This window comes from Salvelinus sp. IW2-2015, linkage group LG13, assembly GCF_002910315.2.
Source record: "Salvelinus sp. IW2-2015 linkage group LG13, ASM291031v2, whole genome shotgun sequence".
NCBI classification, from domain to species: Eukaryota; Metazoa; Chordata; class Actinopteri; order Salmoniformes; family Salmonidae; genus Salvelinus; species Salvelinus sp. IW2-2015.
Window position 1 is genome coordinate 43,606,073 of NC_036853.1, and position 72,089 is coordinate 43,678,161.

The window sequence follows — 72,089 nt, forward strand, 5'->3', positions numbered from 1 at the left end:
TCAAGGAGGGTGGTCACGTGTGTAGCAAAGCAGAGGTCCCGAGTTCGAGCCAAGTATGAGCTGAATCGGGGGGAAGTGGTACCCACTTATCAAGCAGTGTGATGTCCGTAACACGGGTGTCCAAGTAAACTTTTTTATTTTGAAAATGTATTATTATTATTCATTTTTTAAATAGATTTTCTCCAGATTTTTGTGATATCCAATTAGTAGTTACAGTCTTGTCCCATCGCAGCAACTCCCGTGTGGACTCGGGAGCGGCGAAGGTCGAGAGCCATGCATCCTCCAAAACACAAACCCTGCAAAGCTTCGATGGGACAAGGATAACCCAGCTGGCCAAACCCTCCTCTTCCCGGGACAACGATTGGCCAATTGTGCGCTGCCTCATTGGTCTCCCGGTCGTGGACTGCTGCGACACAGGCTGGGATCGAACCAAGATCTGTAGTAACGCAGCTAGCACTGACATGCTTTGCCTTAGACCTCTGCACCACTCGGGAGTCCCGGCTATCACAGACACAAAATAATAGTTTTAGCACATTTTCTACATRTGTGTCATTTCTTACCCAGGTTCTTCCTCGAAGCTTCATCGGACCCCTGTGCTTTCATACATCTATGCAATTGCTGTAGAGAACAAACGATGATGCTGAATAAAATAACAATATGTAAAATAATGGTTAAATATAAAAACATAAAAATCTGGATTTAATATTTTAGGCTGTGTTTTAAGCCTATAAACCCAATTCAGATTTATTTTCATATCTTATCTTTTTTTTCCCAGATTGTCCATGCTTAGCTTTGTGTTTCTGCGTTCCACTATTGGCAAAAGAGCTAATCTGATTGGTCAAAATACCATTTCGGGAAAAAAAGAGGAATTGGGTGCAAACACACTCATATGAGATTTGTGCGTTCACACTGATGTAGCTTCTTGGTAATTCTTGAATTTCATTTATTATATGCTAAAAGGGTGTGATTAGCTACTCTTTTTCTTTAATATAGACCCATCCCTGATAACAGTTTGGCACTGGAGAAAATGCTCAAGGTTCTTCTGTCACGTTCTGACCATAGTTCTTTTGTGTTTTCTTTGTTTTAGTGTTGGTCAGGACGTGAGCTGAGTGGGCATTCTATGTTGTGTGTCTAGTTTTCCTGTTTCTATGTTTGGCCTGATATGGTTCTCAATCAGAGGCAGGTGTTAGTCATTGTCTCTGAWTGGGAACCATATTTAGGTAGCCTGTTTTGTGTTGGGGTTTTGTGGGTGGTTGTCTTCTGTCTTTGTGTTCTATGCACCAGATAGGACTGTTTYGGTTAGATTCACTTTTGTTATTTTGTATTATGTCTTGTTCAGTCGATTATTATTAAAACATGGACACTTACTACGCTGCGTCTTGGTCCGATCCCTGCTACACCTCCTCTTCRGACGAAGAGGAGGAAATCTGCCGTTACATCTTCTATATCTCTCTAATGAGTGATTTTGAAGGTGGTAACACCAATGACATAAAACTTAGGGACACATTATATTAGATTTTTTATTTATTTTTATATTCTTATTTGTTTTGATTGTTCTTTGATTGATCTATACAAATATATTATTACAATGTGGTAATTGTATTTTTGTTGACACACATTGGGGAAAATATATATCAGATAGGCCCAATAATTGACAAAAGATCAGAATGTGGCTGCCTGTCTAAACGCATGTTTTAAGACACCTGTTTGCAAAACTATGAATACAAATTCACTGAAAAGTGTTTTGTCCCAGGCTATTAACTATACCATATTAGCAATATAACATCTGGTGGGAGTGAGCCAGATACAGTAGTTGCTGATGTTACAAGATTGTGTTAGCCTGCTAAGATAAAGGTAATAGTTTATGGAGCTAATACAATTCTTCAGGTATTAGCTAAGATTGCTTACTACCACATTACAATGGCAAACAATTGCTCAAGTGCCAGGGTTGAAATAGTATTTGAAATCTTTCAAACACTTTGAGCAATTGCTGAAGCCTGCCTAGAGATGCACTTTTGGGACAACAAAGTTGCGCGAGGCAAATGCAATCAAGCACAGATTGCTTATGTATAACAAAGATACTACACTCAGATCTCCTACTGCCATTATGGCCTTGATCAAAACATTTAACCCCTAAGCTGCCAAAAATGTGAAAATGTAAAAATGTTTWAAAAAATGTAAAAATGTGAATTTCTTTTTTATTTGAGGGAACWTTCATTATGGTTTAGAATAAATGTGTTATGAAGGTTGTTATAATGGGGTTGAGGTCAGGGCTCTGRACAGGCCAGTCAAGGCTGATCGTGCTCTATCTGAACTAAAATAGGGTGGGTCATACTCTTTGAAATGTTCAAACACATCCCCCCCAGTTCAAAGAGGTCCCTAGACATCAATCATCATGACAACTTCAAAGGCCTTATATACNTAATAACTCTAACTACATGTAAATTTTACCTCAATTACCTTGACTAACTGGTACCCCATGTATGTAGTCTCACTATTGTTATTTTACTGCTGCTCTTTAACTACTTGTTACTTTTATTTCTTATTCTTATTTTTTAAACTGCATTGTTAGTTAGGGGCTTGTAAGTAAGCATTTTACTGTAAGGTCTACATGCGACTAATAAAATGTTATTTGATTAGACTAAATTTCCCCGCAGAGAAGAGAGAGAACCCTAGCGAGGCATGTCTCTCTTTATGTTAGTTACCTTGACGTTGTTCTTCCTTGGGTTTCATCAAATCCCTATAGGAGCCCAGCAGAAGCCTGGAATGTTAAGTTGTCTTATTCAGAAATCTTAGTCAGTTAATTAAGGAAAATGTTTAATAGAGATGTCATTGAGAGACATTTAATCATTTTCAGTCAACAGCACTTACCATCGTAAGTAGCCAGGCAGTGCCAGCAACCAAAACTCTGTTAGGGCCCCAAAAAGGCTAGGGCCAGCCCTGTAAGTAGCTAATGTTGAATGCTACATTAATGCAATAGTTTAAACCTACAGTGGGAAAATGGAAACCTGTGGATATTATGGACGTTTAGAATGTGGTCTCAGCTGCGGAACACCAGCCTCTGTCATGTTTACTCTATCTACATACTGTATGAGCAATTCTACACACATTAACAAAGTCTCAATAGATATAATGGAATGTAAAGATTGATGTGTTCCTGTTCTGTCCCACAGCTCTTCCCACCTTAAGGCTTCATCAAGCGTGACATCCCTCAGGGTCCCGGTAAAGCTAGTCTCAAGGTGATGAGTAAACACTGAACTCTGACCCTTCTTGGAACATACTGTATCATCCTTTGACTTCTCCATGAGTAGGTTTTCCTCAGAATGGATGGAAATAAAGATGGGCTTTCCTAAACATTACCTTCTGTCTTGTCCTCCAGTTCTACCTATTCAGTTTTGAACAGGCAGCCCCTGCAGCAGCCCCTGCCATAAGTCCGATAAGATACCATGTGATAAAAATGGTACTACTAGGCTTATCTGTTTTTTGGTTAATAGAGGGCAGAATTGCAGAACCTGTAGACACACTGGACATGCTGTTTCTTTAACTGCTTGAGCATTCAATGAATTATGTCTGAGTTTTATCAGTTTGTGATAGTATCGAGTTGGTACGTAGGGAGTTTTTACCATTCAATGTGAACTCTGATAGGCTGAGCAGTTGGTGGCCTGCCTGAAAGAAAGTTTTAAGTGATTATAGTATAGTGGGTGCTGTAAACAATCCAAGACTGTAGGCAACAACTTGTGAGGTGAACAGCCATAAAGGAGTTCAAAAGATGGTGCCTGTCTCTCCTTCTATTTTGAGGAGTGGAGTGTGTTTTCACAAAATACCTGTTCTTACTTGTAGGCCCCTGGAGGGGAGGATGAGGAGAAGGATGACTAGACTAGAAAGAGAATAATTATTCTTCTGCTGAGGTAAAAGGAAGGGAAATCTTAACGCTACAGCATACAAGGACATTCTAGACGATTCTGTGCTTCCAACTTGGTGACAACAGTTTGGGGAAGGCCCTTTCCTGTTTCAGCATGACAATCTCCTTGTGCAGAAAGCGAGGTCCAGAAGAGCAGGTGTCCACCTACTTTTGGTCATGTAGTGGATTTGCTGGTAATGTTTCTCTTATTTGTTTATTTTGTACGATCATCTGATTGAACATTGCTGGTAGGACCCAGAAGACATACTTTTAGTTTGCTTTTCTTACTCTACAATACACCATACATTTATGTTGATTTGGAGGACTATGCAGTGAAATTTATTTTGGACTGACATTCGATGCTTATTCAACAGTCAAAAAAAGCTATTATAAAGCTTAGCTCCCACAAAATAAAAATGCTGGGAAATATAATTTATTCCCTGTGATATGACTGTTCAAATTCAAAATGTTGTTATATATTTTAGACTTTTATGGCCATGAAGCATTACAGTTACTGGTAACTCCTTTTGCAGTAAAGTAAGAGTGAACTATAAACAAATGGACATTGTTATTATCAACAGATATCCATCGATCCACACTGTCCACTTGAAATGAACATCTACAAATATTGTACTGTTAAAGAATAATTTAATAAAATTAACTGTTTAATCAAATAACTTATTCTACTCTTCAAATTCACACAAAGACATTATACAGGGAAAACACTCAATGATTGCTTGTAAACATACTTTAATTGCCTTTACTAAAATACACGTCTTAAATTAAATGTAGCAAAGAAAAGATTGTAAGTCAGATAATGTCCACCCATACTCTCTATTGCCTACTGTAATATCAATGATGCATGCTTATAATACTCATTACAATAACTTTCACTAGAAACATCAAGGGGATAAACTCTAAAGGGACAGTAGATTAACTGTGCACTCTACATTGATACTCATAACCATACTACTGTAAATACCCCAATTAATATCAAAAGGCCATATTGAAGCAGCAAATCATCTGGTCTTCTCTGGGTCGGCAGACTTTGTACTTCCTTCAAGCTGGTAACTAAAAGAACAGCAGGAATAATGTAATGAACAAAATATATTGTGTCTTCATTTTGTTGTCAAAGGACTTTACAGCATAATTAAGACTTACATTCAGTTTCCATTCTATGGTTGCACATGAGGTACCTGTAGACCAAGAAAAATGTCACTGTCATTCTTGGATTCCCCCTAAGCTATAGAGAACATCTTGTAAAAGAGTAGGTAGAAAAAACATGAATCACTTGAACACTATGTTCAGGAAAGGAGTTGTATTTCAGTCAAAAGTTCACTGTTATTGTTGTATTCCTTAAACCACAGATGACATATAGTAAAAGAGTATGTGAAAAGAAGGTACATCATTTCCAAATGATGTTCAGTAAAGGAGTTGTAGATATAGTTATGATAGATAGAGTGCTAGCTTTCCAACCTGGCCGGTCTGCATTGGCTGCTCCTGCTCAGTTGGCTGCAAAGGATCCTGGGAATGAGGAAGTTGAGAGTTGTATGGTGGGAATGGGATCTGAAGAAAAAAGAGCAAATATAGTCTTGGACACCAGAGCAGGGATTTCCAAACTTTTTGCGTCTGGGACACCTTTTGTGATAACAAATTCACGAGAGACCCCCTCATATTATTATTATTTATAAAAATATATAATAATAATTTSCCTTCACCTCCCTTATCTCACCTCATTTGCTSACATTGTATATAGACTTATTTTTCTTCTGTATTATTGACTGTATGTTTTTTTTACTCCATGTGTAACTCTGTGTTGTTGTATGTGTCGAACTGCTTTGCTTTATCTTGGCCAGGTCGCAATTGTAAATGAGAACTTGTTCTCAACTTGCCTACCTGGTCAAATAATAAAGAAATAAATAACATCAGAACACAACTCCTAATTTAGAGTGCGATGAAAATAGCATACCATCAGTTTTATTATTACTTCTGCAGTGCATGGCCGGACTAATCAAGTCTCGGACCCTGGAAATAACATTTTAAAGTCCCCCACTTTGCATGTTGCAGTGTTAAAGTTAATTGTTGCCTTGGGGCAGAAATAACATTGAGCCGTTTTAAAGCTTAAAGTTTTGTGAATTATGTTCACAACAAACATTTACGGGAATACAAGAAGAATTTAGTCAAACATTTTTATAATTGATCACTACTGTGGATACCAAWATCCCTGTGAGCCTCCCAGGCCCATGTTGTGCATATAAGGCCCAAAAACATAAATTGTAGTGTCATAATATTACATTGCCTTGTATTGCACCATCTAAACTCTTTCCACTGAGAACTTGTCCAAAATGTGTTTCATCCGTTTTTGCGAGCAATATTCATTAAAAAAAATTTACAAAATAAAACTTGATATATTTGAAGATTTGGCAGCGGACCCCCTGCAATTCCCCACTTTGCCCCCTGTTCAAAACCATCTGTAGTCAAGGAAACGTGTACATCTTTGCACCCATTCCAAAACCTAAAGGTCAAGAAAGGGATGTCCTACATTGGGTCTTTGCTGTGGCACAGTTTGTGGTTGGTATTCATATTGGAACAGCTGTGAAAAGATAAAACAAAARTATTGCAAAAATAAAGCAAATAAATACATACATCACAAAAACATTCMAAAAAATTCATAGAAAGTTTTATTAATGTTGTTTGATTGATAAATCTTTGTACTCACGTTTGGAATCTGTGGCATCTGAGGGATATTTGGCATCATCTAAAACAAAAACAAATAACTCAAACTTCCTTTAAARACAGAATTGCTGAAATAAGATACAAATGTTTACACCAAATGAAACATATTATTTATATTTAACTTTATTTGTCAGAGTWTGTGTATATCTTTATTGTATATGATGGTGTACTTACAATGTGCACATGCTAAAAGACAGGAAGGAGGTGGGTAGATAACTATGTGTCATTGTAGCAAAGTATTTATAAACTAAAAATCAGATCTCTTAAACTTTTCATTCATTTTTGTTATATTATCTAATCAATAGGCCATCATTGAATATSGCGCAATATGCCTGGCATTCAAGGAGYTTTTCATTTTGATTGGTTAATTTWRCCTAAAACCCTTCAGAACTACCTTTAGAAAAATCAAAAAGCAACTTTGTATCTTTGCCCAGTCTAGCAAGAGTGACCAAAAGGAGGTGTTCAGCATCCCCAGTGGTTCTGCAAGTGTGGCGAGGATATTCTCCGCTACTGTCCTGCTCTCCACGCACAGTCGCATGAGCCTGAAGCCACAGACTGGCCAAACTTGTGTTTCAAAAAATGAATTCTAAAAATGAATTCAAAGGCGCTAATACGTCTTTTTTTTGTAATTCATTCTAACTTAAGTCACAGCCTATAAGCACAATTTATAGACTTTAATGATTTAATACAATGAAATGTTGTTTAAATGCTGAGTKCTTTATGTCCCTACCGACTACTGTGTTGCACACTTCACAATGTATTTCTTTGTTGGCTAGAGTCTGGAAATAATTGAAACAATATAGCCTAAATCATTTATTTTCGTCCTTCTTAGACTCCCTGTCTGGYTCCTGACMTATGCTGTTTAACCTATATGGGATCGGTGTCCTCCCCCAGCGGGATGGTTGAGTTAACGTAGGCTATTATCATGAGGTTGTAAGTAACAACAAAAAAATCACAGGACATATACATATCTTATATGGGCAGAAAGCTTAAATTCTTGTTAATCTAACTGCATTGTCCAATTTAAAGTACTGTAGCTATTACAGTGAAAGAATATCATGCTATTGTTTGAGGTGTACGTTCCATGAATCCACTGCCTCTCTCTCTTTTCTCTCTCTCTTCTCTTCTCTCTCTCTCTCTCTCTCCCGTGTTTGTGTGGGCGTGGTTCCCAATCTTGGCCTGATTGTCTGCGCCAGCTGAATTAATTATCTTCCCTTTATATGTTCTGTAACCTGTGTTTCTTGTTGTCAGATCGTTGTTTCTTTCCCTGAGTTGTGTCGTGTGTCAGTGCTCATTCTCTCGCCCCTCTTGGTGGATTATCTGCTGTGCTCTTCCTACCCGCCGGACCACTCCCTTGAATTTCTCAGCATGGCTATTCATCAGATGGCGCCCTAGGCCTGGGTTGGATTCCGTCTGAGTATATTCTGTCTTGTCCTGTTGATGCTGTAACTGTTTCATTAAACCATCGTTGCTTCATCTTGCATCCGCCTCTGTATTGTGACAGAACGATCTGACCAGACCATGGATGCAGCGAGTTCAAACGAGTCTGACGAATTCATTTCCCGCAGTATCACGAGAATGGATCAACAAGAGGAGAACATCTCCAGCACAGGTCGGGCAGATACAGCCATGGCGACGCAGGTATCCCAGCTGACCCAACAATTACAACATCTGAGGGGTCTCGCTGCGCCACCTACACCGGCAGTTCCACACGCCCGCCAGAGCTGATTCTCAGCTAGAGACGGCTACCGACACCAGAGGGTTATTCAGGTGATCCGGACTATTGTAGAGCTTTTCTTACGGATGTTCCATGCATTTCTCGTTGCAGCCACGGACCTTCAACCAGGAACAGTCTAAGGTAGCATTCGTACTCACATCTGCTATCCGGCAAAGCGGCTCCTTTGGGGAACGGCGTGTGGGCGAACCAGGACCCATGCTGCACTCTTTTCCAGACACTCTCCGAGGAGATGAGAAGAGTCTTCGATCGGGCCGTGGCGGTAGGGAGGCGGCAAGACTACTCGCTGACCTTCGCCAAGGAGACCGTTCAGTATCGGAATATTCCATTCAATTCCGCACTCTGGCTGCAGGGTGTCAGTGGAACGAGGAGGCGCAGTGGGACATGTTCCTGCATGGGCTGGAGGACCGGGTTCAGAGAAGATTTATGTTCTGGATCTTCCAGGAGTTTAAATGGACTAGTGGAATTAGCCTTGAGGTCGACGCTCGTCTGAGTCGTATTGGCCGCCGAGCATGCCCTAACAACGTATAACAACCGGAGGACTGGCATGCCAGCGGCGGGAACACGGCCAGTTCAGACTTCGCTCACGAACTCATGCAGCGGGGAGAGCTCGCCTCTCTCGGGAGGAGAGGAGAGGCGGAGATCCCAAGGACTCTGTCTCTACTGTGGTAGAGCGGACCACTTTATCCATTCCTGCCCGGTAAAAGATCAAGCCCGGTAGTAAGTATGAGGCTACTATCGGTGGTGTCACCATAGAGAAGACCTCATCATCCACCTCCTCCCGGTAAGACTAAGATGGGCCACCCACACGCACGACACCACGCTTACTGGACTCAGGAGCAGAGGGTAATTTCTGGCTTCAAGCTCGCTCACCGCTCCAGATTCCTATCACCTCACTCACGCACAAGATATCCGTAACGCTCTCAATGGTCAAGAATCCCCAACATTTCTCACACCACATGAACCTATCACACTCATCACTTCCGCAATCACACTGAGACATTATCCTTTCTACTCATGGACTCACTCTGGCACCTTGTTTCTCGGCCACCTTGCTCACCCAACACAACCCCAGAGTTGACTGGGGTCAGAACTCTATCCATGTGGAGTAACAAGTGTCTTGAGTCCTGTTTAGTGTCGGCTTGTTCATCTGTGTCTGATTCTGTGTTTCTAGAGGAGGCAGTGGATTTGTCTAACGTGCCGTTGAATACCTCGACCTGAAGGAGGTGTTCAGTAAGTCCCGTGCTGCTTCTCTTCTCCGCATCGCCTATGACTGTGCAATAGAATTATTGCCAGGTGAGTCTCGCTAAGGGTAAGTTATATTCTCTCTCTGTTCCTGAGAGGGAGGCTATGGAGAGATACATCTCTGATTCTCTGGCATCTGGATTCATTCGTCCTTCTCTTCTCCAGCGGGGGCGGGGTTCTTCTTGTGGGAAGAAGGACGGATCTCTGCGTCCTTGCATTGATTACCGTGGGTTGAATAACATCACAGTGAAGAATACCTATCCCTTACCGTTGATGTCCTCAGCCTTTGAAGGTTACAGGGAGCATCTGTGTTCACTAAGTTGGATTTACGTAATGCTTATCATTTGGTTCGCATAAGGAGGGGGGACGAATGGAAAACAGCGTTTAACACCCCCAGAGGGCATTTCGAGTATTTGGTCATGCTTTCGGGCTATCCAACTCCCCAGCGGTTTTCCAGGCACTCGTCAATGACGTGCTGAGGATATGATTGATCAGTTCATATATGTTTACTGATGACATACTGATTTTTTTCTTCTTCTCTCCAGGAACATGGTCAGCACGTCAGACGATGCTCCGAGGGTTGTTGGAGAATGGACTTTTTGTCAAGGCGGAGAAATGCATTTTTCATGCACAATCCGTTCCATTCCTAGGTTACATCGTCTCGACTGAAGGTATTCGCATGGATCCTGACAAGATTAAGGCTGTGGTGGAGTGGCCAAGCCCAGATTCCGTAAGGCCCTACAGAGGTTTCTGGGATTCGCCAATTTCTACCGGCGTTTTGTTCGCAACTTTAGCCAGATAGTCGTTTCCCTTACCGCCTTAACCTCCCCCAGAGTGACGTTCAGGTGGACCGATACAGCCGAGGCTGCATTCGTCAAACTCAAAGCCGCTTTGTTTCGCCCCATCCTCATAGCTCCCGATCCCTCGCGTCAGTTCGTGGTGGAGGTGGACGCTTCAGAGGTGGGGGTAGGTGCGGTACTTTCCAACGTGCCGCTTCTGACAACAAGATGCACCCTTGCGCGTTCCTTTCCCATCGGTTATCACCTGCGGAACGCAACTACGACATTGGCAACAGAGAGTTGTTGGCAGTAAAGTTAGCACTGGAGGAGTGGCGCATTGGTTAGAGGGTTGGGGTACCTTTTATAGTTTGGACGGATCACAAGAATTTGGAATATATCAGAACAGCCAAGAGACTCAACTCCAGGCAGGCGCGGTGGGCACTCTTTTTCGGACGTTTTGACTTCTCTCTCTCGTATCGCCCGGGTTCCAAGAACGTCAAACCCGATTCCCTTTCTCGCATTTTTGACCATTCCGAACGCCACTCATCCCGAGTGCATCCTACCCAGGACCCTAGTGGTCTCCACACTTATATGGGAGGTTGAATCGAGGGTCAGAACGGCCTTAGAAGGGGTAACGCCTCCGCCCGGTTGTCCGCCTAATCGGTTGTTTGTGCGGAGGGTGGTCGGTCCGATGTTATTCGGTGGGGGCATTGCTCCAACGTAGCGTGTCATCCAGGAGTCAGCCGTACTAGCTTTTTAGTGAGGCAACGCTTTTGGTGGCCGCTGATGGTCCGTGACATTCACAGTTTTGTCTTGGCTTGCTCGGTTTGTGCCACTGGGAAAGTTCTAATCGACCCCAGATGGGTTACTCCAACCGCTGTCGGTCTTCGAGACCCTGGTCCCACATCGCGCTAGATTTTGTTACCGGTCTCCCGCCTCCCAGGGCAGGACGGTTGTTTTGACCGTGGTGGACCGGTTCTCGAAGGCGGCTCATTTATTCCCTTGCCTAAATTACCATCTGCCAAGGAAACAGCGGTAACGGTCGTGGATCATGTCTTTCGCTTACATGGCCTGCCGATGGACGTAGTTTCTGACCGGGGGCCCAATTTGTGTCCAAGTTTTGGCAGGAGTTTGTAGGTTACTGGGAGCGAGTGTCAGTCTTTCTTCAGGGTTTCATCCCAGAGCAAGGTCAAACGGAGAGGGCCAACCAAGATTTGGAGAGTGTTGCGATGTTTGGTTTCTAAGAACCCCTCGTCCTGGAGTCAACAACTCTCTATGGTTGAGTACGCTCACAATTCGTTGCCAGTGGCAGCCACGGGTCTCTCTCCGTTTGAGTGTAGTTTAGGTTACAGCCACCTATCTTTCCCAGTACAGAGTCGCGAGGTCACTGTTCCCTCCGCTCACGCTTTCATCCAGAGGTGCCATCACGCATGGAGCAGAGCCCGTGAGACTCTCCTCCGGGTGGGGGCGCGCACCAAGGCTAAGGCCGATCGCCACGGTCGAAGCCTCCGGTATACGTCGTTGGACAAAGAGTGTGGCTTTCTACGAGGAACATTCCACTCCGATCCGTTTCTAACAAGCTTGCCCAAATTTATCGGCCGTTCAAGGTCACCAGGATCATTAGTCCGGTGGCGGTCCGGCTCAAGCTTCCTCCGGCGTATAGGAGAATTCATCCTACCTTCCATGTGTCCAAGATAAAACCGGTGTTTCAGGCACGCATTAACCCGCCGGTCCCGGTTCCCCGCCGCCAGACTTGTTGATGGGGAGACCACCTTTTCTGTCAATCGGATTTTGAACTCGAGAAGGAGGGGACGCGATTCCAGTACCTGGTAGACTGGGAGGTTACGGTCGGCGGAGGAGGAAGTTGGGTACCCGCTAGGGACATTCTGGATCACTCCTTATCGATGATTTCAATCGACAGGTAAATTTGCCTGGGAACGCCAAGAGGCGTTCCTGGGGGGGGGGTATTGTCAGCGGTTCATGAATCCACTGCCTCACTCTCTCTTTTCTCTCTCTCTCTCTCTCTCTCTCTCTCTCTCTCTTCTCCCGTGTTGTGGTGGGCGTGGTTCCCAATCTTGGCCTGATTGTCTGCGCCTTTATATAGTTCTGTAACCTGTGTTTCTTGTTGTCAGATCGTTGTTTTTCCCTGAGGTTGTGTCGTGTGTCAGTGCTCATTCTCCTCGCCGCCCTTGTGTGGATTATCTGCTGTGCTCCTTCCTACCCAGCCGGACACACTCCCTTGGATTTCTCAGCATGCTATCATCAGAGGATGCGCCTAGGCCCTGGGTTGGATTCCGTCTGAGTATATTCTGTCTGTCCTGTTGATGCTGTAAACTGTTTCATTAAACCATCGTTGCTTGCATCTTGCCCGCCTCTGTATTGTGACAGTTCTAGCTTTCCAACCTGGCTGTCTGCACTGTATTATACAGGGAAAACACTCAATGATTGCTTGTAAACATACTTTAATTGCCTTTACTAAAATACACGTCTTCAATTAAATGTAGCAAAGAAAAGATTGTAAGGCAGATAATGTCCACCCATACTCTCTATTGCCTACTGTAATATCAATGATGCATGCTTATAATACTCATTACAATAACTTTCACTAGAAACTTCAAGGGGATAAACTCTAAAGGGACAGTAGATTAACWGTGCACTCTACATTGATACTCATAACCATACTACTGTAAATACCCCAATAAATATCAAAAGGCCATATTGAAGCAGCAAATCATCTGGTCTTCTCTGGGTCGGCAGACTTTGTACTTTCTTCAAGCTGGTAACTAAAAGAACAGCAGGAATAATGTAAGGAACAAAATATATTGTGTCTTCATTTTGTTGTCAAAGGACTTTACAGCATAATTAAGACTTACATTCAGTTTCCATTCTATGGTTGCACATGAGGTACCTGTAGACCAAGAAACATTTCACTGTCATTCTTGGATTCCCCCTAAGCTATAGAGAACATCTTGTAAAAGAGTAGGTAGAAAAAACATGAATCACTTGAACACTATGTTCAGGAAAGGAGTTKTATTTCWGTCAAAAGTTCACTGTYATTGTTGTATTCCTTAAACYACAGATGACATRTAGTAAAAKAKTATGTGRAAAGAAGGTAAATCATTTCCAAATGATGTTCAGYAAARRAGTTGTAGATATAGTTATGATAGATAGAGTTCTAGCTTTCCAACCTGGCCTGTCTGCACTGTCTGCTCCTGCTGAGCTGGCTGCAAAGGATCCTGGGAATGAGGAAGCTGGGAGTTGTATGGTGGGAATGGGATCTGCATAAAAAAGAGCACTTGTAGTCTTGGACACCAGAGCAGGGGTTTCCAAACTTTTYGCGTCTGGGACACCTTTTGTGATAACAAATTCATGAGGGACCCCCTCATAACAGTAGAACACAACTCTTACTTTAGAGTTCAATAAAAATAGCATACAAGCAGTTTTACTATGATTTCTGCAGTGTATGGCCGGACTAAGTCTCTTCCAACATATAAACTCCAACATTGACCTGCTGACCCTGGAAATAACATTTTAAAGTCCCCCACTTTGCATGTTGCAGTTTTAAAGTTAATTTCCTGCAACTCTGAAAATGTTTCTTTGGGGCAGGAATAACATTTAGCAATTGTAAAGCTTAAATTACAGTGAATTATGTTCAAAACAAACATTTAGGGGAATACAAGAAGAATTTAGTTGAACATTTTTATAATTGATGACCACTGTGGATACCAATATCCCTGTGAGCCTCCCAGGCCCATGTTGTGCATATAAGGCCAAAGAACATCAATTGTGGMGTAATAATATTACATTGCATTGTATTGCACCCTCTAAACTCTTTCCACTGATTCTTTCTCCAAAATGTGTTTCTTCCGTTGTTGCTAGCAATATTCATAAAAATAAAACATGTATTAAAATCGTATATATTTTGAGATTTGGCCCCAATACCCCACTTTTCCCCCTGCTCTATAGCATCTGTAGTCAAGGAAACGTGTACATCATTGCACCCATTACAATAACTAAAGGTCAAGAAAGGGATGTCCTACATTGGGTATTGGCTGTGGCACAGGTTGTGGTTGATATTCATATGGGAACAGCTGTGAAAAGATAAAACAAAAATAAAGCAAAAAGATACATAAATTCCAACATCAATCCGAAAATTCATGAAATGTTTTATTACATTTTTTTTGACTGATTAAACRTTGTACTCACGTTTGGAATCTGTGGCAACTGAGGGATATTTGGCATCATCTAAAACAAAAACAAATAGCTCAAACTTCCTTTAAAGACAGAATGGATTAACTAAGATACAAATGTTTACACCAGATTAAACATATTATTTATATTTAACTTGATATATCCAGGTCAGAGTATGTGTATGCGTTTATATGTAAATGAGGGTGTTCTTACTACGTGCACATGCTAAAAGTAAGGTAGGAGGTGGGCAGAGAACTAAGTGTGTCATTGCAGCAAAGTATTTATAAACTACAAATCAGATCTCTTAAACGTTTCGTTCATTTTTGTTATATTATCGAATCAATAGGCCATAATTGATTAWGGCCCAATATGCCTGGCGTTCAAGGAGCTTTTCATTTTGATTGGGTAATTTTGCCTAAAAACCTTTAGAACTACCTAAAGAAAAATCAAAAAGCAACTCTGTATCTCTGCCCAGTCTAGCAAGAGTGGCCAAAAGGGTGTTCAGCATCCCCAGTGGCTCTGCAAGTGTGGAGATGACATTCTCCGCTACTGGCCTGCTCTCCACGCACCATTGCATGAGCCTGAAGCCACAGACTGGCCAAACTTGTGTTACAAAAAATATTCTAAAAATGAATTCWAAGGCAGTAATAAATCATTTCTCGTTTAATTTATAATTAATTCTAAGTAAGTCACAGCCTATATGCGCAATGTATAGGCCATAATTGTCACGCCCTGACCGTAGAGAGCTTTTAATGTCTCTATTTTGGTTTGGTCAGGGTGTGATTTGGGTGGGCATTCTATGTTCATTTTCTATGTTTTGTATTTCTTTGTGTTCAGCCGGATGTGGTTCTCATTCAGAGGCAGCTGTCTATCGTTGTCTCTGATTGAGAACCATACTTAGGTAGCTTTTCCCCACCGATGCTTTGTGGGTAGTTATTTTCTGTTTTGTGTTTCTGCACCTGACAGGACTGTTTCGGTTTTTGTTAATTTCYCTTTGTTATTTTTGTTATTAGTGTTCAGTTGAAATAAAAGCATGAACACTTACCATGCGGCGCTTTGGTYCACGCCTTCTTCAACAGACGATCGTTACAATAATGGTTTAAAATAACGAAATGTTGTTTAAATGCTTAGTGCTTTATGTCCGTACCATACTACTCTGTCGCACTCCCAAATACTTCAAAATGTATTTATTTGTAGGCTATAGCCTGGAAATAATTGAAATAATCTAGCCTAAATAATATATTTTAGGCTCCCTGTCTGGCTCTTGACCTATTTACAGTGTTTATATGCTGTTTAATATGACATGTAGCCTATTTTAAATGATGTGCACTTCTTACATTCACCCTTTTATGTTAATTCAAATCATTTTCATTAATATCATTTGATTGTGTTTCAATATTTCAAAACCAAATAGTAGGTCCAGGTAGTCCSAAAAATGAATGGGTGTTGGTTAAAGTTGGAGCAGCATTTTATTTTTCTTGTGAGTGCAGAGCGGATTTTAGCAGAGAGAGTGTTGGAAAGGACGTGGAGCACAGGAGTTGTGCGCGAGCAACGCTCTATGATCGATGCCCTGGATTTCAAACCGCTCAATTCTGCTCACCTACTCTGATCCAGGTCCCACTGAAATAAAATGAATGGTTGTAACTAAGTAAATGATATCAGGATTTACCTTYTGCTGCACAAAGTCATAGGGGTAGTACTTTAATATGGGGGRAAAAGAAACAGAGAAACAATCATTAAACTACTGCAGTATAGATAAAATACATTCAATGTGATCTGTGCTTGAGTAAGATATTAAATGTATGGGTTCTCTTACAAAACACATACAGTATAACAACCCTCATTTCCTGCTGTGCAATTTGGAACGTACCATGTCATAACTTTACCCACTTAAAGTCATGAGTCAACTGAACTTAAATAGTGCCTATCACATTTCATATAGCTGTAATTGAAGAGAGAGATTTCTTCACATACTACTACAACACCTATAATTCTGAGGAGGGATAAGTAACTCAACTTGAGACAACACTTACAATTTCTACACTCTTTCTTCCCGGGGCCTTAGGTAGGGAATATTTGATGAAGGCTTGAGAGGGATAGGACTGCTGAAAGAAAAGAAAGCGGAAAGTTAAAATGAATGTTCAATGTGGCGGATGGTTRATATATTAAAGAAGGTGAAGTATGTTTTAGTAGTATCTATAGTATTTACTGGTCCATTGATCTGGCCACCATTAGACCTGCCAGGGAATCTCTGTGGAAACACCTGTAATATAAAATTAAACAAACAACACAGTTACACATTACAAATAAAGGAAATGACTGTACTATGTAATTAAGACAAAACTCCTGTGTAACTGCTAAAGTTCAAGATGATTACTCATCACAGWCTGAACTAAATAGKCAAGTGATAAGTCAAGTGAAAGTAAGTMATTAAGTAAGTAATAACTTCAGTAATTGCTAAGTCRGTCATTAAGTCACTAAAGAGACAATACTTCGATCATATCATTTTAGAGAGTTCTAATAGARGTCTCATAGTGAAGATGATATAAGAGCGTACTATTTCCATGCTGACAGGGCCGTTGAGTCCAGGCTGAGGGTATGGCTGGCCTGCTGGGTAGAGGAATTCATTCACCTGGGGATTAAACACTTGGGTCAAAGGKCAAACAAACAAAATTGTCCTCATAAAGTAATGTCAGTACTTAATCTTCTCATGTTATGTTTTGTTTCATACTATGTTGAACCACACCTAAGAAAGAAGGTGACCAACAGAATGCAGTAGAATATTACAATATGCATTTGTTCTTACTTGTGTGGGTGGTCCTGATTGCCTTGGACCCCCATAGTGGGGCAAGTAATTGAAGAAAGTTTGACGCTGTGAATATTGAACAAATACTAAACAATCACAATTTTGACGAAGCCATAGTCAATTTAAAGAAATGACAGTGTTGACAGACACTCAGTGGAAAATGAGACGTGAATAATGTGCTCTGGACTCTTAACACCCAACTAAGTTCTTTTAAGTCCAGATTCTGGAAATAGATCATGATACGCTTGGAAAGTGAAGTTGTCATAGAATATCAAAAGGTAATTAACTAATAGGCTAAGTGAATTGTTTTCACACCCTTGCATAAACACTTTCTATGCGTATTCAAATTCCTATTCTTGAGAAATACAGTAGTAACGTATTCCTTGCCCATTTTTTCAAACTTACCGGAGCAGCAGATATTGAGCTGGCCAAACAAAGGCACATAATGGTAATCTTCATTTTCAAAGGAGAACCTTGTACATGGAAGAGAGGTATAATGTTAAGTTAACACCCTCCAGTGTTGAAAAGTAGTCAACTCTATTACATAAGACACATTTTAACACTGAACACCAGTGTTGAATGACTGCAACAATAACCAGTGTTGTCCAGTGTTAATTTTTAACATATTGCTTACAGAAATTCTGTGAAAGTCTAAAAACCTAACACTTATAAAGGTTTAACAATAACTCTGTGTAGTGTGGGACACTATAGAGACACTTTGATTGTTAAATTTACTCTATTAAAGTTATTACTTGCAATTTTGTTGTGAGAATCCTTAGGCACCCAAAGCATTCAGTAAATTCATAAGAATAAAGAATCCCATAGCATTATGATATACATCATCCAGGTAAAATGCATTTTAAACAGACAAGTTCTAGCCATATTACCTTTGGTGATACCAGTATAGATGAGGAATATGGAGGGTCATACAATGCAGAGGTCTATCTCTGCTTTTAAACAGTGTCAGTTGAGATTTCAGCCAACCAACATTGACCTGCTGTGACATGACTTAACGAATGAGAGTGTAGCTGTCTAGTCGTGAGCTTTGGTAAATGACAGTGGTCAGATATAGTATAGTAATCATAATAGCAGAGAATGACTATTTACACTGTCTGCAATAGTGCACACTTCAGCACATTTATTGGAAAGCACATCATATCTTATCGCAAACAGGGAATATTATTTGGTAAATTTGAATTCAATCCAAATGCTGTCAGTGAATTTGCTTTATCCAATGATATTGTATGATATTGTACAGTCCTTAAGTGTGTAACCTGCTTGGTTGCTGTAATCTTTGACATCCTTTCAAATCATCAACTGTAGTGTTTTAGTACTTTGAGTGTGTATGTAACAAGCTTTTAATTTCCCTGTGTGAAATTATAGTAAACAAACCATATTCAACAACAATTAATTGAATATTTTCTTAAACAATAACACAATGCAACATCAAGTATTCTGTAAGTTGGTAAACACCATCGTGTTCATGAGAGTCTCATCTTTGCATAGAGTGGTCATAATAGTTTTAAGGCCGAACCTTGTCTCATGGACTGACAAACACCGCTCTAGCTCTGTCACCTTTCACCGCAGATGCAGAAGTGTGACTGGATTGAGACACATCCAATGCAAAAATATATATCTCTAGCTTAGACTGACAGAATTTTATATAACCTTTCTAGCGCAGGCGTTCCGCTAGCGGAACTCCTCGACAACATTCCGCTGAAAAGGCAGCGCGGGAAATTCAAAAATATTTTTTAGAAATATGTAACTTTCACACATTAACAAGTCCAACACAGCAAATGAAAGATAAACATCTTGTTAATCTACCCATCATGTCCGATTTCAAAAAGGCTTTACAGCAAAAGCACAACATATGATTATGTTAGTTCAGAGCCAAGTCAAAAAAACACAGCCATTTTCCAGCCAAAGATAGGAGTCACAAAAAGGAGAAATATAGATAAAATTAATCACTAACCTTTGATGATCTTCATCAGATGACACTCATAGTGTAGGACATCATTTTACACAATACATGTATGTTTTGTTCGTTAATGTGCATATTTATATCCAAAAATCTCAGTTTACATTGACGCGTTACGTGCGGTAATGTTTTGATTCCAAAACATCCGGTGATCTTGCAGATAGCCACAGAAATCCCAGAAATACTCATAATAAACATCGATAAAAGATACAAGTGTTATTCACAGAATTAAATATAGACTTCTCCTTAATGCAACCGCTGTGTCAGATTTTTTTTAAACTTTACGGAAAAAGCATAATCTGAGTACAGCGCTCAGAGTCCAATCCAACCAAATCCAGCCAGAGAAATTCCCACCATGTTGGATTCAACAGAAGTTCGAAAAAACATGATAAATATTCACTTACCTTTGATGATCTTCATCAGAATGCACTCCCAGGAATCCCAGTTCAACAAAAAATGACTGATTTGTTCCATAAAGTTCCATAAAGTCCATCATTTATGTCCAAATAGCTACTAGTTGTTAGCGTGTTCAGGCCAGTAATCTTCATGAGCACTAGGTCCAGACAAAAACTCAAAAAGTTCCGTTTCAGGTCGTAGAAACATATCAAACGATGTATGGAATCAATCTTATGGATGTTTTTAACATAAATCATCAATAATGTTCCAACCGGAGAATTCCATTGTCTTTAGAAAAGCACTGGAACGAGAGCTAACTCTGTCGGGAGCGTGCGTCACGAGCCTGAGACACTCTGCCAGACCACTGACTCATTCAGCTCCCATTCCCCCCTCCTTTATAGCAGAAGCCTGAAACAAGTTTCTAAAGACGGTTGACATCTAGTGGAAGCCTTAGGAAGTGCAACTTAACCCCATAGACACTGTGTATTCGGTAGGCCAAGCTTTGAAAAACTACAAACCTCAGATTTCCCACTTCCTGGTTGAAATTTTCTCATGTTTTTGCCTGCCATATGAGTTCTGTTATACTCACAGACATCATTCAAACAGTTTTAGAAACTTCAGAGTGTTTTGTATTCAAAACAACTAATAATAATATGCATATATTAGCATCTGGGACAGAGTAGCAGGCAGTTTACTCTGGGCACGCATTTCATGCAAAAGTGAAAATGCTGCCCCCTATCCCAAACAGGGTAACCATGTTTTGTATGGCAAGTTTGTTCTCTGTTTTGCTCCCCACAAGAGTCTTGGGGCTTGTCTGAAGTTGGTGCAGACGATCTGCCAACTTCTGTGACCACTGTTATGACCCCTCTATAGAAAGATGAGACTCTTATGAACACAATGGTGTTCTCAATTTTGTCCCCCACAAGCGTCTTGGGACTCTTTTTGAAGTCGGTACAGCCGATCTGCCAACTTCTGTCTGCAGAGTCTGAACAATTAGGGCTACACACAACTGTGGAAAGGTGAGACTCTCACAAACACGTACATGTCGGAAGTTTTTCTCTAGAATGCCCACAGGCCTCTCAAGACTCACCCGGTACCAGTTTAAAAAATGTGTGCAAGTATACTGTATATTGAGACTGTTTAGCATCAAAAATAGGGGGTTAAATACATGTTAAAAAATCTATAAAAAATGGTCCGACACTCCAGAACAATCTTCTTTTCGATTTTTTGGGGCGAGGACTAGCCATGAAGTCTGTAGCCATGAAGTGCTTTGAAAGGCTGGTAATGGCTCACATCAACACCATTATCCCAGAAACCCTAGACACACTCCAATTTGAATACCGCCCAAACAGATCCACAGATGATGCAATCTCTATTGCACTCAACACTGCTCTTTACCACCTGGACAAAAGGAACACCTACGTGAGAATGCTATTCATTGACTACAGCTCAGCGTTCAACACCATAGTACCCTAAAAGCTCATCAATAAGCTAAGGATCCTGGGACTAAACACCTCCCTCTGCAACTGGATCCTGAACTTCCTGACGGGCCGCACCCAGGTGGTGAGGGTAGGTAGCAACACATCTGCCACGCTGATCCTCAACACTGGAGCCGCTCAGGGGTGCGTGCTCAGTCCCCTCCTGTACTCCCTGTTCACCCACGACTGCGTGGCCAGGCACGACTCCAACACCATCATTAAGTTTGCAGACGACACAACAGTGGTAGGCCTGATCACCGACAACGACGAGACAGCCTATAGGGAGGAGGTCAGAGACCTGGCCGGGTGATGCCAGAATAACAACCTCTCCGTCAACGTAACGAAGACTAAGGAGATGATTGTGGACTACAGGAAAAGGAGGACCGAGCACACCCCCATTCTCATCAACGGGGCTGTAGTGGAGCAGGTTGAGAGCTTCACGTTCCTTGGTGTCCACATCACCAACAAACTAGAATGGTCCAAACACACCAAGACAGTCGTGAAGAGGGCACGACAAAGCCTATTTCCATCCAGGAAACTAAAAAGATTTGGTATGTGTCCTCAGATGTTCAAAAGGTTCTACAGCTCCAACATCGAGAGCATCTTGACTGGTTGCATCACTGCCTGGTACGGCAACTGCTCGGCCTCCGACCGCATGGCACTACAGAGGGTAGTGCGTACGGCCCAGTATGTCACTGGGGCTAAGCTGCCTGCCATCCAGGACCTCAACACCAGGTGGTGTCAGAGGAAGGCCCTAAAGATTGTGAAAGACCCCAGCCACCCCAGTCATAGACTGTTCTCTCTACTACCCCATGGCAAGCGGTACCGGAGTGCCAAGTCTAGCACAAAAAGGCTTTTCAACAGTTTTTACCCCCAAGCCATAAGACTCCTGAACAGGTAATCAAATGGCTACCCGGACTATTTGCATTGTGTGCATAGTCACTTTAACCATATCTACATGCACATACTACCTCAATCAGCCCAACTAACCGGTGCCTGTATATAGCCTCGCTACTGTTATTTTCACTGTCTTTTTACTGTTGTTTTTATTTCTTCACTTACCTATTGTTCACCTAATACCATTTTTTTTATTTTTTTATTTTTTAGAAATTGCGCTGTTGGTTAGAGCCTGTAAGTAAGCATTTCACTGTAAGGTCAACACCTGTTGTATTCGGCGCATGTGACAATTAAACTTTGATTTGATTGGTTGCGCAAGTTGCTCAGATACTGTTGTTTACTTTGTGTATAGATGAGTCTACCTTCAAATTGAAGGATGTATGTTATTTCTTCGCAAAACTAACAACGGAGTCATAGTATTCCACCTAATTGTCTTATCCTCACTATATGATAACATTTGAAAACTGACTTTAGTTCGATTTTAATTATTTTTGGTATTGTTAAAAAAAAGCAATGACTTGAAAATTAACTCCCTCCACAACTGCAGAATCACACGTTGAATATCTATTGCTAAAATGTGTTTTGTAGGAAGAATGACGAGGACTAACTTTTTTGTGGATTAATTTCATCGTTGGTACCAAGATCGGCCTGCTTATTTTTACATTGTAGTGGCAATCTTATTTAGTTGGCAATGCTATTTTCTTGCTTAGCATTCTTGCAACGCTATCTATCTATATAGCTAGGTTGAATTGTTTGCTGTCTATTGGCCACAAAACTTTATGATGATAGATTATATAGGTAAAATATTCTCATAATTTATGTGGCCCTTAATTATTGTCAATGGTTGTTTTTTATTGCAGTTTTAAAGTCTGCAATAAAGTCTGTGGAACTACTTTGCTAGGCTGGCTTGCTAGCCTGCACACTGGCAATACCAAAGTAGTTTGCTAGTAGTACATTGGACAAGGCCTGACAGTATATAGATCATATTTTTGTATTGACTATCAATTTGTTTGATACCTGGGGAAGGCTAGAAGCACTCCACTAGATACCCTAAAGGGCTTGCTTTGCAAGGTAATATGTTAGAAACATTTATTAAATTATGGCTAAACCAGGAAAGTGAGAGAGAACTTGGTACTGGGACTTTTGTTTACAATTATCAGTGTTATATAATTTTGATTATAAAAATTATATAACACTGATAATTGTAAACAAATATATACATATTTTTTAAATACCCTCAAAATTATATAACACTATAACTAGTTTTAAATATGTAATGTAATTTTTGGGATCGTCTTGAGGGTTGTTTCTGTGTTACGTAAACTTCTATGCTTTAGTTTGTGTGTTGCTTTTGTTTTTGATTCCATTTCCTGGTGAATACTCATGAATTTCAGTTTTAACAACTGCCTGTGGATGTAACGGAGTTAAGTACGTAGCGTAAGCTCACTCCATAGCTAGCTTGAAATGTCACGGATGGAGCCATCCAATTCGTACCTTTTGGTTGGCTCAAACCGTTGGAATGTTGTCAAGGAGGGCGGTCACGTGTGTAGCAAAGCAGAGGTCCCGAGTTCAAGCCAAGTATGAGACCCGCATCGGGGGGAAGTGGTACTCGCTTAGCAAGCAGCGTGATGTCCGTAACATGGGTGTACATGTAAACTTTTTGACATTTTTGTATTTTTGTATTTTTTCCAAACCCTCCATACCCTGGACGACGCTGGGCCAATTGTACGCCGCCTGATAGGTCTCCCGGTTGTGGGCGGCTGCGACACAGCCTGGGATTGAACCAGGATCTGTAGTAATTCAGCTAGCACTGCGATGCATTGCCTTTGACCTCTGCACCACTCCTGAGGCCCGGGTATGACAGTACCCTTGACATAAAATAATAGTTTTAGCACATTCTCTACATGTCTGTAATTTCTAACACAGGTTCTACCTAGAGGCGTCATCGGAGCCCTATGCTTTCATACATCTATGCAATTACTGTAGAGAACGAACAATGATGATGAATAAAATAACAATATGTAAAATAATAGTTAAATATAAAAACATAAAAATCTGGTTTGAATATTTTAGGCTGTGTTAAGCCTATAAACACAATTCAGATTTCTCTTCATATCTGATCTCTGTCTGCACTCAGATTTGTATGGCTGTGTTCAACTGTTGGCAAAATAGCTAATCTGATTGGTCAAAATACCATTTAGAATAAAAAATTTTTAAAGAAATTGCTGCCAGTGTAAACACACCCATCTGAGATGTGTGCATTCACACTGATGTAGCTTCTTGGTAATTCTTGAATTGCATTTATTATATGCTAAAAGGGTGTGATGAGCTAATCCTTTTATTTAATATAGACCCATCCCCTGATAACAGTTTGTCATTGGAGAAAATGCGCAAGGTTCTTCTATATCTCTCTAATGAGGGATTTTGAAGGTGGTAACACCAATGACATAAAACCTAGGGACACATATACAGTATTTGAAAAAAAAGTATATTTTAATAGCCTTCTTTGTTTTGATTGTTCTTTGATTGATCTATACATTATTGATCTATACATTCTTACAATGTGTTAATTGTATGTTTGCTGTTAACACATTGGGGAAAATATATATCAGATAAGCCCAATAATTGACAAATGTTTAGAATGTGACTGCCTGTCAAAACTCAAGTTTTAAGACACCTGTTGAATTGAATTTTATGAATAATGACTAAATGATGTAAACATTTAACGTAGAACTATAACTAACATAATTCTGCCCTGTCATTGTATGATTGTATGAAATTTATTAGAATCATACATCTATAAATCTGATGTGTGTAGTTTTAGTCAGTATTAGAGTACTTTTTGTTCCTTTTTAGTATGTATGCAGGGTGCAAGTGTGAAACAAATGATAAGAGGAGCTATCGACAGACAAGCTGTACTACTGTGTTCCTTACAGGACATTCTGTCCCCACCCAGGGAGGGGAGAGACCTTGGGCTTGTAGTAGATTGTATAACAGGTGGCAGACAATGTATGAGAAGGAGAAGACTTGTGAACTATATTGTCATTGTCTCGGAGAGGAGGAGGGACATTTATGACGAAATGTGAGGTATATAGACCAATGTACAGGAAATGATAAGCAGAGCTCTCGTAAATAAACATGCTGACTATTGTAGACTGGCCTCTGTCTGTTTCATTTCAATAAGAACCTTACAAATTCTTAGTAACAGACAGAGTAGTTTAATTGAAGTTCAGTTTATGAACATTGAGAACAAAAATTCTTTTGACAACACCTGTTTGCAAAACTATGAATACAAATTCACTGAAAAGTGTTTTGTTCCCAGACTATTAACTATACCATATTAGCAATATAACATCTGGTGGGAGTGAGCCAGATACTGTAGTGGCTGATGTTACAAGACTGTGGTTAGCCTGCTAAAATAAAGGTGCAAATCCAATTCTTCAGGTATTAGCTAATATTGCTTACTACCACATTACAATGGCAAAAAATTACTCAATTGCCAGTGTTGAAATAGTGTTTGAAATCTTTCATACACTTTGAGCATTTGTTTGAGCCTGCCTGGCGTTGCACTTTTGGGACAATGCCGTTGCACCAGGCAAGTGCAATCAAGCACAGCTTGCTTATGTATTTTCAATGTACTACACGCAAGGCTGGTGCCATCCCCAATATGTCAATATGCCAATATGGCATTGATCAGAACATTTAACCCTAATCTGCTACAAGGTTAATGCTGTAAGGCTGACCCTGCGCTTAACCCCACCTGTTGTGGGAATAGTGTCAGGACTTTGGGTGCTGTGACAGTAAAAATATGAATTTCCATTTTATTTGAGGGTTCCTTCATTTTGAAAACTCTTATGAATGATTTTGAATAAATGTGTTCTGAAGGTTGTTAGAAATGGTACTGCAACACTTATAAAGGTGTTATGTTTGTTTTCATAACTGTGTTAGGTATACCCCCTTCATTTAAAGTATTTCTGAGATACACTACATGACCAAAAGTATGTGGACACCTGCTCGTCGAACATCTCATTCCAAAATCATGGGCGTTAAGATGGAGTTGGTCCGCCCTTTGCTGCTACAACAGCCTCCACTCTTCTGGGAAGGCTTTTGACTAGATGTTGGAACATTTCTGTGTGAACTTGCTTCCATTCAGCCACAAGACCATTCGTGAGGTCGGGCACTGATGTTGGGCCACTAGGCCTGGCTCGCAGTCGATGTTCCAATTAATCCCAAAGGTGTTAGGTGGTGAGGTCAGGGGGTTGAGGTCAAGGATCTGTGCAGGCCAGTCAAGATCTTCCACACTGATCTTGACAAACAATGTCTGTATGGACCTCACTTTGAGCACGGGGTCATTGTCATTCTAAAACAGGAAAGAGCCTTTTCCAAACTGTTGCCACAAAGTCAGAAGCACAGAATTGTCTAGAATGTCAATGAATGCTGTAGTGTTAAGATTTCCCTTCACTGGAACTAAGGGGCCTAGCCCAAACCATGAAAAACAGCCCCAGACCATTATTCCTCCTCCACCAAACTTTACAGTTGGCACTATGCATTGGGGCAGGTAGCGTTCTCCTGGCTTCCGCCAAACCCAGAATCGTCCGTCGGACAGCCAGATGGTGGAGCGTGATTTATCACTCCAGAGAACGCGTTTCCACTGCTCTAGAATCCAATGGCGACGAGCTTTACACCACTTCTGCCGACGCTTGGCATTGCGCATAGTGTGCTGCTGCTTGGCCATGGAAACCCATTTCATGAATCTCCCGACGAACAGTTCTTGTGCTGACGTTGCTTCCAGAGGTAGTTTGGTACTTGGTAGTGAGTTTTGCAACCGAGGACAGAAGATTCTTGCGCTATGAGCTTCAGCACTCGGCTGTCCCGTTCTGTAAGCTTGTGTGGCCTACCACCTCGCGGCTGGGCCGTTGTTGCTCCAAGATGTTTCCTCTTCACAATAACAGTACTTACAGTTGACCAAAGCAGCTCTAGCGGGGCAGAAATTTGACGAACTGATTTGTTTGAAAGGTGGCATCCTATGACGGTGCCATGTTGAAAGTCACTGAGCTCTTCAGTAAGGCCATTTTACTGTACAGTGGGGCAAAAAAGTATTTAGTCAGCCACCAATTGTGCAAGTTCTCCCACTTAAAAATATGAGAGAGGCCTGTAATCACAGAAAATCACATTGTAGGATTTTTTATGAATTTATTTGCAAATTATGGTGGAAAATAAGTATTTGGTCACCTACAAACAAGCAAGATTTCTGGCTCTGACAGACCTGTAACTTCTTCTTTAAGAGGCTCCTCTGTCCTCCACTCGTTACCTGTATTAATGGCACCTGTTTGAACTTGTTATCAGTATAAAAGACACCTGTCCACAACCTCAAACAGTCACACTCCAAACTCCACTATGGCCAAGACCAAAGAGCTGTCAAAGGACACCAGAAACAAAATTGTAGACCTGCACCAGGCTGGGAAGACTGAATCTGCAATAGGTAAGCAGCTTGGTTTGAAGAAATCAACTGTGGAAGCAATTATTAGGAAATGGAAGACATACAAGACCACTGATAATCTCCCTCGATCTGGGCGTCCACGCAAGATCTCACCCGTGGGGTCAAAATGATCACAAGAACGGTGAGCAAAAATCCCAGAACCACACAGGGGGACCTAGTGAATGACCTGCAGAGAGCTGGGACCAAATTAACAAAGCCTACCATCAGTAACACACTACGCGCCCAGGGAATCAAATCCTGCAGTGCCAGACGTGTCCCCCTGCTTAAGCCAGTACATGTCCAGGCCCGTCTGAAGTTTGCTAGAGAGCATTTGGATGATCCGGAGAAGAAGTTGGAGAATGTCATATGGTCAGATGAAACCAAAATAGAACTTTTTGGTAAAAACTCAACTCGTCATGTTTGGAGGACAAAGAATGCTGAGTTGCATCCAAAGAACACCATACCTACTGGAAGCATGGGGGTGGAAACATCATGCTTTGGGGCTGTTTTCTGCAAAGGGACCAGGACGACTGATCCGTGTAAAGGAAAGAATGAATGGGGCCATGTATCGTGAGATTTTGAGTGAAAACCTCCTTCCATCAGCAAGGGCATTGAAGATGAAACGTGGCTGGGTCTTCAGCATGACAATGATCCCAAACACACCGCCCGGGCAACGAAGGAGTGGCTTCGTAAGAAGCATTTCAAGGTCCTGGAGTGGCCTAGCCAGTCCTCCAGATCTCAACCCCATAGAAAATCTTTGGAGGGAGTTGAAAGTCCGTGTTGCCCAGCAACAGCCCCAAAACATCACTGCTCTGGAGGAATGGGCCAAAATACCAGCAACAGTGTATGAAAACCTTGTGAAGACTTACAGAAAACGTTTGACCGCTGTCATTGCCAATATAACAAAGTATTGAAAGTATTGAGATAAACTTTTGTTATTGACCAAATACTTATTTTCCACCATAATTTGCAAATAAATTCATAAAAAATCCTACAATGTGATTTTCTGGATTTTTTTTCTCATTTTGTCTGTCATAGTTGAAGTGTACCTATGATGAAAATTACAGGCCTCTCTCATCTTTTTAAGTGGGAGAACTTGCACAATTGGTGGCTGACTAAATACTTTTTTGCCCCACTGTATATGGGGATTGCATGGCTGTGTGCTTGATTTTACACCTGTCAGCAGTGTTTTGTTCATGAAAAAGTCAAATCAACTAATTTGAAGGGGTGTCCACATACTTTTGTATATATAGTGTATATATGGTTGTGTTCATCTTTTTGCAGGCTGTGTTGTTTTGTTTATGGATGTATTTGCAGTTTTGAGGATATCCTATAGTTTTTATAGTATCATATAGTTTTTTATAGTGTGCTGTATTTGCTGTTTTGAGAAGGTAACAACATTTGGAGAATTTTGTGTTTTGTGTCTTGTGTAGTACACTGTCTAGAAAAATGACATTGTTACAAAAATGCGTACGCGATTGAGAAGAACTTAGTTCTTCAGTGTTCTATTCCCTTTTCAGACACTTTGTTCTTCATCTTATGATTTTAAAACCATTCATATTGTAACTATTATTCTTATACTTTTGATCACAGAACATCAGTTATGGTCCCCATATTGGGACAGCATCACATGTCCATGGATGAACACCCTCGAGTTATGTATATGTCCTAATATGGACACCGTAACTATGTATCAAATCAAATGCTTGGTAAACAACAGGTGTAGACTAGCAGTGTTTCTTACCTGACCGTTGGCAGCCTGGAAGTCAAACTCCATTACCAGCCTTTGCTGTGAAGTACAGATGAATGTTAGATGAATGTTAGGTTCAGCACTTATGTAGACACTAATCACAGTAAATAATGAGTAAATATATGAATACTGTTTGTAAATGTTTCCAATACACTTGTTTTTAAATGAAAGAAAAAAAAATATATCATTTAGGAACGTACTTTATTTAACTAGGCAAGTCAGTTAACAAATTCTTATTTTCAATGACAGCAGGTTATCTGCCTCGTTCAGGTGCAGAATGACAGATTTTTACTTTGTCAGCTTGGGAATTTGATCTTGCACCCTTCCTTTTACTAGTCTAATGCTCTAACCACTAGGCTACCTGCCGCCACAGGTATTTTGTACAGAATAACAGAGAAACATAAAATCGAAAGACAACACAGTAAGCTTATAAATAATTAAACGGAGAAATTAACTCACAGGGCGTCCGAGAGCAGTCCCCAGGATGCAGGCGATCAGAATGAAGGTTTTCATCTTGAATGATTCTGTTTACAAAAAATATTTGACATTTTGAAAAATCCTCCATCACTTTTTGAAGTCGTTTCCTCTAGTTTATTTTCCCTTTTGCGTTGACAAATATTGAAGCTAAAGGTTGAATCAGAGTTGATTTCTAATGAATTACCTTTAGTAGTGCAGCACCACAGGAGAAACAAAGGATTGCTGAAGAAGGATGTGATGTCTGAGGGAGAGATCTGCTCCTTTTTATTCTCCCCAAAAGCAAAAGGAGGTCCAACTTCTTATGATGACTTGGTTACTAGCCAAGCCATTCTTTGATCATTCAAAAATATGCTTTGACAGCTATTGTTTATCTATATGAACAATCTCCAAATATAATTTGTGCTTTGATTGTAATTACAGATGCTCACCCCCATCCTGCATTTGATCGGCAGCCTTTAAGGATAAATGTTAAGATATCATCCTATGATGTATATGAATATGACATAAGATGTTTTGCACACCTGGCTCAGTGTTTATAGATTTCAATATAGACCTCCCGGGTGGCGCATTGGTCTAAGGCACTGCATTATAGTTGCTAACTCTTCCACTAGTGATCCTGGTTTGAGTCCAGGCTCTGTGGTAGCCAGTTGTGACTGGGAGACCCATGGGGTGGTACACAATTGATGCGATGTTAAGCTGAAAATGTGGACTCAAATCAAATCATATTGTATTTTGGTCGAATACAGATATTTAGCAGATGTTATTGCGGGTGTAGCGAAATGCTTGTGTTCCAAGCTCCAACAGTGCAGTAGTATCTAACAATTCACAACAATACACACAGATCTAAAAGTAGCAAACATTTTGATAAAAGCACCAAATTTGGCACAGAGGCAGATTTGTTTTTGTCTACTTACATTATTAACAAACTTTTCAAATGAAACCCTCAATAAAATATGGATTTTGTTAAATTTGTGAATCTTTAAAAAGGAAAGTTTACTAAAGCTAGGCCTACTTAAACTAAGACTTTGACATGCACAGCATGATGACCCAATTTTTTTCCAGATAAACTCAATGTAAGATGATGCACATACAGAGTAACAATATGCACATGTCAATTGGTACACATGACTCTGCTGCAACATAGCTGCAGGGCAACAACTGTGGAGAAACTTAGCCTCGTGCTTCACTGTTGTCAGCTTGCTACTGCTGTTTGCTTTGTGAATTGCAGAGAATACCTATAATATCAATCCTAACACCCTTCCAACTACCCTCAAACAACATTGGCACTCACTTTTTGAAATGCAATATTTATTTTAGGCATTCTTTTTTTTATGTGTTTTTAGCACCCTGTTCATGTGTGCTTTTTTGAATACATATTTACTTACATCCCCTATGCTTTAGTGTCCGCGTTGCTTTTACCTTTGATTCTGTTCCCTGGTGAATAGTCATGTATTTTACCTCTATCACCTAGACCTGTCATGTGGGTAAACATGACAAAAAACAACTGATGAGTAGGTCGAGCCTCTCTACCTGTCTATCATTTCAGTAACACTTTAATTGGGATAGTCCATCTGTAGATGGTCTACAGACTATCAGTAACATTTCAAATAAATATCTACTAACCCTAGCCGTAGCCCTAACCCTAACCCTTATTCTAAACCTAACCTTAACCGTAACCTGAGCAAGCATTTTCTTATCAAAAGGTGGACTATCCAAATAAAGTGTGACCATCATTTCTAATCCAAGTCCTATCTAGAGGCTACACATGAGCCCTCCTGTGCTTGGATACATCTAGGCTGCCTTACAAAATGTCACCCTATTCGGCCCCGGTCAAAAGTAGTGCACTACATATGGAATAGCGTGCCATTTGTGTTGCAACCTAGGTTCAAGTGGAAAATGTGGGGTTTTCTCTATGTTTTCTGTCTGTCTTCATCTCTGAGTGGGTAATTAACTTAAGGCACATAGGTGAGGTGAAGGGAGTTAGTGCTGATTGTCTGAATGATATGTATTCATATATTTGGGAGATAATTAGTATGTCAACGGCCTGCAACATGAAGGTTTGTGATGTAAAGCTCTCAGCTACCTCGCTCTTCGTTATTTAAATATTATCGTTTATTTAGATATTAGAGTACCTGTGTAACGGGTGTCGTCGGAAGGAAGAGACCAAGGCGCAGCGTTCTTAGAGTTCCACATAATTTAATCACGAAGTGAAACTAAAACAGGACAAAACAATAAAGAATACAACGACCGAACAGTTTCGATGTGCAAACTCCCTGCACACAAACAAAGAACAAGATCCCACACAGAAAGAGGGAAAAGGGCAGCCTAAGTATGATCCCCAATCAGAGACAACGATAGACAGCTGCCTCTGATTGGGAACCACACTCGGCCAGAAACAAAGAAATACAAAACCTAGAAATACAGAACATAGAATGCCCACCCAAATCACACCCTGACCAACTGTTACAGACCTATATCCATCCTGCCCTGCCTATCTAAGGTCTTCGAAAGCCAAGTTAATAAACAGATCACTGACCATCTCGAATCCCACCGTACCTTCTCCGCTGTGCCATCCGGTTTCCGAGCCGGTCACGGGTGCACCTCAGCCACGCTCAAGGTACTAAATGATATCATAACCGCCATCGATAAAAGACAGTACTGTGCAGCCGTCTTCATCGACCTGGCCAAGGCTTTCGACTCTGTCAATCACCATATTCTTATCGGCAGACTCAGTAGCCTCGGTTTTTCTAATGACTGCCTTGCCTGGTTCACCWACTACTTTGCAGACAGAGTTCAGTGTGTCAAATCGGAGGGCATGTTGTCCGGTCCTCKGGCAGTCTCTATGGGGGTACCACAGRGTTCARTTCTCGGGCCGACTCTTTTCTCTGTATAYATCAATGATGTTGCTCTTGCTGCGGGCGATTCCCTGATCCACCTCTACGCAGACGACACCATTCTGTATACTTCTGGCCCTTCCTTGGACACTGTGCTATCTACCCTCCAAACGAGCTTCAATGCCATACAACACTCCTTCCATGGCCTCCAACTGCTCTTAAACGCTAGTAAAACCAAATGCATGCTTTTCAACCGTTCGCTGCCTGCACCCGCCCGCCCCAGCATCACCACCCTGGACGGTTCCGACCTAGAATATGTGGACATCTATAAGTACCTAGGTGCCTGGCTAGACTGTAAACTCTCCTTCCAGACTCATATTAAACATCTCCAATCCAAAATCAAATCAAGAATCGGCTTTCTATTTCGCAACAAAGCCTGGTTAAATAAAGGTGAAATAAATAAAATAAACACCCTGACCAAAACAAAATAGAGACATAAAAAGGATCTCTAAGGTCAGGGTGTTAGAAACATCGATTAGAAACATCGTTTGACTTGTTTTGACAAACTTTACCTGTAACTTTTTGGATTTGTTTGTATGTTTGTTGAACGAGTGGATTACTGAGATCATTGGCGCCAACTAAACAGACTTTTTGGATATAAAGAAGGACTTCATCGAACAAAATGACCATTCAATGTGTAGCTGGGACCCTTGGGATTGCAAACAGAGGAAGATCTTCAAAGGTAAGTGATTTATTTAATCGCTATTTGTGATTTTGTGACGCCTGTGCTGGTTAAAAAAGTATTTTGGTGTGGGGCGCTGTCCTCAGATAATCGCATGGTATGCTTTCGCCGTAAAGCCTTTTTAAAATCTGACAATGCGGTTGGATTAAGAAGAAGTTAAGCTTTTAAATGATATATGACACTGGTATTTTCATGAATGTTTAATATTACGATTTTTGTATTTTGAATTTTGCACTCTGCAATTTCACCGGATGTTGTGGTAGGTGTCCTGCTAGCGATTCATGCGCCAAAAGAGGTAAAAATGTTTGTATTAATTTACCAGGTAAGTGCTTTGGTTTCCTTTAGCCTCCAGAGAGACAGATTAAAAGATATCTAAACTACACTCCATGTCCTTACATGAACTGTATGTTGTACAAAGCCAGGCACCAAAATCCCATATTCTGTTGATAGTGTGTCAAACATCTACAATAAATCATTATTATTACCACCACTCTGCAGTGTAGCCTTCTGAAGTCATAAATCAAATAATGATTAGATTGAGTTTAAGTTTCCCCAACAAAATCAAATGTCTGCCATGAGTCAAGTCAAGGACAAACACCGATTATTTCTGTTTGCTAAATATATTGATGGTAGAACTCAAGTGGAAAAATCCCCATCCTATCGAACTGATTTGAAGACCAACCCCTTAAGGGCTTGCTACATATTTTACCTTAATTAAATGTGTTTGGACGAAAACAAGGTGATACAAGATTTTTCTTGAGTTTGACTGTATTAGACTGTATACTGTATTAGACCACACAGTGTCTAATTATCATTATCATAGTCATCTTACCAGCTGATTCCCTTGTTGCGCTGAGAACATGGGAAAGTATCCATGAGAGGGGAACAAATGTGAAGATGAAGTAACATCACATTCTACAGTATGTTAAAATTCAATATCTGTACAACTATTATGGCCTTGCATATGGTAATGCTAAATAAGAACTGATTGTTAAATGTTGATGACCCCTAATTGTGTTGATAATTCCTCATTTCTGCTCACTGTTTGTTTGATCAACCATTTTAAGACGATGACAAGTAGTTTAGGCTTGTTCAAAATATCCTGATATAGGAACCAGTTGTTTGTCTTTTAATATGCCTAAATTCAGTCTGTTCAATTTACCTGAGGATGAGAGGGCAGTTGTCTGGGCTGGGCAGCAGACCCCTGCAGTGTCCAGGTCTGGGGCTGAGATCCAGCCTGGGGTCCCACTGCTCAGGGACACAAGGTTGGGGTTGCTTCCCACTGGACTGGGTCTGAAGCTGAGGCCTCCGCTGATGGGCCTCTCTGCACCAGGTCTCCACTTAGCTCTGCTTGTGGTAGAGCTGTGTCAGGATTTATATGGTGAAATATAGTCAAATGCTTTCTAAGCTCTCACATCCAATACAGGTGTAGTATTTTAATTGTATCACCCTGTTGTCGCTGAGAATGTTCCTGCACTGCAGGAAATTCAAATGAGCCTTGTGATTTACATAAATTCACTGAAAACCCACTTTCTCTCTCACTCGCTCAAATGCTAAAGCACCAGACATAATATATGTTCTACTACTGTAGGGCCTACTACTGCTACATTCAATGTACAAATGTACCAAATGTATCCAGATGCAGGATTATTTTACCCCTGCCACAAAACTGGTCAAATTAAGATCCGACATCTGTATATTCTTCATCTCTTAGTCATCATGTGCCTGATTTTGTGCCCCCCCAAAAATGTCAGCATGAAGATCTGGCCTACCTAGTTCCTACCATGCAACTAAAAACACTTTGTAATATATGTTTATTTTTAAGGGGACACTAAAGAAAACCTATAATAACAATTATTTGTGAAATAGAAAGATTCCTACAGACACAGCAGTTCCTTCCATCGTAACACTTGTCAGTTGAATTGCCACAATCATCCCAAAGACCTTGAAGAAATTACAATGTTAAAACCTGTTATGGCTGCAGGGGGCGTATTGGAAAAACTGGAAAATGTGTGCCAATTTTCAAACGGCCTCTTAATCAATTTTTGCTCTTACAATATGCATATTAATATTAATATTGGATAGAAAACAATCTCTAGTTTCTAAAACCGTTCTAATTTTTTCTCTGAGTGGTACAGAAGTCATTTGGCAGCACTTTCCCTGACCAAGAAGTAGAATGTCAGAAATCTATGCTCGCTTCAACGTTATGCCTATACATGGTCATTATACGTAAGACCCTACGTACACTCCGTACGCCTTGCTCTGGGTGTCAAGAGGGTATGAGAGAAGAAATTTAGTGAATATCTTGTTCAGAGGTTGAATAAGAGCTATTTCTTTGACGTGACCGACCACTTCCGGAAGTCTGAAGCGCGCGTCTTCGGAGTGATATTGTGTTCTGTTTTGCTGCTGTTTTGGACGGGAACAATCTCCGGCTGGGTTTTTATTTGATAAATGAGACCATATCATCGTAATGTATGTTTTTTCAATATAGTTTAATCAGATTATTTGAATTTTTTTCGGGAGTTTTGCCGTGTTTCGATCTCTGATTTTTTTTACGTTGGACAAATCCGTGCCAGTCGACCAGTGCCAATGCTAAGTGAGAAGGGACAGTTGCCATCCTGACTCCAAACAACGACTCATCTGGACAAAGGACACCCTGATCAACATTCTGATGAAAGATCAGCCAAGGTAAGACCCAATTTATAATGTTATTTCATATAACTGTCGTGCATGTCAACTGGTCGTGCGCGCCCAAGTGTGTCTGGCTATTGTGGCTATGCTAACATAGCGCTACATTTTGTTTTCGCTGTAAAACATTTAATAAATCGGAAATATTGTCTGGAATCACAAGAATCCTGTCTTTCAATTGCTGCAATGTATGTATTTCTCAGATATGTTTTATGATGAGTAATTAGTTATTTGACGTTGGTGTCTGTAAATGTTATGGCTGCTTTCGGTGCAATTTCTGATTGTAGCTGAAATGTAATTTATGATTTATACCATAAATATGCACATTTAAAAATAAAAAACATATGCTATACAATTAATATGTTATCAGACTGTCATCTTATGAAGTGGTTTCTTGGTTAGTGGCTATATATACTTTATTTGGTCGAATTAGTGATAGCTAGTGACGGAGTAAAAAACTGATGGAGTTAGAAAAGTGCTCTCTTTTGCTGACGTGGTTAGCTAATAGATTTACATATTTTGTCTTCCCTGTAAAACATTTTAMAAATCGGACATGTTGGCTTGATTCACAAGATGTCTACCTTTCATATGCTGTATTGGACTTGTTAATGTGTGAAAGTTAAATATTAAAAAAAAATAGATTTTGAATTTCGCGCCATGCACTTGAAATGGCAGTTGTCATAGGTGTACCTGTGTGGGGATTGCAGCCCAAACAGGTTAAAAAAGGATCGGACCCTTCACGATATGCATATTCATGATACCATTTGAAAGGAAACACTTTGAAATGTGTGGAAATTTGAAAATAATGTAGGAAAATATAACACATTAGGTCTGATAAAAGATCATACCAAAAAAAAATGCGTTTTCAAATAAATGTGTTCCATCATCTTTGAAATGCAAGAGAAAGGCCATACAATAAGGTAGGAGCCTTGCTGTAATTTGTCCACATGATGGTAGCAGTGCATGTGCAAAGTTTCAGACGGATCGAGTGGAGAATTACCTCACTACACAACATTTTGCATAAAGTCTACCAGGAGTTTGCCCAAATGTGCTGAATTGGTCAATTTATACTTTTCCAATTGCGTAACTATAGAGAACAAACAATAATGCTATAGTAATAAAACATGTAAGTTCACACACTCCCAGGAATGTCATACATGATGTATTTTATTTTACCTTTATTTATCTAGGCAAGTCAGTTAAGAAGAAATTCTTATTTTCAATGACAGCCTAGGAACAGTGGGTTAACTGCCTTGTTCAGGGGCAGAATTACAGATTTTTACCATGTCTGCTTGGTAAAATTGTAGAGCTCCACAAGTCTGGTTCATTCTTGTGAGCAATTTCCAAACGCCTGAAGGTACCACGTTCATCTGTACAAGCAAGTAGAAACACCATGGAACAATGCAGCCTTCATACCGCTCAGGAAGGAGACGAGTTCAGTCTCCTAGAGATTAACGTACTTTGGTGTGAAAAGTGCAAATCAATCCCAGAACAACAGCAAAGGACCTTGTGAAGATGCTGAAGAAAACAGGTACAAAAGTATGTATATCCACAGTAAAATGAGCCATATATCGACATAACCTGAAAGGTTGCTCAGCAAGGAAGAAGCCATGGCTCCAAAACCGCCATAAAAAAGCCAGACTACAGTTTGTACCTGCACATGGGGACAAAGATTGTAATTTATAGAGAAATGTCCTCTGGTCTGATGGAAGAAATTGAACTTTTTGGCCATAATGACCATCGCTATGTTTGGAAGTAAAAGAGGGAGGCTTGCAAGCTGAAGAACACCATCCCAACCGTGAAGCACGTGGGTGGCAGCATCATGTTGTTGGTGGGCTTTGCTACAGGAGGGACTGGTGTACGTTACAAAGTAGATGGCATCATGCGGAGGAAAATTATGTGGATATATTGAAGCAACATCTCACGACATTGGTCAGGAAGTTAAAGCTTGGTCGCAAAAGGGTCTTCCAAATGGACAATGACCCCAAGCATACTTCCAAAGTTGTGGCAAAATGGCTTAAGGACAACAAAGTCAAGTTATTGGAGTGGCCATCACAAAGCCCTGACCTCAATCCTATAGATCATTTGTGGGCAGAACTACAAAAGTGTGTGTGAGCAAGGAGGCCTACAAACCTGCCTCAGTTACACCAGCTCTGTCAAGAGGAAATTCACCCAACTTGTTGTGGGAAGCTTGTGGAAGGCTCCCCAAAATGTTTGACCGTAGTTAAACAATTTAAAGGCAATGCTACCAATTACTAATTGAATGTATGTAAACTTCTGACCCACTGGGAATGTGATGAAAGAAATGAAAGCTGAAATAAAACATTCTCTCTACTATTATTATGACATTTCACATTCTTAAAATAAAGTGGTAATCTTAACTGACCTAAAACAGGGAATTTTTACTAGGATTAAATGTCAGGAATTGTGAAAAACTGAGTTTAAATGTATTTGACTACGTTGTATGTAAACTTCCGACTTCAACTTTAAGTACATTATTTATCTTTAGAGGTGAATGTATCAAACCAGTTACAGTGATAAAAGTGTTTTGTTGGCGGTAAAAGAGGGAAGTGTTTTAGTACTATATCTCTTGACACAATGAGGAAAATAATCATGGCCTCTAAACCTTCAAGCTGCATACTGGACCCTATTCCAACTAAACTCCTTAAAGAGCTGCTTCCTGTGCTTGGCCCTCCTATGTTGAACATAATCAACGGCTCTCTATCCACCGGATGTGTACCAAACTCATTAAAAGTGGCAGTAATAAAGCTACTCTTGAAAAAGCCAAACCTTGACCCAGAAAATATAAAAACCGATCGGCCTAAATCGAATCTCCCATTCCTCTCAAAAATATTAGGAAAAGCTGTTGCGCAGCAACTCTGTGCCTTCCTGAAGACAAACAATGTATACGGAACGCTTCAGTCTGGTTTTAGAACCCATCGTAGCACTGAGACTGCACTTGTGAAGGTGGTAAATGACCTTTTTAGTGGCGTCAGACCGAGGCTCTGCATCTGTCCTCGTGCTACTAGACCTTAGTGCTGCTTTTGGTTCCATCGATCAGCACATTCTTTTGGAGAGATTGGAAACCCAAATTGGTCTACACGGACAAGTTCTGGCCTGGTTTAGATCTCATCTGTCGGAAAGATATCAGTTTGTCTCTGTGGATGGTTTGTCCTCTGACAAATCAACTGTAAATTCCGGTGTTCCTCAAGGTTCCGTTTTAGGACCACTATTGTTTTCACTATATATTTTACCTCTTGGGGATGTCATTCGGAAACATAATGTTAACTTTCACTGCTATGCGGATGACACACAGCTGTATATTTCGATGAAACATGGTGAAGCCCCAAAATTGCCCTCGCTGGAAGCCTGTGTTTCAGACATAAGGAAGTGGATGGCTGCAAACTTTCTACTTTTAAACTCAGACAAAACAGAGATGCTTGTTCTAGGTMCCAAGAAACAAAGAGATCTTCTGTTGAATCTGACAATTAATCTTGATGGTTGTACAGTCGTCTCAAATAAAACTGTGAAGGACCTCGGCGTTACTCTGGACCCTGATCTCTCCTTTGATGAACATATCAAGACTGTTTCAAGGACAGCTTTTTTCCATTTTACGTAACATTGCAAAAATCAGAAACTTTCTGTCCAAAAATTATGCAGAAAAATGTATCCATGCTTTTGTCACTTCTAGGTTAGACTACTGCTGTGCTCTACTTTCTGGCTACCCGGATAAAGCACTAAATAAACTTCAGTTAGTGCTAAACACGGCTGCTAGAAGCTTGACTAGAACCAAAACATTTGATCATATTACTCCAGTGCTAGCCTCTCTACACTGGCTTGCTGTTAAGGCAAGGGCTGATTTCAAGGTTTTACTTTACATGGGCTTTACATGGGCTTTACATGGGCTTGCTCCTACCTATCTTTCCGATTTGGTACTGCCGTACATACCTACACGTACGCTACGGTCACAAGATGCAGGCCTCCTAATTGTCCCTAGAACTTCTAAGCAAACAGCTGGAGGCAGGGCTTTCTCCTATAGAGCTCCATTTTTATGGAATGGTCTGTCTACCAATGTGAGAGACGCAGACTCGGTCTCAACCTTTAAATCTTTGTTGAAGACTCATATCTTCAGTAGGTCCTATGATTGAGTGTAGTCTGGCCCAGGAGTGTGAAGGTGAACGGAAAGGCACTGGACAACGAACCGCCCTTGCTGTCTCTGCCTGGTGTCGTGTCTTTGCTATCATTAAATTGAAGAATTATAGTTTTTATCAAAGATTCTCTGTAATTAGTTATTACGCGATCAACTAAATAATAACGTAACTAATTAACTAGGAATTTGGGGGCACCAGGGAAAGTAGTCAGATTACAAAGTTATAATTTCCCAATATAACCTTTCAGATATTTTCATATCTGATCAATAGTCTTCTGATTAATGATTTATTCATTTTACCTCACATTAGTCTCATTCCAAACGTCGTAAATTGTTGGTTATCTGCACGAACCCAGTCTTCACTATGAGTCATCCATACATCAATTGTCTTAAATCATTTATTTATTACTAATTAAGTAATTCACAGAAATGCATAAACAAACAAACTTAAAATGGTTACATGAAATGATGGGAGAAATATGCCCTAGTGGGTTGAACCAGCATGGCGGCTTGTTAGACAAAGGGAAATTTGGGGGTCGACTAAGAAGTCACTACAGAGTTCATAACTATAACAATTGACATGCTAATCCTTTACACATGAACGCTCACTCATTCGGGAACAATTGCAATCAATATATATATATATATATTTACGCTCAGTGTGTCGTCTTGATCGCTAGAGAAGAGTTAGTTTCTGTTGGAGAGTTTCGTCTGTCTCTGTCTTGGTTATTGTGGATAGTTCAGAGTGACATTCGTTATAGAATGGATGTTTCGGCGGTTGTCGTTCTTCGCGTTCAATGATACCGAATTCCTAGCTGCAGACTAGTAGTCAATATCAAAGACTTGTTCTTATTCGTCTAAGAGTTTAACCASGTGGTATGGTTAACAGATTCAGCAATGGTRCTCAACCTTCGTTCTCCTCCTATGGAGAAAAAACATGGTCTAGTGATAATTTCTCAAGTTGGGTTTTTATTAGGAATTGCCGAAAGGGGCTGTCCCAGGATGTCTGACCCAACTGGGCTCAGGGGTGGGTCCTCGGATTTAGTTCAAATCAAAAGGGATTTGTATTTTTCTTCATTAAACTGTCCAAAATCATATTACACAATTATACAAACAGTATCATACTCACTCATTCATTTTATACAACAATTAGATGTAAACCTCATATCTGAAGTTATTATATAAACAGCGGTATGGTAATGTAGCCACACGGTCTCTCATGAGTTTCCCAAGTTGACAAACGGACATGTCAATAGCTGGAATCTTCACCGATCTTTTATACTTTTTCCGGAACATGAAATCTGTTCATACCTCAAGTTCTGTGAGGTGGAAGAAACCCCTTTGTCCTGAAAGTTTACCCTCTCTTTAATACTGTTTGGCCATGAGGAGATTCTCAGGAATTTACGACATCTCTCTGTGACCACAGCATGGGTTGAAGGAGGAAAGGGGGAGGCAGGGAGTGGCAGGGAGAGGGGGATGGGCTTTATGTACCTAAACAGGCAACGTCATGACATTGGCCGGTTTCCCTCTCTCTACTGGGATTCTCTGCCTCTAACCCTATTGCAGGGGCTGAGTCATTGGCTTACTGGTGCTCTTCCATGCCGTCCCTAGGAGGGGTGCGTCACTTGAGTGGGTTGAGTCACTGACGTGATCTTCCTGTCTGGTTTGGCGCCCCCCCTTGGGTTGTGCCGTGTGGGAGATCTTTGTGGGCTATACTCGGCCTTGTCTCAGGATGGTAAGTTGGTGGTTGAAGATATCTCTAGTGGTGTGGAGGCTGTGCTTTGGCAAAGTGGGTGTGGCTACATCCTGCCTGGTTGGCCCTGTCCGGGGGTATCATCGGATGGGGCCACAGTGTCTCCCGACCCCTCCTGTTTAGGGTCAGTCTGGTATATCTGGAGTATTTCTCCTGTTTTATCCGGTGTCCTGTGTGAATTTAAGTATGCACTCTCTAATTCTCTCTCTCTCTCTCTCTCTCTCTCTCTCTCTCTCTCTCTCTCTCTCTCTCTCTCTCTCTCTCTCTCTCTCTCTCTCTCTCTCTCTCTCTCTCTCTCTCTCTCTCTCTCTCTCTCTCTCTCTCTCTCTCTCGCTCTCGCTCTCTCTTTCTTTTTCTTTTCTTTCTTTTCTCTCTTTCTCTCTTTCCTTTCTTTCTCTCTTTCTCTCTTTCTTTCTCTCTCTCGGAGGACCTGAGCCCTAGGACCATGCATCAGGACGACCTGGCCTGATGACTCCTTGCTGTCCCCAGTCCGCCTGGCCGTGCTGCTGCTCCAGTTTCAACTGTTCTGCCTGCGGCTATGGAACCCTGACCTGTTCACCGGACTTGCTACCTGTCCCAGACCTGCTGTTTTGAACTCTCTAGAGATAGCAGGAGTGGTAGAGATACTCTGAATGATCGGCTATGAAAAGCCAACTGACATTTACTCCTGAGGTGCTGACCTGTTGCACCCTCGACAATCACTGTGATTATTATTATTTGACCCTGCTGGTCATCTATGAACATTTAAACATCTTGGCCATGTTCTGTTATAATCTCCACCAGGCACAGCCAGAAGAGGACTGGCCATCCCTCATAGCCTGGTTCCTCTCTAGGTTTCTTCCTAGGTTCTGGCCTTTCTATGGAGTTTTTCCTAGCCACCATGCATCTACACCTGCATTGCTTGTTGTTTGGGGTTTTAGGCTGGATTTCTGTACAGCACTTTGAGATATCAGCTGATGTAAGAAGGGCTTTATAAATACATTTGATTTTGATTTGATTTGTTTGCAGTATCCTCAAACAATAGCATGGTATTTCTTTCTGTAATAGCTATTGTAAATTGGACACTGCAGTTAGATTAACAACAATTTAAGCTTTCTGCCCATATAAGACATGTCCATGTCCAGGAAATTTGGCTGTTTTCTAGTCACGTTGTCGCATATTGAGCAACAACCGTCCCGGTATAGGGACACCGATCCCGTAATTTTAAATCAATTCACCAAACACATTGCCAAACCATAACGCTCATTAAAGTGTCACGTTCCTGACCTGTTTTCTGTTGTGTTTGTATTATTTAGTTGGTCAGGGCGTGAGTTGGGGTGGGTTGTCTGTGTCATTTTCAATGTGGGGTTGTTTGTGTTCGGCCGGGTATGATTCTCAATCAGAGGCAGCTGTAGATCGTTGTCCCTGATTGAGAATCATACTTAGGCAGCCAGGGTTCACGTGTGTGTTTGTGGGTGTTTGTCTTCCGTGTAGTCGTTGTGCCACACGGGACTGTTTGTTCGGTTTTCGATTTGTTATTTTGTTTCATGTATAGTGTTCAGTTCGTTGCAAATAAATTATGGACACTAACCACTCCGCATATTGGTCTGATCCTTCGCGCCTCTCCTCGTCCGAGGAGGAGGAATTAGAAAGCCGTAACAGTTCATGATAATAAATTATCAATATGGACACTTACCACGCTGCGCATTGGTTCTCCTCTTCTCATTCCAACGACGAGCGTTACACAAAATGCTTTAAAACTGCATAGGCTTAGAGAAAGTATAATTGTTTTCAATTAATGTTAAATGGTAATCTATTTTATTCATTTTTTATGATTTCCTTCTTACTGATGAGATGTATATATTTTGTTTTCATGTTATAATCTTGTGTATATTTAGGTTTCATGTATTTTCATGAAGACCACAATGGAAATATATATATGTATTTTTTATTTGATTTTTTTTGTGTCATCCTCAATGATTCTAATGGCATTGTACTGTGTCCATATGTGGTTGTATTGTGTTTTAAAATGGATTTATTTTTATTTTTATATATATATGTATAAAAAATGACACCCAAATCTATCTGCCTGTAGCTCAGGACCTGAAGCAAGGATATGCATATTCTTGATACCATTTGAAAGGAAACACTTTGAAGTTTGTGGAAATGTGAAATTAATGTAGGAGAATATAACACATTAGATCTGGTAAAAGATAATACAAAAAAACAGGCCTTTTCTTTTTTTCTGTTCCATCGTCTTTGAAATGCAAGAGAAAGGCCATACAATAAGGTAGGAGCCTAGGTGTCATTTAGATTTTGTCCGTAAGATGTGTCGATTTATACATTTTCAAGTACATAAATATGGATAACATGCAATAATGCTATGGTAATAAAACATTTACCATTTACCTTTTCACCACGTTACCCCCCCCCCCCCCCCCACTCCTTTTCCCCAAGGCTACAGTACACATTTTTACAGAGGAAACACTGGTCCAGTTTGTAACATTCTCTATGAAATGGGCTTTGAAATTATTTCTAATTCAAATCCTTTATGTAAAAAAATGTAGGTTGCAAAAATTATAAAAATGTTGGTGACGGCAGTACATTAAACTAAAGAAGATATACATTTTCATCAAGTTTTTGACATTTTATATTTACTTTTCGGACCCCACCCCCCAAAAAATCTAGGTAAATGCAAAAATCTAATTTCAATCTGTGGTGCCTGACCTTAATAAGACATGAAGTCACTGTATCGTCTGTTTCTGATCATGGTATTGATTACACTTGATCATACTTTTATTTAACATACGGACATTACTGAAAGTCATAAGCAAGAAAGAGGGTAGTCTGCACACCTTACATAGTTTCAAGTGCATGGAGGAAAAACGTACAGCATATACAGTAGTTGAAAAGAAACTCTAGGACACTGGTATTTCTAGAATTCTCTAAAAACAATTCATTAGATCTTATCACGTTTCTGTCAATATGTTCATCAGGGTTAAGCAGAGTTATGAGTCTATTTAAGATCCTTTAGCCTAAATTGATTGTGAAGTATTTTAAAGGTCCAATATCAATATCAAATAATTTATGGGTAACAATTAAGTACTTTACTGTGATTTCTTTCAATAAAAATTGTAAAAAAAAAACTAAAATTGCTTCCTAGCAAAGAGCAATTTCCCCAGAAAGAATTTAGCTAGGACTGTCTTGGAGTGGTCTGAGCGGGGAGGAGAACATGAAAACTAGCTGTTATTGGCAGAGACGTTTGGAACTCTCTTTCTTATTGTCTATTAAGTAATTTACCATCTGGTGATGTCACCAGGCAGGGCAAACCTCTATCCCACCAAAACAGGCAAACATTTCAGGTGGTCTTTTCAAACAGCTCTTTCACTAAAAGGGCATCGTCGTAATTTTCACAATGTCACAGTATTATTCCAAAATCATAGTGTGGAAATATAAAACACAGAAAAATTGAGTTTTTGACTGCACTGCGCCTTTAAGATTGTTGTTGTTGATATTCTAGAATACCAGTGTGCTGGAGTTTACTGTAAGAAGAATGATTAGCATTTAATACTGACTAAGGTGTAGGCTATCTTGCTTCTGCCATCAGCCATTGCAAAAAAGAGACACCTGAGTCATGACAAGAAGGTATTACAGCATCAACAGTGAGTTTAGACCTAATCTCTGTTAATCCAATAATCTTGGTGTGTGTCCATGCTGTAGGTCTAATCCAGGGGTGTTGCCAACACACAGGTGTATAATCCTGTATGAAATCAGACAAAACACCAGACCCACCCAGTAGCCTTTAAGCTTATGATTACCTTGACTCATATAGTCCACACCTTTATGGCTGTCACAAAATAAAATGTTTATGTCAAATTTAAATGATCGTAGGAAAATATAAAAATAATACAGTGTATAAAAAGATACTTACCACTATATACATTGAGATGTACACATATTAAGAAAAGCAGATCTTCAACATGAATCCACACAAAGACAATAAGATTAACCAGAAAATCATATTCCAATGAACAGTTAACAAAATAGCAAATATATAGAAATGCACAAATAATAAAGTATGATTAATACAGCTGAATTAAATTCAATAAACAAAATGAACATTAAACAAAACTTGAAACAAAAAGATACACAATTTCACCCAGAATATTTTATCAATAAAGTATAATATGTTGTTATTGAATGTACTATTGTGATTTTAGAATAAAAACATATAGCCCAAAAGAAGATCCATTGGGTTGGTATTGGTCCGGTTCTGAGATGGGTCCTGTTTATCCGTTATCTCCCCTGTTACTAGTGGTGGCGGGGGCAGTGGTGATCTGGCTGGGACTTGGTCCAGGTCTTGGTGCTGGGATAGGAGCAGGGGCCGGCTGGGGCAGTAACCCAGGGAAGAAGGGCCAGAGAGGGAACTGAAGCCGGGGAGGCACTGGCCTCGGTCGATACCAGTGAAATGTTGGGATCGGGGCAAGATAGAACCTCTAACAAAAACACAAGACAGAGTTACTGTATCACCATATAACAAAAAAATACAAATTTGATCACAAAAAACCCACAACAGACAGGGTATACTTAAAATTGCTATGTTTAAGAAATGTAAATAAACCCTTACCTCATCACTGTCAGAGTAGCTTCCATGATAGTGACGGCCAGAGTGCTGTTAAAAAGGATTCAAACTCATCAAACACATCAATGTATCAATTTATTATTCAGGTTGAAACTCACATTTGTAATTGCTTAAATTGATCATACCACTGAAAAGGTTCTGAACAAAATATTTGTGTACTTTGAAATTACAAAAATATACTGGATATTTTGATGAGTTAATTTTGCACTTACAGTTTCAGGCACAGTAACCAAAAGCATTATGGCAAGTACAGCAAATTTCATAATGAAAGCAGACTTCCAGACCTACAAATGAATAAATGAATCAATGTCCTTTTTTCTTAGTGTATTGTTAACATATTGTTAACATAACCGTACACTTTTGTATAATTTTATACAATGTATTCTTTATATTTTCCTATGATAATTTCAATTTGACATTAACAAAAAGCTTTTTGTGAACCAACACTTGCACTTAACTTTTTTTCCCCCCCTTGCTAACTGACTTTGTTCATGACTGTGATATGTGGTTGTCCCACACAGCTATCATAAGGTGAATGCACTAACTGTTTGTAGCTCTGTATAAGAGCATCTGCTAAATTACTAAAATCTAAATCTAAATAAGATTTCCATGAACAGTTATGGAATTTAATTCACCTTTACAATTGAATTTACTTTACCTTAACTCCTCGAAACAGGTACTTTAGGAATATTCCATTAGCGATAGAACAGGCATGTCTTCATTATTGATTGTTGTGTTCCTGTAACTTCACTCTTTCCTCATTACGGATGTAGTTTGTCTCATGGCAACCTCTACATAAATACGCAGATTAGCAATGAAAACAATCATTATCTACTTATTAGACTCATAAAATCAATATTAGCCTTTTGTTGATCTTGACGAGACTAAGAGGGTTAGTACTGTGTCTGGATGCCATACACATTATTTCCCAATATCACTGTCTCTAATATTATTACTCTAGCATTATATGCTTAATCCATTGTAATGGGCTCGGAATTAAGAAAGAATGAATAGATGACACAGGGTCATTCTCTGTCAAAAAGTATTCACACACGTACTCACACACACACACACACCGGAAAAACACACACACACACACCAGGTGAGGTATTACCTTTAACCACATGGTGTCACTCGTGGCTTGAAATTGAAATTCCTTCAATACCTAGTCATCACACAGTAGTGGCTTGATTTAGTGCTCAAGTACAGCATCAGCTGCATAGTTAGACTACCACTTACCTGTGGTGGAACAGACATATTGGACCCTTTGATTTTCTTATATTGTTCTTTAAATCTATCTTTTATTTGTCTCTATGTTTTCTTTCTCGGCGTGCTGGTAATTTTGAGAGTAAATCTCCTGAAGTAGAACAATCTTACTTTCAGTATAACCAAGCACGCCGAGAAGAACAAGTGCAGAACGAGTGTTAACTTGATGAAGACACTGACTGTGAGTCTGTGTCTTCATTGAAAGATTACGACAACACTCACATGGGCCACTTGCAACACTTCAGTATCCATGTACAGACTGAAACAGAAATATGTTTTTAATCTTGCCTTGTTGCAATCTTTGCCTTGTCCTTTTATGAATATGTACTGTACTGTATCCAGGTACAGTAACTGTAACCCAGTGACTTATTTACTTGCTCATAATAAGCTACCCAGTAAAATAAGCAGTGGAGTAACATTATACTATATTATGTCAAAGCTTTTATTGATTTCAACCATTGAATGATTTTAATGTTTGACCATTGAATTTGGCCTTTGGATCTTTATCCTACTTTACTCATCATAATGTGACTGCGATTTCAAACATGTTTAAATGTTTAAAACTTAACTCAAGTATTGTTCACAATCACTATGTCAGGGTTGTGTGTGGAGAATGTATGGAGTCAAACGCAGGACACAGGTCTGAGCGAAACCACAGAGTTTTTACTCAAAATATATGCACAATTCCACAAATGGAAAAGAAACAGATACGGACACGTATCAAATACAACACCTAACGCACAAACAATCACGGACAAACATAAATGAAAGACAGAGGGTTAAATAGGGAACATGATGGGGGGAATTGAAACCAGGTGTGTAAAATACAGACAAAACAAAACGAAACTGAAAAATGGATCGATGGTGACTAGAAAGCCGGTGACGTCGACCGCCGAACACCACCCGAACAAGGAGAAGGGCCGACTTCGGCGGAAGTCGTGACACACTAAATATATTGAGAAACATCAACAGACAAAACAAGATGCTAATCCTCAGATTTAAATCATTTGCTACTCATTTTCTCTCAAGCCCCACATCTTTCTCTCTCACACACACTACCCCTCTCTTTTTTCTCCTCTCTTTAGCTAGATGTCCAGTGATGCATATATATTCAGGGGTGAAAGTAAGGACGTACGGCCCAGTACTACGTACCAGCAAAATAAGTAATGAGGGTACTCCATACTGGTAAAACATAAGCCTAGAAAAAGGAGCCCTTTGTCACACTCGTCATAATAACTGGACCAAAGCGCAGCGTGATCTGGGTTCCCTTCTTTTATTACTATGTGAAACTCACAGCAAAAAAAAACAATACGTGAAGAAAATGCAGTGCTCACAGGCACTACACAAAAACAAGATCCCACAAACAACAGGTGGGAAAAGGCTGCCTAAATTCGATCCCCAATCAGAGACAAAGATAGACAGCTGCCTCTGATTGGGAACCATACCATGCCAACATGGAAAACTAGAATGCCCACCCTAATCACACCCTGACCTAACCAAATAGAGAAATAAAAAGTCTCTCTCTGGTCAGGGCGTGACACCCTTTGAAGTGATTGTTTGACAGCACAGGTGGCAGCTTAATTGGGGAGAACGGGCTCATGGTAATGACTGGGGTGTAACTTGTGAAACGTTAAATACATCAAACACATGGTTTCCAGGTGTTTGATGCCATTCCGTTTGCGCCGTTCCAGACATTATTTGGAGCCGTTCTCCCCTCAGCAGCCTCCTGTGTTTGACAGTCAGATGAAAACATAATGTTCGGTTGCGTTTATGCCACAATAAAAGGTAATACATTTAAAAAGAAAAATGGCAAATCTTTATGACCAGGTCCACAGAGATGCTATTGAATTAATAGGAATTCGAAATATAATTCTATGATTAGGCCCCACGGCCGGCCCGCAAATTAAGCAGGATTAGCCAGGTGCCTAGACCGGTAGTTTGATGGGAGCAGCATTTTCCGAGCTAAACTGACCAAGATACACCTCCAACAATACCTAACACCACATTATTTTGCCCCAAAACAATGATAACATCTCTCACTCAGGGGCATGAGGGATATTTAGGTGAGGGACGATGCCGCCCCATGATAAGCAGTGCCAACTTTGCCAAAAGCTTGTCCATGCCCAGCGCGCCTCTCCAGGGTGCTGTTGGAGAGACACAGCGCAGCTGCGCTCCACCAACACTCCAACAAATTAATTTAACATAAATGATGTAGCCTACGGTAGAAAGACTAGTAGCCTATGTGGTTTTCTGTAGCCCATAGACTGGAGACCAAATGTATTACAATGTCAGGAGACAGACATTTTTTTTATCATTAACTTATTAATGAGGAGAGAGAGTGAAGGAGAAAGTCAACTAAAAAGGCAAGTGGGCAGACATCAGCTTTGGAGCTGCTGCAGCATAATCAAAGCAGAGGTTTTTATTATTGTAACATTTATTTATGAAGGTACGTCAATTAAGAACAGATTCTTGTTTGTAAAAGATAAAAACATACCACATATGTTCAAATAACCAGCTCTGACTGAACAAATTCCCTAACTGCATTATGTTTGTATTCAAAATCAAATTTCTCAGGCGAACGGAAACCTACAGAAGCCATTTCATCTTTCAGATAGACGTAATACAGCAGGTACAAAATATGGAGAACAGCTATTACAGTACATAGTGTCAGTTAATGTTCTGGTCATTTCAGCAACCATTAGCTTGCTCTTGTTGAGTTGAAGGTTCTGATTCATGTCCTTTCTCAGCGACCAGCTGGAGCTGGTGCTGCAGGGGCCGGTGCTGCAGGGGCCGGGGGCTGCAGGGCCCGGGGCTGCAGAGGCTGGGTCCCGATCAAGTCTTTGCAGAAGCAGAAGGTGCTTATGCTTTACAGAACCATTACTGTACATTGTTTATAACTGTATATATATAACTGTATATAACAAGGGCCATGCAGATAGTTATACTATAGGTAATTGGTTTGTATGTGAAGTTATTTGAAGGAAAAATCATTAAACCATTTAAAGTGAAGTTTCTGTTAGTGTTGATACTGTCTATTGCAACTTTTTATGTGTAAATGTGGGCTGAGATGTTCTAGTGGTTAAGGCTGATAACATTAGCGCACACATATACCGTGTCAGCGTGGGTTTGAATGCAGCCCATGCTCTTCTTGCACAAAATGTGCCTTTCCTGTCTTTCTCTCAATGTCTCTATCCCCCAATAAAGAAAAAAATATTCAAAGATGTGTGTCATACATACTACTCATCTCCTCACTTGAAGAGCGCTTCTCAATGATATGCTGATGGCCATGCTCATCACGCTCAGCCTTCAAAAGCAAACAAAAAGAAAATAAAGTACATATGGATGAAATACACTAACTTTAAGTATTTTCTACATCTAAAATAATAACATTTGCACCAGCATTTCATGTACATACTATATGCATGGCTTACCAAAGCAATAGAGAGAAGCATCACTAATCCAAGTAGAACAACAATCTTCATGCTGAAAGTCTTCATCTAAATAGAGTACAGTATAAACATAAACGTCATCACTTTATCAATCCATCTATTCCCAACAAGTTACAAATTATATTATATGTATAATCTACTACACAGTTAATGAGCATTTAAGAATGACTTCAATCTGAACAATGTGTTTGAGTTATTAGAATGTCCATACCTTAATGTATCTCAGGGTTAAAAATGCCTCTGTATGCACTAGCACACTCATCAATACACAGACAATATATAGTGTTTCTCAGCCAATCACAAAGCCCTAATGAAGCCTACATGTGTTACAATGAAGGGTGTTATATGTTGTCTGACTGTTCCTTGCAATGTTGGGCAAACAAATTAGCCTCTTGCCACTGCTATTTATCAAATGCGGAAATTCTGGGTCGTCTGCTGTAAATTACAGAACAATATCTATTCTACATCTATATTTATGGCAATAACAATCTCTGTGTGTAACCTTATTACCTCTGACCGGGTAGTGTCAGTGAGTCACAGACCAGCAAATAGGGGTCTCCCTCACAAAGGGGCCTTCGAGCCAAACTATACAGTGCATCAGGAAAGTATTCAGACCCCTTCATCATCAATCTACACACAATACCCCATAATTACAAAGCAAAACAGGTTTTTAGACATTTTTGCAAACTTATTACGAATAAAAAACAGAAATAGCTTATTTACATAAGTATTCAGACCCTTTGCTATGAGACTCAAAATTGAGCTCAGGTGCATCTTGTTTCCATTGATCATCCTTGAGATGTTTCTTCAACTTGATTGGAGTCCACCTGTGGTAAAGCAAATTGATTGGATATGATTTGGAAAGGCACACACCTGTCTATATAAGGTCCCACAGTTGACAGTGCATGTCAGAGTAAAAACCAAGCCTTGTGGTTGAAGGAATTGTCCGTGGAGTTTAGAGACAGGATTGTGTAGAGGCACAGATCGGGGGAAGGGCACCAACACATTGCTGCAGCACTGAAGGTCCTCAAGAACGCAGTGGACTCTATCATTCTTAAATGGAAGAAGTTTGGAACCACCAAGACTCTTCCAAGAGCTGGCCGCCCGGCCAAACTGAGCAATCGGGGGAAAAGGGCCTTGGTCAGGGAGGTGACCAGGAACACGATGGTCACTCTGACACAGCTCCAGAGTTCCTCTGTGGAGATGGGAGAACCTTCCAGAAGGACAACCATCTCTTCAGCACTACACCAATCAGGCCTTTATGGTAGAGTGGCCAGACGGAAGCAACTCCCCAGTAAAAGGCACATGACAGCCCGCTTGGAGTTTGCCAAACAGCACCTAAAGGACTCTCAGACCATGAGAAACAACGTCCTCTGGTCTGATGAAACCAAGATTGAACTATTTGGTGTGAATGCTAAGTGTCACATCTGGAGGAAACCAGGCACCGTCTCTACGGTGAAGCATGGTAGTGGCAGCGTCATGCTGTGGGTATGTTTTTTCAGCGGAAGGGACTGGGAGACTAGTCAGGATCAAGGGAAACCTGAACGGAGCACAGTACAGAGAGATTCTTGATGAAAACCTGCTCCAGAGCGGTCAGGACATCAGACTGGAGGCGAAGGTTCATCTTCCAGCAGGACAACAATCCTAAGCACACAGCCAAGACAATGCAGGAGTGGCTCGGGACAAGTCTCTGAATGTCCGTGAGTGGGCCAGCCAGAGCCCGAACTTGAACCCGATCAAACAAATCTGAAGAGACCTGAAAATAGCTGTGCAGCGACGCTCCCCATCCAACCTGACATAACTTGAGCGGATCTGCAGAGAAGAATGGGAGAAACCACCCAAATACAGGTGTGCCAAGCTTGTAGCGTCATACCCAAGAAGACTCGAGGCTGTAATCACTGCCAAAGGTGCTTCAACAAAGTACTGAACAAAGGGTCTGAATACTTATGTAAGTGGGATATTTCACTTCTTTTTTTAAATGAATTTGCAAAAATTCTATGAACCAGTTTTTGCTTTGTCATTATGGGGTATTGTGTGTAGGATTTTAAAAAAATCTATTTTAGAATAATAACCTTAACAAAATGTGGAAAAAGTCAAGTCTTCTGAATAGTTTCCGAATGCTCTGTATATACAGTCCAATGGCATAAAAAGTTCAAGTGTTTAATGCAACTGTCAGAAAGCATGCAACCAAGTTAGATTTTATTCTAACATTGCAGGACATTTGAGTGGGTTTGTAAATCAAATCACAATATTTTAGGAATTTACTGTAGAACGTCGGATATTGATTGAATTCAAATCAGGAACGATACAAAAATCAACATGTTAAAGCAAATTAAGCGGGGAAATTGTATACTAGGCTACTATTAAGTGTTGTTACTTTCTCAGTGCTAGAGAAAGATATCTACAGTACCTGACATCATACTGAAGTTATAGAGTAAAGGGTCACAAACGTTTTATGTTGTAACCCATTTTCAAAGTTTCTGTCAAAATGGTTATTAGCTACCAAATAGACAACAACATATTTTGTTATCTGCAATGCAAGATAATTTGGTGGTGGGTTTTGACCCCTTTTTGGAAACACCAAATTCCCTGCAATTGATATTGACTTCAGGCATTTTGGGAATTTCATACTTGTATTTGGACTTGTAGAGCCTTCCACCTCATGGCAGAGAAGTTTCACTCCTGTTTTGAAAGCATCACAAATAGAATTGCCCCTTTCTGTAAATTAAACAGAAACAACAGACAAACATATACACAATGACGGATCTTAAAACGTAATTAGTTTATTGATAATGGAATAATCAGCTTTGAACAGCAGCTAATATCAACATATTTGTAGTAAACAAGGTGGAGACATGGGAGTCAGAGTTTTTTCTCTGGTTCCTCTGGCGACGCCCATCTCATTTTCCACCCGCTGCTGGGGCTGGTGTGGCAGCGGCGGCAGCTGGGGCGGGAGCTGCAGCAGCTGGGGCGGGAGCTGCAGCAGGAGTTGCGGCAGGAGTGGCAGTGAGTGTGGCCAATAGGAAGGGCAGGAGGGCCATCAGGGCGGAGTTACTTTGGGGAAGCTGGGCGTAAGGGAAGTATGATGGGTACTGAGGCTGCTGATAGGGGTAAAACCCTCCCAAACCACGCCCATAACCCCTGAACATCTGTGGAGAGATAGAGAAAGAGATGGACGGATAGAGAGAGAATCAGTGTTACAGGGAAGTTCTGGATTCAAACACACTAGTAATCATATTCAAATAGTAGCCCATACTATAGTACTCTAATAGATAGAATACCTAGTAGATACCAATAGATAGTACTAAATATTACTGTACCTCATCACTAGCTGAGCGCTCCTCTCGATCATGTTCCTCAGACACCTGCACACACAAACAAAATCCCAGGATGAAGGATATTACAGTATATAGTAATCAACACTCAAAGTGTGAACTTAAGCTCATCGTATTGAAAAAAATTCTGATTTGTACTCATTCCAATGCAATCTGTGGAAACAGCAATCTCTTGGTGTATTGATGTGTAAATTGAAGGCTTGATGTTGCATTTCAAGAATTCTTACAGGAATGGAGGAACAAAGTCCAATCAGGCACATCACTAGGACTAGTAGTTTCATGGTCATCATGGAATTCTTGAAATGAAAAAGACGTATAGTGAATTCAAAGCTAGACACGCATGCCTCAATTCCACTACAGTATTCTTTGAACCTCACCTGTTCAAGTGATGTTAAATAGTTAAAAAGTTGATATTATAGATGAGACACTGATGCTGTATTGCAACTGAACAGCTAGAATGTCCTTTTTATAGACCGTTTTAGTTCACAGTCAACCACTGAGCATTCAGTCAACCAATGAGCTTTAAGGGATAGTGCTGTCATCCAATTCGTGTCCTAAAGATGTAAAATGTGATAAAAATAGGCATTTGGTGGGTAATCCTAAAAATACATATATCCACAGTCCCCACAAACAACAATGTCTCATCAGTATTAAGAAACTTTGGCTAAGTTCAAAAGTTTTGAAACTGTAAATGATTAATTCACCTGTCACGCCCTGGCCTTAGTTATCTTTGTTTTCTTTATTATTTTTAGTTAGGCCAGGGTGTGACATGGGGGATGTATGTGTTTTGTATTGTCTAGGGTTTTTTGTATGTTTATGGGGCAGTGTTTAGTCTAGGTTATGTATGTCTATGGTTGCCTAGATTGGTTCTCAATTAGAGACAGCTGTCTATCGTTGTCTCTGATTGGGAGCCATATTTAGGCAGCCATAGTCATTAGGTAGTTTGTGGGTGATTGTCTATGTGTAAGTTGCCAGTGTCTGCACTTATTGTTTGTATAGCTTCACGTTCGTCTGTTTGTTGTTTTGATTAGTTTGTATAGTATTTGTTTCGTTTTCGTCTTCTATATAAAAGAAGATGTATTGTTATCACGCTGCGCCTTGGTCCTCCCCTCTTCCACAATACGACGATCGTGACATCACCTGGTGTTTGGGGATTGTGGAGGCTAAATTAACACATCATGCAACGTAAGATGTGTATTCACTAGTTTTAACCAATGTTACATTTATTGATACCATATTGTTTCAAATTGTAATGTACAACTTATTTTATGCAATATAGCTAACGTACCACACTTTATTTACATTTCTCAGTTATGCAATGCAATGTACACGACTTCATTTTAATTTCCACAAACATTATGAGCATTCTTCAGAGGAATGGAGGGACATACAATTGAGCTTGAAATGATAATTTGTTGATTGAACAGAAATGCATAAAGGAATTACAAATCATGGCGTAAAGTGTAGATTTCCACAGAGTGCTGAATGGTGGAGTGGGTGAACATTCTGTGAAATGCAAATTATCAAGCAATGTACTTTTTCTGATAGACAGAAAAGTACATGAATTAATATAAAGATCCATTTTATGTAGTGGGAGTTTAATATGCAATACATTCGGAAAGTACTCAGACACTTGACTTTTTCCACATTTTGTTACATTACAGCCTTATTCTAAAAATGATTTTTTGTTTATCCCTCATCAGTCTACACACATTACCCCATAATGACAAAGCAAAAACTTTTTTTCAACATTTTTCATTGGACATGATTTTGAAAGGCACCCACCTGTCAATATAAGGTCCCCCAGAGCCTTTGAACCCAATCAAACATCTCTGGAGAGCACTGAAAATTGCTATGCAGTGAGATTCCCCATCCAACCTGACAGAGCTTGAGAGCATACGCAGAGAAGAATGTTAGAAACTCCCCAAATACAGGTGCTTATAGCGTCATACCCAAGAAGACTCCAGGCTGTAATAAAGGTGCTTCAACAAAGTACTGAGTAAAGGTTCTGAATACTTATATAAATGTGATATAATTTTTTATTTATTTGCAAACATTTCAAAAACCTGTTTTGACTTTGTCATTATGTGGTATTGTGTGTAGATTGATGAGGGAATTAAAAAATAAATACATTTTAAAATAAGGTTGTAACGTAAGAAAATGTGGGAAAAGTCAAGGATTCTTTCTGAATTTACTGTAAATGTTGAGACATGAAATTAATAAGAACTGGGTTACTGTAACATCACCTCACCTGGTTAATGTCCAGCAGGGGTTGGGGCTGGTGTTGCGGTTTCGGTTGGAGCAGGGTCTGGTGTTGCGGTTGGTGCAGGGGCTGGTGTTGCGGTTGGTGCAGGGGCTGGGGAAGGGGCAGCAAACATGTTAAGTAGTAGTTGACCGAGCTGATTTGATTTAAACTGTGGCAGGGAGGGCAGAATGGAACCAGCCTAAATAGGAAAGAAAACTGCAGTTTTTTTTCTCATTCAATGTAATTTTGATTTACACACCACACATAGAATCATATCTCAGAATATCCACATACTGTACAGGTAACTGCCAAAATAAAGGAAACACAAAGTGTCATAATAGAGCGTTGGGCCACCATGAGCCAGAACAGCTTCAATGCACCTTGGCATAGATTCTACAAGTGTCTGGAACACCTCCATGAGAAATTATACCATTTGGTATTTTGTTGATGCTGGTGGAAAACACTGTCTTAGGTGCTGCTCAGAATCTCCCATAAGTGTCCAATTGGGTTGAGATCTGGTGACTGAGACAGCCATGCATATGGTTTACACAGTTTTCATGCTCATCAAACCATTCAGCCAGGTTCGTGCACAGAAACAGTAGGAGTCAACCTGTGCTCAGCACATGCCCCTTTGACCTCCCACTCGCCAAGTACCCTTTTGGGTGGTGGTATCATTTTTGTCATTGTTGTTCTGAACCCATTGCCCACAAGTTGTTGTGACGTTGTCAATGTCCCCACTCCACACACCGTCCTTTGGTTGCACCTGTTGGTCTGCCCTGTACAGAACTCGCCCAGACGCTTGTTCCCAGTCTTCCCTTAGCTGAGATTGCGCACACCAGGTATCCAAACATGCATGGCGTGAGATGCGGACACCGGTCAAGTGTGTGTAGCTACCTAGTTTAAATATCAACAGTAGCGTCACAGCAGCATAACATTTGATCAACACTTGCTTTACATCATCATTGATATTCATCTGGTTGGGTAAAATATACCAGGTGGAATATCAAAATGTTATTGTGTGTCAGCAGTTTTTCTCATGTTATGTCAGTCACTCAATTAGCTGACAATTAGCCATGTACATGTTTTGATTGGTTGTTAGTCTAGCCAGCAATCTAAACTTAAGTAATAGTAATCATGGCCGAATACTGACCGGGCACATAGGACACGTGCCCAGGGGCCCTGACTTCCAGGGGGCCCCCATTGATTTTGTTAGTCAAATTTATTCAGATCATATTAACCTGTAATTTTGCTTTTAAAGACTCCACCCGAGTGGAAGCACAAAATAGAAGCACAAAATAGATAAACATGTTTGTGGAATTTTCATGCCTTTTCATTATAGGATAGACACTTGGGATTTATAACTGCACCATCAAAGCAGTGGAGCGTGGTCAAAACCGTTCATCTTGGGGGAGCGGTTTTCCAAAATGCAATCATATCATACCCAATTTTACTATTTAGAAAATGGTAATATATATTTTTTTTTTGCAAACTAGCAAAACTATTTGTGAAACTTAACAAATGAGCCAGTGGATTATGATCATTTGCTGGTAAAAAAGTGTAGGTGTAAAAACATAAGTTTGCACACCCTATTTTAATTTGCTCCATGGTTACAGCCAAAGATGACCTACAGTATATGGCTCAGCTCAGTCGCGACTCATGAAGAGAAAAAACTTTGCAGGTGTTTCTGTTTAATAAACAATGCCATGATGGGGAGTGAAACGTAGACTGAAAAGTTTTAGCACGTCAAAAGTATTAGCACAGAAAATATCCAAAGTTACCACTTCAGATTCCCAAACTGCAAAAATGTCTCTCCACACCATGGCAAAATGGGTAGACTTGCAGTAAATTTGCTGTAAAACTATTATATATATTTTTTATCTCTGCCCCGTGGTGAAATTATTATAATTGTGTTAAATTTGTTATTAAAGTGCAGAAAGAAATTCTCCACCTCATGGCAAAATGTGTAGAATTGCAGGAAATTAACTTTTAAAACTTACATTTTTCAAAAATGTTTTGTAGTGAGGTGGGGGGCCCTTCAACCAAATCTTGTTCCAAAAGGCTAGAGCTGGCCCTACAAATAAGTGCAGCAGAGAAAGGCAGAAAGACAGAGAGGAGTGACTGCATCAATAACCCTTGCTCTGACCCAACTGCATCCCTTCCTTATGCATATTATATTAGGAAGTTATAATTTAAGAGCATTTAAGATCAATCACAATCAGTAAAAAATGATCATGCTAGCTAACTAGCAGATTTACATCAATCATCAACATCAATGTTCAACTGATAACCCACCCTCTTTTCCCGATGTCAATCTTGTCTCAAGGAGGCAATTACCCTTGATCATTACTCAGTTCCATTACATTATACATAAGAGTCATTGGACGAAGGTGTCTTCTGTATGGAGGAGTTTTGTTGAGAGCCCCAACGCTCAATCTGAACATTACCACGAGTCGCTTCCTGTATGGTTTTGGAAGCATATGAGTGATATTTTCTTTTTTTTAAACATAAGGTTAGATTTATACACACCTTGATAGGGTTAGAGTTAGTGTCCTCGTGTTACAGCTCTTGTTTACAGAAAACAGACGGAAGGCAAAAGGCAACCACCTGTGCTACAATCAAGCATGCGCCAAACACCTTTATGTAAGTGTAACTCGGAAGTGTATCAGAAGTGTGGTTTCGTCGGATGGAGGCCCCGTAGCTTTATGGATCTGTGCAAAACTGCTACAGTAAGTGTATCTTTTTTACTCAAAAGATTATTTCTCGCTGATAAGAGATAAGTGGCATATGTTTTGAAAGCCGTATCAAAAGCGGTTATTGACGATTCTAAATGTTAAAACACAGCATCGGGATTGTTGTTCACGTGAACCAGTCATGGGCGAAGCTAATGGATGAAAACTGTAGGGAGCTAGGTGGCAATGTAACTAGCTTGCTTACAATTTGTGATGAGTGAGTGTGTAGCTGCAGAAATAAATAGGCCTATGCACTAGCGCCATGTGAATGGGGGCATTATCATACTATCGGGGCATAGCCATGGTAGACAAAATAATGGCAGAAGTAATGGCTTGCCCAGAATCTTTATACATGACCCTAAGCATGATGGGATGTTATTTGCTTAAACTCTGGAGCAACACCTGTTTCGAAGCAACTGCTTTCAATACACTTTGTATCCCTCATTTACTCAAGTGTTTCTGTTATCTACATGTTTCATACACATTGATCTCTGTTCACTACAATGTTGAATAATTTCTCCTTACAGTCTGGGACGTACCTCGTTTGAGTTAGAGTTGGAGTCAGAGCTAGAGTGTGCAACTTACACGTGACATCAGCCTAAAAAAACAACAATTTTACACATGTAAACATGCATACATAAATCACAGTACATTATATTATATCAGTTGTATGTTTATTTTTTGTTAAACTCACAGGAACAACCAAGGACAAGCCCAGGAGGCAGCCCAGAAAGATTGTAGTCTTCATCATCATCTTGGTGGTCAGTTCTGTAAAAAAAAAAAAAACAGTTTAGGGGACCTGCGTGGTTTTGGTAGCAGTTCCGACCGACAGTGTCGCTTATAAATTGATCTGTGGACGCAGTAGATCGACATGGCTTGCATTGAACGGTAGCCCTGGTTCCCACGGACACAGTAGTATATTTTCTGAGCCTGTGTCATGGGATGTCCCTTGAAGCTGGATTGAGTCCAAATCAAAGTATGCGAAACTGAGCACAGAGAGCACTTCTCGAATGTGTACTCTGTTTGTACATATTTTGAAGCATGCAGCGATGCAAGCTTCAATGGAGGATGCAAGCTTCAATGTAAAGTATGCACAGAAATCAATGGCGGACATTATTTGAGTTGAAGCGAGAGAAAATTAACCCTGACTTTGGAATTACATTTTTATTTAAATAGGCAAAACAGTTATGAACAAATTTTTATTTTCAATGATGGTCTACCAGGGAACAGTGGGTTAACCGCCTTGTTCAGAACGACAGATTTTTACCTTGTCAGCTCGGGGATTCAATCTAGCAACCTTTCAGTTACTGGCCCAACGCTCGAACCACTAAGCTAGCTGCCCATTCACATGTCATAAGTTGCCTGACTAATTCTTTTTTCATGATATGTTTAATTCTGTGTTAATTTTAGCATGTTTACCTGCTTACAATACCCACTGTAGTGTGCGTGTAGATCACAAGCCCATAGTAACTGGCTAGCTACCACTTTTAAAAACATGTTTTTAGAAATGTTTGCAAATTTATTGAAAATGAAATACAGAAATATCTCTTTTACATAAGTATTCACACCCCTGAGTGAATACTTTGTAGATGCACGTCTGGCAGCGATTACAGCGAACAAATCTTTCTGGGTAAGTCTCTAAGAGCTTTCCACACCTGGATTGTGCAACATTTGCCCATTATTCTTTTCAACTTCTTCAAGCTCTGTAAAATTGGTTGTTGATCATTGCTAAACAACCATTTTCAGCTCTTGCCATGGTCTTTCAAGTAGATTAGGTCAAAACATTAACTCAACAACATTCAATCTCATCTTGGTAAGCAACTCCAGTGTAGATTTGGCCTTGCGTTTTAGGTTATTGTCCTGCTGAAAGGTGAATTCATCTCCCAGTTTCTGGTGCAAAGCTGGTGCAAAGCAGGTTTTTTGCAAGGATTTTGCCTGTGCTTAGCTACATTCTGTTTCTTTTTTATCCTGAAAAACTCCCAAGTCCTTAAAGATTACAAGCATACCCATCAGTGTATTCATGGACGCCAAGGAATGCCAGGCGTCCCCAAAATATTACCAAGAAATGAAGAAAAAAAACACTACATAACTGATCATACATTTCCGTCAATTCACAGGAGGCGGAATGTATCTTACCGGAAAAAAGCATCTGAGTGAACGCAACAGCATCCCTCTGTCTATCTATCCGATGCTGTCTGGTCAGAAAGGGTATGATATTGTTGCCGCCCGTAGCGTTGAATGCAAGGGAAGCCAGTGAGCATTTGGCCTCCCTTGATAAAAATTTCAAAAAATAATTTCCAATCAGCGTTGACATAAACTGAGTGAGTTTAGCTGTGAATAGTCCTGGCGCACCAAAAAAAAAAACGTCAAGGGATTTGGTTTCCGATTAAATTTTTTGTCTTCCTGTGGCTAGTGGCTAGTTAGTTAGCTAAAGTTGTAATTTTCCTAAATTAGCCATCGATGGAGATAGGGATTTGGACTTGTGGTTTTACTTAATTCTCCAATGATTATAACGAAGATTCTGATCCAACCATAAATTCATACATTGTGCCCCTGGCCTAAGAGGATAGAAGTTCAACATGTACAGTACAAGTCAAAAGTTTGGACACACCTATTCAAGGGTTTTTCTTTATTTTTTACTGTTATCTACATTGTAGAATAATAGTGAAGACATCAAAACTATGAAATAACACATATGCAATCATGTAGTAAGCAAAAAAGTGTTAACCTTTTCTCAATAGCTGTTCTCACTTTGTAAAAAATCGTTCCCAAATTAAACTGCCTCGTACTCAATTCTTGCTCGTACAATATGCATATTATTATTACTATTGGATAGAAAACACTCTCTAGTTTCTAAAACCGTTTGAATTATATCTGTGAGTAAAACAGAACTCATTTTGCAGCAAACTTCCTGTCAGGAAGTGAGAAATCTGAAATCGGGGGCTCTGTTCCAGGGTCAGCCTATTAATTTGCATGGAATCTATGGGTCTACATGCACTGCATACGCCTTCCACTAGATGTCARTAGRCAGTGAGAGTTGGAATGGGKTGTATAGCTCTATCTGAGGCCGAACAAGACCTCTTGGARCSGTGGGTCTAGTSTTTTCACCKTTCAGCTTGGCGCGAGAGGGACGTCAGGATTGCGTTCTGAAAAGCTTTCGTTATAGCCTTTAGATATATCCGGCTCTGATTTTATTTGATATATGTGTTAAAAACATCATAAACTAGTTATATTAAACCGACTTATATCAGTTTATATCAGTTTATTGCGATTTTCGGTATTTTCTTTGTTATGCGTTCTGGTGGGTTGGACACTTCTGTGCCGCATGGCTAGCGTTGGCTAGCGTTCTACAGATGAAGAGGGCATTCTACAACCAAACAACGATTATTCTGGACAAAGGACCCCTTGTACAAGATTCTGATGGAAGATCATCAAAAGTAGGAACCATTTATGATGTTATTTCGTATTTCTGTCAAATGTGTCGTCGTATTTTGGGCGCTGATTTTGGACGCTGTCTCGCTATAACGTAAGCTGTATGTCGTACTAAGGTTATTTTTAAAAATCTAACACAGCGGTTGCATTAAGAACTAGTGTATCTTTCATTTGCTGTCCAACCTGTATTTTTTAGTAAAGTTTATGATTAGTTATTTGATTAGATGATGTGAGTGTCAGAAATATATCCGGATAATTTTGTGCAGTTTGGCTACGTATTCACATTGTTCAACCAAGAATTGTACCGCTAAATATGCACATTTTCGAACAAACCATATATGTATTGTGTAATATGATGTTATAGGACTGTCATCTGATGAAGTTTGAGAAGGTTAGTGAAAAAATTTAAATATTTTGCTGGTTTATTCGCTATCGCTAACGTTGCCTTGAATGAATGCGGTTGTGTGGTAGGCTATTGTAGTAAGCTAATATAATGCTATATTGTGTTTTCGCTGTAAAACACTTAAAAAATCTGAAATATTGGCTGGATTCACAAGATGTTTGTCTTTCATTTGCTGTACACCGTGTATTTGTCATAAATGTTTTATGATGAGTATTTAGGTATTTCACGTTGGTTTCTGTAGTTATTCTAGCTGCTTTGGTGAGACTTGTGATGGTGGCTGCAATGTAAAACTATGATTTATACCTGAAATATGCACATTTTTCGAACAAAACATATGCTATACAATAAATCTGTTATAAGACTGTCATCTGATGAAGTTGTTTCTTGGTTAGTGACTATTTATATCTTTATTTGGTCGAATTTGTGATAGCTACCTATGCAGTAAAAAAATGGTGAAAATATGCGGTTGGGTCTTTTGCTATCGTGGTTAGCTAATAGAAATACATATTGTGTTTTCGCTGTAAAACATTTTAAAAATCGGAAATGATGGCTGGATTCACAAGATGTGTATCTTTCATCTGGTGTCTTGGACTTGTGATTTCATTATATTTAGATGCTAGTATTTACTTGTGGCGCTATGCTAGGCTATGCTAGTCAGCCTTTTTACTGATGAGGGTGCTCCCGGATCCGGGATGAGTACCAAGTAGAATTAAACAAATCAAAATATATTTTATATTTGAGATTCTTCAAAGTAGCCACCCTTTGCCTTGATGACAGCTTTGCATAATCTTGGCATTTCCTCAACCAGCTTCATGAGGTAGTCACCTGGAATGCATTTCAAATAACAGGTGTGCCTTGCTAAAAATGTATTTGTGGAATTTATTTCCTTCTTAATGCGTTTGAGCCAATCAGTTGTGTTGTGACATGGTAGTTTTGAACAAACACCCACTTCGCTCCCCACCTTTGAATGTTGCCAAATCATCATGGGAAGTACGTGATTATAGAATTAAGTAGGCTTATGATTACAAGTTAAACTGAGTCACCAGCTTAAAAAGTGTAATATGCAACATAATCCCCACCTTGCCACAACAAATGTATTTTTTTCTTTCTTAAATGTATATTTTGCCCCAAGCAAAACGTTTCATTACAGATCAATTTTAGAAGTTCACACATTTTAAAGGTATCCGTTTTAGTAGAGAAGTAATATACATGATAAAATAAAAAATCCTCATCTTTAGTACACTCATCCAAGCTACTGTTTAACTGCCACAGAATAGCATTGCAATCACAATACCAGTTTTGGCAAACTGGTATTGTGGGATTCAAGGTCAATTAATGCATTACAGTCAAAGCCCTGCTGAAGCCAGGGGAGTGGAGGGGGGGTTCTACTAAGATATTCATGTGTTGCATATTTAGTCACAATATTGTTTTTAAAATTAATTTTGGACTGATGCCCGACTGAGCATTCTAGTCAATGCATCGAAAATGAGTGCTGTGGTGGAATATTCTATTCAAGTGAGAGAGACAGTCATTTCTTCAAACAATCATCTTTATTCAATATCGATTAATTATTGCAATAATGAAACCGTCGACTCAACAGTCTTGACTGTTGAGCCGAGAGTCTACCCTTTACAGACCATGCTGTTCCTTATATACCTGATACCAAGATTGCTCAGTCATAAAGTAGCTGGTTCAACCCCCCCCCCCCCCCCATATAGATTGGGGGCACCATAAGCCACTTTGGGTTCATCCTCTGGTCATCTGCCTCTGGTGTTGTCTCCCAGATGCCAGGATAATTAGGAACACTGAGGCATTTGTTCTGTTCCTCCAGGCTCTCTCTCTCTCTCTCTCTCTCTGTGACACCCACCACATCTGAACTATGGAATGCCAGCTGTAGGTTTTTTATCACCAAGCCATCACTTAATCAGTTGCCAGCCCAAGCTCCATAAAGGCTACTCTCAGTTAGCTCAGAAGAGAGAGAGTCCTAAGAACCATACTCTATTAAATAAAACAACCATTCGGTGAATAAATATAACAATCTTGTAATCCTGCTACCACAGCATTGATGAAGATTTCAATAAAAACGCATTACAGTGGCTTGGAAATACAATGACATTCAACAGTAGGCAAATAATTAGTAGGGAATCCTTTTCTCTTCATTTTTATGTCACCAGCTTGACTTTAGATGCAGTATAATGTTAGCAAGCTAGCTACGATTGATGGGAGGCCACAGGATTTTAGCTAGCTAATGTTTGTATTTGTATTTATTATGGATCCCCATGTTCCTGGGGTCCAGCAAAATTAAGACAGTTTATACAATCTTAAAAACATTACAATACATTCACAGATTTCACAACACACTGTGTGCCCTCAGGCCCCTACTCCACCTCTACCACATATCTACAGTACTAAATCCATGTGTACGTATAGTGCATTGCAAGCTACTTTTGTTGAACTTTGCGAGCTAATGACAACATTGCCATCTGTCTAAAGTAAATATGACGAGATGATAATGCTGGCAAAGTTGTTTCCTACTAAATATTTGACTACTTTAGCAATGTCATCATATTTCCAGGCACTATAGTGTCATTTAGACTGAACAGTATTTAGCCTCCATCCAGAATGACTGGGCTTATCACCACTTTAGGGCACTATTGTGGCCATGCCGATAGAGGGCAGCTTGAGAACTTGTGTAACAATATCATGACGTGACAGAGTGATGGTGCAATCTATGAATATGGATAATTATTTAAATAATAAACAATGTTTGATCAGAAAATGTAATTGGCCTCACTGCTATTAGCCCATACAAACGCATTGAATAACAGATTCCCTACATGGAAAAACAGATAGTCCCGACAAAAATGTTTGTTCTAAAGTGTCTGTCTTATATCTGAGTGATATAAGAAAGATCAGGAAACATTTGTATTTAATTGTATGTATGTATGTATTTAAACCATTATTTTTTGGCAATAAACAGTCCCCATGTAGTACATTTAGTACTTCCATACATTTTTGCAAATGGTACCGGGTTACATTCATACAAGTCTTGTGAGACCTGTGGGCGTCCTAGAGCAAACCAACATGTACGTGTTCGTGAGCGTCTCAACTTTCCACAGAGGTGCCATATTAGCGTGTAGCCTAAACTGTTTGGATGCTACATTTTATAAGTCGTCAGTACCGACATCAGACAAGTCCCAAGACGCTTGTGGAGGTCCTAGAGCAAAACGGAGAACACCGTCATGTCCATTGGATTCTTTCCATAGCGGGGTCATGCAGGCCAACCCGTTCGAACGCTACAGATGATTTTGTGAAAATACAGTTTTTTGGGGATGTCTTATGGTCGGACAAACATCGCTCTAGGTCTGTCACCTTTTACCGAAGATGTGGAAGTGGAACCTCGGAGGAAGCGGTGGATTGAGACGCTTCCAATGCAAAAAAAAAACTGATATCTGTAGCTTAAACTGACATATTTTATAGGGAATTGTGTATTATGCTAATTAGATTTCCTCGGGGTCTCGGACTTCGACTCTAGGGGTTACACCCATTAGCAAAGCCTGAGGGATAATTGCACTCTTGCACACAGAGGCTGTGTTTTCTCAAACTGTATAGAGATTGTACAACACTTAATGTCTAATATAAGTGTCTTTAGGGAGAGGCTTAGTGCACAAAGATTCTGGCCAGGTAAGAGACTGGCGAGACTAATTTCGAATGTGATTTGTCTCAAAGCAACCTCTAAATAAATACGTTGATTAGTATTGAACACATTTATTATCTACATGTTAGACTCATTTGTCAATATTAGCTTTTTGTTAATCTAGCAGAGACTGAGAGGGTTAATACTGTGTCTGGATTGTCATACAAATTGTTCCCCAATATCACTGAATAATATTATTCTGGCATGATGTGCTCATTCCATTATAATGGGCTCTGAATGAGTAAATAATGAATCGATGAGACAATTCTTTGTCAAAAAGTCTTCACACTCACACACACACACACACACACACACACACACACACACACACACACACACACACACACACACACACACACACACACACACACACATGCACATCAGGTGAGGTATCATCTTTAACCACATGGTGTCACTCATGGCATGAAATTGAAATAGCTTCCATAACGATTCATCACTACAGTAGTGTCTTGATTATTTTCTTTATCTTTAAATCCGTTTTTTTTTTTTATCCATGTTTTCTTTGTCGATGTGATGGTAACTTTCAGAGTAAGTCTCCCGAAAGTACAACAATCTTACTCTCAGTATAGCCAAACACCTCCTGCGAGAATAAGTCCATACCTAGCATTGCCACTCATTCTGCACTCAACTGTAACCCAGTGACTTATTTACTTGCTCATCATAAGCAGCCTGGTGAAATAAGCAGTGGAGTGGGAATAGGTTGAATGATTAAATGTATGTAACACAGTGGCGGTCAGTGCCGTTTATGATGGAGGATTTTTTTTTTTCAATAGCATGGCCTTATTTCTATTACAGCGTGTTGGATGGCTGTCATTCATATTCCATTCACCCAGTTCAATGTAAGATCGATAGGTTTAGGCCACTACATGATACTAAAATGTTCACTCTACCCATCAATAGGCTAGGTTGTAGCAACCTATGAGTGGAAGTTTACACCGTAGGTACACACAGATCGAGAGAAAAATTCTAGATGACAGACAGTGACACATGGACAGACAGCGACACATTCAATACCGCCTTGCACACTCTTGCCTGCATCTAGCTTATCTAGGGTGTAATCATTAGTCCAACAGTTGCAAACAAGAGTTTCTAATGGACAAATTCAGTTTTTTACACTCCTGATCACGCATAAACACAGTTCACTTTCATAGCAGCCACGTTGTATTCCTTCTCGCCTTTATGCACTCTCCTCCACATTTTTCCTTCGTTTATGGACTTCAATGAACAACACATCAGCTGTATGTGACCAGGCGAAAAAACCTTCCAAGCCAAACCATGTCATAAGCGCTACACACAGCCTACATCATTGTCCCCATATTAACTAACGTAACATCCTAGTCAACATAGCTAATATAACTAATGTGTTAGTAAACCTGCTACAATCATGCAGTAACGTTACAGTGTATAGTTAGTCAAGGCTTTTATTGATTTCAACCATCGAATTATTTAAATGTTTGACCATTGAATTTTGCTTCTTGACTTCCTTTATCATACTTTACATAATGTGAATACGATTTAAAACATGTTCAAAACATAACTCAAATATTATTCACAAAACCAATATAGCCTCACTAAATATATTAAGAAATCTCAACGGGCAAAACAAGATGCTAATCCTCAGTTTAAGTAATGTGTTAATCATTTTCTCTCAAGCCCCACCCCTTTCTCTCTCATGCACACTACCCCTCTCTTTTTTCTCCTCTCTTTAGCTAGATGTCCAGTGATGCATATATTTGTATGAATAGGTCATTTTATTAATGTGAGCTTAATTTAGAAAGGTAAGTCAATTTAGACCAATCTTATTTGCAAAAGGTTACAACATTGTTTCATACATCCAACTCTGACTAACAAATGCACAAACAGTTTGACATGTTTGAATTCAAAATCACATTTCTCAGGCAAAAGAAAACATGCAGGAGGGGACATATGCCATTTCAAAACCTCTTTATTGCATTGCAGATAGACATATTACAGCAGGTACATTACAGGGAAACTTTAACAAAATATGGAAAACAGCTATTACAGTACATAGTGTCAGTTAATGTTCTGGTCATTTCATCAACCATAGCTTGCTCTTGTTGAGTTGAAGGTTCTGATTCATGTCCTTTCTCAGCGACCAGCTGGAGCTGGGGTTGGGGCCGGTGCTGCGGGGTTTGGGACAAGACCAAGTCTTTGCAGAAGGTAGTTGTACTACTGGAGAAAGTTTGGAAAGCCACGGCCACTGCCGCTAGAAGAAGTGATGGAGGATAATAAAAACGAATGTAGTCACTGGAGTCTCAGTTGTGTTCACTGTACACAATAACTGTAGATAGTTTATTTTAGCAGCAAATCATACTTTTTTACAACTGTATATAGCAAGGGCCATACAGATTCTGATACTACTGTGAACGTAATTGGTTTCTATGTCAAGTTGTTTGAAGGAAAAATCATTAAATCATGTGTCCTGGGGTGGTCTAGTAGTTAAGGCAGCTGCATTTAGTGTGCACATACAGTGCCTTCAGAAAGAATTCACACCCCTTTACTTTTTCTCCATTTTGTTTTGTTACAGCCTGAATTTAAAATGGATTACATTGAGATTTGTGTTACTGGCCTACACACAATACCCCATAATGTCAAAGTGGATTTATGTTTATAGAAACATTTGCATTCATCGCCTTTGTTATGGAAAGCCTAAATAAGTTCAGTAGCAAATATGTGCTGAACAAGTCACATCATGAGTTGCATGGACTCACTCACTATTTTTTTATGACTACCCCACACATACAATTATCTGTAAGGTCCCTCAGTCGAGCTGTGAATTTCAAACTGGAGAGAAAGGAAACCGCTCAAGGATTTTAACATGAGGCCAATGGTGACTTTAAAACAGTTACAGAGTTTTAATGGCTGTGATAGGAGAAAACTGAGGATGGATGAGTAACATTGTAGTTATTCCACAATACTAATTTAAATGACAAAGTGAAAAGAAGGAAGCCTGTACAGAATATAAATTATCTGAATAGAAAGTGTTATGTTCAGGAAAAATCCAACACAACACATCACTATGTACCTCTCTTCATATTTTCAAGCATGGTGGTGGCTGCATCATGTTATGTGTATGCTTGTCATCGAAAAGGACTAGGGAGTTTTTAGGATAAAAAGAAATAGAATAAAGCTAAGCACAGGCAAAATCCTAGAAAACCTTGTTCAGTCTGCTTTCCAACAGACACTGGGAGACACATTCCCCTTTCAGCAGGACAATAATCTAAAACACAAAGCCAAATATACACTGGAGTTGCTTACCAAGACCAAATTGAATGTTCCAGACCGGCCTACAGTAGTTACAGTTTTGACATGAATCGGCTTGAGAATCTATTGCAAGACTTGAAAATGGCTGTCTAGCAATGATCATGTACAAATATTGTACAGTCCAGGTATGCAAAGCTCTTAGAGACTTACACAGAAAGACTCACAGCTGTAATCGCTGCCAAAGATGATTCTAACATGTATTGATTCAGGGGGTTGAATACTTATGTAATCAAGATATATTAGTGTTTTATTATTCATATTTTCTTTACAAATGTTAGAATTTTTCTTCCATTAAAGAGAATTTTGTGTAGATAGTTGACAAGAAATGACAATTTAGTACATTTTAATCGCACCTTGTAACACAACATTTTTAGAAAAAGTCAAGGGGTTTGAATATCATTTGAAGGCAGTGTATAATGTGCCAGCTTCGGGTTTGAATGCAGCCCACTCCCTTCTGGCACAAACTTTGCCTTTCCTGTCTTTCCCTCAATGTCCCTATCCCCTAATAAAGAAATAATACTCCTTTAAAAAATATGTATAATTTATACTACTCACTTCAAGAGCGCTTCTGTGACAATACTGCGTTAGGAGGTAGGTGAAGGAGTCAGGCGCAGGAGAGCAGAGATGTCCGAGATGCGTAATTTTAATGGGCAAGTCCACAAAATACAGATAAGGCACAATACAAAAATCAAACGCCCTCGACAACAGAGAAACACGTTACTCACGAAAGGAGGAACAAACAAAGCTCCCAAATTTATACACAATCAGTATAAATGCGTGAAACAAAAACGGGCACAACCTAACTGAGCAACATCACAATAAAATAATCCCGCACAAACCTAGGCAGCCAACAGGGTAAATTATACAAACAGAAATTAAGGCAAATGAAACCAGGTGTGAAAGAACCAAAGGCAAAACAAACAGAAAAGGAAAAAAGGATTAGTGATGGCTAGTAGGCCGGCAACGCCGACCGCCGACTAAGGCCGACTAAGGCCTCGAGGACGACCCGGAGGACGACGATGGAGGCGGTGAAACTCCCTCAGCATAGATGGGTCTAATACGTCCTCCACCGGCACCCAGCATCTCTCCTCCGGACCGTACCCCTACCAATCCACGAGGTACTGAAGGCCCCTCACCCGATACCTCAAGTCCAGTATGGACCGAACTGCATACGCCGGTGCCCCCTCGATGTCCGGGGGGGCGGGGGGGGCGGAGTGACCTCCCGCACCTCAGCATCTTGAAGCGGACCAGCCACCACCGGCCTGAGGAGAGGCACATGAAACGAGGGGTTAATACAGTAATAAGGGGGAAGCTGTAACCTATAACACACCTCGTTTATTCTCCTCAAGACTTTAAACGGCCCCACAAACCGCGGACCCAGCTTCCGGCAGGGCAGGCGGAGGGGCAGGTTTCGGGTCAAGAGCCAGACCCGGTCCTCGCTGCGGTGGCGGTCAGCGCTTGCCTTCTGCCGCCCTTCGGCCCATTTAAGGTACCCGTGGGCGGCCTCCCAGGTCTCCCTCGAGCGCCTCACCCAATCGTCCACCACAGGAGCCTCGGTCTGGCTCTGATGCCATGGTACCGGACCGGCTGA

General features: G+C 40.2%; 1 protein-coding gene and 1 long non-coding RNA gene across 2 annotated transcripts; both read right to left on the bottom strand.

Annotated features, from left to right (window-relative positions):
• Positions 1 to 4,634: 4,634 nt before the first annotated feature.
• Positions 4,635 to 18,306, bottom strand: LOC111971684 (uncharacterized). The gene is made up of 12 exons (XM_070446048.1): positions 18,281 to 18,306; positions 17,799 to 17,866; positions 17,394 to 17,459; positions 17,145 to 17,219; positions 16,797 to 16,850; positions 16,621 to 16,692; positions 16,257 to 16,286; positions 6,621 to 6,659; positions 6,444 to 6,494; positions 5,378 to 5,467; positions 5,063 to 5,097; positions 4,635 to 4,972 (listed from the first exon to the last, which is right to left on the bottom strand). The coding sequence occupies exons 2-11, from the start codon at positions 17,850 to 17,852 to the stop codon at positions 5,077 to 5,079; spliced, it is 552 nt and encodes a 183-aa protein (XP_070302149.1). The 5' UTR covers positions 17,853 to 17,866; positions 18,281 to 18,306; the 3' UTR covers positions 4,635 to 4,972; positions 5,063 to 5,076.
• Positions 18,307 to 46,160: 27,854 nt separating this feature from the next.
• LOC111971690 (uncharacterized) lies at positions 46,161 to 47,356 on the bottom strand. Its single transcript, XR_002878301.2, has 4 exons — positions 47,295 to 47,356; positions 46,849 to 46,920; positions 46,622 to 46,666; positions 46,161 to 46,490 (listed from the first exon to the last, which is right to left on the bottom strand). It is a non-coding gene; the product is annotated as an uncharacterized lncRNA (long non-coding RNA).
• Between the last annotated feature and the right edge of the window lie 24,733 nt (positions 47,357 to 72,089).